At 34.5% G+C, this 57,628-nt stretch overlaps 7 protein-coding genes across 7 annotated transcripts; 4 read left to right on the top strand and 3 right to left on the bottom strand.

Moving 5' to 3' along the window:
- The first annotated feature begins 8,784 nt into the window (after positions 1–8,784).
- Positions 8,785–9,470, top strand: LOC121252054. Its single transcript, XM_041151520.1, has one exon. It carries the CDS (start codon positions 8,987–8,989, stop codon positions 9,158–9,160), a length of 174 nt encoding a protein of 57 aa, XP_041007454.1. The 5' UTR covers positions 8,785–8,986; the 3' UTR covers positions 9,161–9,470.
- Positions 9,471–17,471: 8,001 nt separating this feature from the next.
- Positions 17,472–19,084, top strand: LOC121252053 (transcription factor CYCLOIDEA-like). Its single transcript, XM_041151519.1, has 2 exons — positions 17,472–18,740; positions 18,816–19,084. The coding sequence occupies exon 1, from the start codon at positions 17,651–17,653 to the stop codon at positions 18,698–18,700; it is 1,050 nt and encodes a 349-aa protein (XP_041007453.1). The 5' UTR covers positions 17,472–17,650; the 3' UTR covers positions 18,701–18,740; positions 18,816–19,084.
- Positions 19,085–25,775: 6,691 nt separating this feature from the next.
- LOC121252052 (cyclin-B1-2-like) lies at positions 25,776–28,193 on the top strand. The gene is made up of 4 exons (XM_041151518.1): positions 25,776–25,987; positions 26,365–26,465; positions 27,539–27,636; positions 27,935–28,193. The coding sequence occupies exons 1-4, from the start codon at positions 25,862–25,864 to the stop codon at positions 28,033–28,035; spliced, it is 426 nt and encodes a 141-aa protein (XP_041007452.1). The 5' UTR covers positions 25,776–25,861; the 3' UTR covers positions 28,036–28,193.
- Positions 28,194–28,564: 371 nt separating this feature from the next.
- On the bottom strand, positions 28,565–30,118 carry LOC121252051 (probable transmembrane ascorbate ferrireductase 2). Its single transcript, XM_041151516.1, has 4 exons — positions 29,793–30,118; positions 29,613–29,661; positions 29,176–29,375; positions 28,565–29,080 (listed from the first exon to the last, which is right to left on the bottom strand). The coding sequence occupies exons 1-4, from the start codon at positions 29,934–29,936 to the stop codon at positions 28,805–28,807; spliced, it is 669 nt and encodes a 222-aa protein (XP_041007450.1). The 5' UTR covers positions 29,937–30,118; the 3' UTR covers positions 28,565–28,804.
- A 1,689-nt stretch (positions 30,119–31,807) lies between these two features.
- On the bottom strand, positions 31,808–37,528 carry LOC121252050 (protein decapping 5-like). The gene is made up of 8 exons (XM_041151515.1): positions 37,268–37,528; positions 36,000–36,100; positions 35,103–35,171; positions 34,040–34,957; positions 33,241–33,306; positions 32,767–32,937; positions 32,543–32,653; positions 31,808–32,263 (listed from the first exon to the last, which is right to left on the bottom strand). Exons 1-8 carry the CDS (start codon positions 37,425–37,427, stop codon positions 32,132–32,134), a joined length of 1,728 nt encoding a protein of 575 aa, XP_041007449.1. The 5' UTR covers positions 37,428–37,528; the 3' UTR covers positions 31,808–32,131.
- Positions 37,529–38,754: 1,226 nt separating this feature from the next.
- On the bottom strand, positions 38,755–45,543 carry LOC121252049 (actin-related protein 2). The gene is made up of 15 exons (XM_041151514.1): positions 45,249–45,543; positions 43,999–44,109; positions 43,557–43,691; positions 43,376–43,447; positions 43,183–43,261; positions 42,903–42,952; positions 42,542–42,645; positions 42,366–42,434; positions 42,220–42,283; positions 41,770–41,838; positions 41,361–41,444; positions 40,757–40,815; positions 40,091–40,157; positions 39,400–39,483; positions 38,755–39,244 (listed from the first exon to the last, which is right to left on the bottom strand). Exons 1-15 carry the CDS (start codon positions 45,288–45,290, stop codon positions 39,164–39,166), a joined length of 1,170 nt encoding a protein of 389 aa, XP_041007448.1. The 5' UTR covers positions 45,291–45,543; the 3' UTR covers positions 38,755–39,163.
- Positions 45,544–48,339: 2,796 nt separating this feature from the next.
- LOC121252047 (60S ribosomal protein L7a-2) lies at positions 48,340–50,725 on the top strand. The gene is made up of 7 exons (XM_041151513.1): positions 48,340–48,539; positions 48,628–48,678; positions 48,776–48,977; positions 49,776–49,945; positions 50,033–50,161; positions 50,257–50,349; positions 50,444–50,725. The coding sequence occupies exons 1-7, from the start codon at positions 48,537–48,539 to the stop codon at positions 50,573–50,575; spliced, it is 780 nt and encodes a 259-aa protein (XP_041007447.1). The 5' UTR covers positions 48,340–48,536; the 3' UTR covers positions 50,576–50,725.
- Positions 50,726–57,628: the final 6,903 nt, after the last annotated feature.

Below are 57,628 nucleotides of genomic sequence, written 5' to 3'. Positions count from 1 at the left end.
TACACTACTCAGCTACTGGCATGAAGAGACTTGAAAACTACCATCAGTGTTCATGGTGGTGTAAAAAGGCAAACCTAAAGTGGGAAGGTACCGAACTCCAAATAAAGAGGACTGAATCGAACTTGGGTGTCATCTCATGTTATTTCTGATTAGATGCTCATAGGGCTTTGTGGGTCGTTGAGAGCTGCAATGGCTGTTTCTATCTTTATCTTCAACTGATCTTTCTCCTCTTCCTCTGCTTGCACAACAAACAGAACCGAGTTTCTGAAACCAGATCTCCTATCTTCTCTACTGTTAAATCATGTAAAGAAAAAGCATTATTATTTTATGTATGTCTATCATCTTTTTATTACTTTGAATATTAAAAAAACTCATCAATGGCTATCTCTTCCCTTGATCCATTCTGGAATAGGTCCATTGAGCAAGTTACCTGTCAGATATCTATCCAGTGATGAAGAAAACACATGTCTGTTAGATATCTTTGTGTTGAGTGGAGCAATAAAAAGTTGAAACAAAAGACTAGGCTGAGACCAATTATCTTCAGTCACTTCTAGTTGAATTTTCATAAAGGAAATCAAGAGTTTGAAGCTCAAGATCTGTCTTATATGATCATAACTTGCAGTTATTGGCATCAAAATCTGGACCATATAAACCAAAAATCAGAACAAACCAGCATTACTCTCTGCATTAATTGCTGCTTCTTCTTGCTCATCCTAGAGAATTTACAAGATAATGGAATTTTGATATAGAAGTAAAAATAATATAAACCAAACAAACAGAGTATTACAATGAATTATTACAAAATAATAAAGGGAACCTTAAGAAGAGAATTAAGTTGAAGTTGAAGTTGCTTAAGTTGCTGAAGTTGAAGGAAGATTGTGACCTTAAACAAAAAAAGATATATAGAGGTTAAGTTAAATGGATAAATTAATAATAAAAAATCAAACTTAACAAATAAAAGTGTTTACCTTCGATGTCAACGCTAACTACATGCTCCTCGACCTCCCAAGAACTAAGTGGTTCACAAGTCAACCAATTTTGCGTGCAAATTAGTGCTTGGACAGTCTCCTGAGCTAATGAGCTTCAATATAAGTCTATTACACGTCCACCGGTGCTGAATGCGGACTCGGATGCAACGGTGGAAATAAGGATGCCCAATACATCACGTGCGATCTCCGTAAGGATGGGATATCTAAATGAGTTTTTCTTCCACCAATCCAAAATATCAAACTCGGGTATTTTTGGTTCAATCACATCTGACAAATACCTATCTATGTCCTAGCTAAGTACTGAACTGTTTTGCTTCTCAAGATATTGCTCTAGAGCTGTATCAAAATCTTCACAGTCCAAGTCGTCACCAATAATACTTGAGAAACTTCTATGGGCCATATTTGATCTTCTACTACTTAGCCCATAAAACTTGTGGTATTGCTCAATCAAAAGATTCATGAGCAATCTTACTTTGGCCTCAATTCTATCTCCGCATTCATCCCCTTTGTACATTTTTAACCAATATGACAAGGCTGTAATCTTATATCGAGGGTCAAGGACAAAAGCTACATAAACAATCATGTTCATCCTATCTGTTTTCCCTCAATATTTATCAAACTTAAGTTTCATAGTATAAGCCATCCTCATCAACATAGCATCCTCACTCTAACCCATGTTGTTCAAAGTGTTCTCAATTGTACAAATTTGTTGAAATAACTTATTAGAGGTCACATACAATGAGTCAGAGATTTTCAAAGTGGCATCATAAAAAACTTTTAAAAACTTAATAAAAATATGAGCCATTTGCCAATCTTCAAACGGAGGCGCCAAAAGCTGTGACTCCTTCACTCCCATTAGTACGAAAACTCTTTCGTATTTTTCAGCAATACTAAGCATTAGGTATGTTGAGTTCCATCTAGTAGGAACATCTGGACACACCATTTTTCCACACACAACATTCAGCTCGTTTGCACACGTTTTAAACATATCAAGCCTTGCCGGTGAGGACCTCACAAATCTTATTGCTTCTCTAATCTTATTTACAGCACCATGAATAATTTTTAAACCATCACATACAATGAGGTTTAAAATATGTGCAGCACATCGCACATGTATGAACTCGCCTCCCAAAATTATGAACTCATTATCTCTTATGTTCCTCCTCACATGATCAATAGCAACATCATTAGAGGAAGCATTATCCATGGTGATCGTACAAAGACGGTTAATCTCCCAATCCACTAAGCAAGACTCTAACATCCAAGCAATGGTCTCACCCCTGTGATTAGGAATCTTGAAAAACATTATAATTTTCTTGTGTAATACCCATCTTTGATCAATATAATGACATGTAACACAAATACAATTCTTGCTTTGCACCAATGTCCATATATCGGTGGTCAAACAAACTCTTTAACTTCTCAACAATGTCTTCAACTTTTGCTTCTCCTCCTTGTATAAACTAATACACTCTTTTTGGAAGGTGGTTTGGGATGGCAAAGTGTCTCTAGGCTCTAAATAACCCAAAATTTTAACAAATGTCGGATGCTCTATAACTTTGAATGGCAATTCACACTGGATAAACAAATTGGAAATTATCGCCTTTAATTTTTCACGATCATATTATCGTAACACTTGAGAACTAGATCCTTTACTACCAATCCTAACTCCAGTGTGTGATGGTGCTTTATTCTTCCCAAGATTTTTATTCTCTCTAATGGGAGAGTTTGGACAAGAATATATTAGATGGTGTGACATTGATGAAGTACTATTTTTATAATGGCATCCATAAATCTTAAAGTAATAATTGCATTGAGCTTTGGGTGCAATGGGATCAGTAGGTTCAACCCTTGTAAAATGATCCCATACAAGAGATTGGTTCGTAGCCTTCTTGGCTCTTTTTGACTTTGGGGGGAGGGATTGTGTGGGGTTAGGGTATTCATAGAGGAAGGTACTAAAGGACTAGTGTTTTCCTCCATATCCAATGAAATAGGCGCTGATCCACCAACACTACCACTAAAACTACCTTCTATCTGTTTTAAACATAAAAGATAACGTATATACTTCAGTATCGTCCAATGATATTATAAGGAGTCCAAGACAGTGAAATGTAAAAGGATGTATAAAACAAATAAAATGAGTAGTACTGCCTAATCTATATATATATATATATATATATATATATATATATATATATGATCGATTGACCATGCAATATGGCATGCAATTAATATTGACTTCAGTACCCATAACATCATTATCTTCTACTATCAATCAAATTACAATAAAATTTCACAATGCAATATTTATTTTAATGTACTTTTGATCATCTTCGATTAATATTATATATAAGTGACATATAATATGGTTTCGAGTCCAATATTATTTTCTCATGTTGAATATACATACATACATATATATATATATATAAGTTTGTGGGTGACTAAAGGCTGATTTGACTACAATCACATAAAAGATAAAAGGGAAAAAAGATCAAGCTACAACAACATCTACAACTTGCGTATATATATTCTGTGTGCATGCATCTCTCTAATATATATTTATTAATTATTAATAAAAAAATGAAACCCATAATTCATTAATTCAATAAATATATATTTCTACTTTCTAATATATATTTTTAGAAATTTTCTAGTACTTTCCCTCCAGAGCATTCATGTATTCCCTATGAAGTATTGCACAATAAACAAACAGTACTTTTGCTTTCTGATAAACCCGAAAAGAATTAAAAAGAAAAGATAAATGGAAAATGGGGAATTAAAAAGAATTACCAACGAAACAAATGCCAACATGAATTTTCTACAATTTTATTTTTGATTCAATAAAATTGTCCAATTTAAATATTCTCGACAAACAAACACAACATTAGATTTGTATATACTATTTTGACCCAAATTAAACGAATCAAAAGCAGATTAATAACTTTCTTATCCATTTTTAAAAGAACCAAAAACGAACCAACAGCCCACACAAATCTAAACCCACTTACTCAAATCTAAAGTGCATCTAACTTTAAACACAACAAAAAAATATCTATACAAACTGAGCGAGAGAGATGAACATACTGTAGGTTTCGGACTTGAGAGAGAGAGAGATGGGGCTCGCAGACTTGGCACTCGCAGTGACGGCTAGCGGCTAGGGTTTCACTTTTCAGCTCAGTTGAGAGAAAGGGATTCTGAACCTTCGAGGACTCGAGTGAAATGAGAGGAAGAGAGGCGCTCGAGGGGTGCAAACCAAAGAGATGAGGGCTAGAGTTTCACCGTTTCGGAGACAGACACATAAACGAGTATGGATAAGAAGGAAACTTAGGAAAGTAGAAGAACTCATTTTATTTTATTTTCTTTAGCAATTATGTGATTTAAGGTTGTTGATTAGAATTTTTCTTATATTTTATGTTCATAAATAGTTTATCACAATTATTCAAACGAGTTTGAACTTATTTACAAACTACTTAAATTTTGATAAGATAGATTATTTATATTTTGAATAATTCTACTAATTTTATCTTACAACTTTTTCTACTAATTTTTATAGTCAGACTTTGGTTTTTTTTTTTTTTTTTTGTATTTATAGTTTATTTAAACTTTTTTATTTGAAAGATGATTTCCTCTTATTCTTTTAAATATTTAAAATATTCTTATTATAAAGTAAAAAATAGTACTAACATTTGAACGTGGAGTAATGTAAGCTTATATAAGTTGAATCAAGTTTTAGATGAGTTACCATTTTAATAACTAATCATGACTTTTGCATTTATGAACGACTTACTTAATAAACGCATCCAGCCATATTTTAATATTTCCAAACTAATCTTAAAGGACTAATCGATTAGTCTTGTTTATTTACGACCACATTTTTTTAGCAAAAAATAAAGAAAGAAATGAATGTAAACCACTCGTAATTAATATTTTTACTCCTTTTAAGCATTATAATTGTCCCCATCATGCCTCTGATCATTTAAAACCAAAAAAATAATTAGAATACCTAGGAGGAGGAAAAAGTTATTGGCATCAATAATGATTATAACAAATGTGCATATATTATTTCCATGCGAGCCCATCTTCCGCTTAATTCTATGCTAAAAAATCTTTATTGTTTAACGCGAGAGGAATGGATAACCAGATTCAACTCCTGAAATTTATTTCTCAACGGCCAAGGCAGATTAGGTCAATTGCATATTTTATCTTTGAAAATTCTCAAAGTCTTCTACGAAACAAATTGCCCTAAAGAATCACAGGCAACTGTGAGGGAGTAAAATACACCAGGCCTAGAATGGTTCTCAAAACCTAGCCCATCAATAAGCCATCACTAGAAGACAAAAGAAGAGAGAGAGAAAGGGGACAAAGAAGGGACAAGGGGGTGAGGGTGTCAGGAGGAAGGGGGTGTTTTGAGGAAGTAGGAATGAGATGGATGATCAGACACGTAAAACAGACATCCCTTACCACTACCGAGGAGCATACGTGAAGAGAGATCAAATAAAAGAGGACATCCAGAAGACTTCAGGGGCTCTTCTTCGACTTCTTCTTCAACCTCAAGACAGAGAGCTTCAGAGAGAAAATTTTTTCCAGTAAGTAGATCTCCAACTCTCATTGTACAATGAAAAATAAGAGACTTATGAGAGACCGTAAACAAGCATATTATAATAGAATCTCCCCTCCCTAAGCCCCCGAAGACATAGCCGTAGTACCAAACCGCGTAAAGCTGTGTATTCATCTTTCATCATTTTCTCTGCATTTAAATATTGCTCACTGTTATAGACATACGCACAGACACCGTATTGCCGTACCAGATCACCTCCGGAGGCTTTGCACCTTACCGATCAAGACTCCACCCACCTCAGCTTGTCTCGAGAATGGACCTTTCTTCTCTTTCGAGTTGCATCATTTTTGGGCTTTTAACACCGCTCATAATTAATATTTTTACTCCTTTTAAGCATTATAATCGTCCCCATCATGAGTCTCATTTAAAACCAAAAGAATAATTATATTATCTAGGAGCAGAAAAAAGTTATTGGCATCAATAATGATTTTAACAAGTATGCATAAATTGTTATATTGACTAGTACTATTCAAATATTAGCTCAGACGACATGACAACTAATCTCATGGTATTAGAACCAACCAAACGTTTAAGACTTGATCTATCCTGTATATAACAGAATGGTCTAATATCAACGACGATCATATCAGTATGTGAGATTCTAACACCCCCACATCTTCAGAGGGATGTTGAATCAGACCTCGTGAATGAGAATCTGCATTGTTTGACTAGAGAAATTTATTGATATCTACAATAATTTTAACGAGATTGCAATTATAACGGTCTTGATTAGTCAGTACTTTAAAATATAAATTCGCATGTGATATAATTTATAAACGTTGCTTAGCCATTACACGTCGGATTCTTCAATTTATTCTTCAATTTCTTTTTTTTTTCTTATGATATTTCCACCCTGTGCACATGATGGAAATGTACACAGGGTAGACAGGAAGCTCCCCTAAACAAGAGCACTCAGCAAAAATCTAGGTTGCTTAGTATATGGCGGGCAGTAACCATATCCCTCACGAGCTTATCACGTGTGAACCTGTCTTCCTTGTGATGTGTACAGCCATGTCTTTTTCTGATATTAGGAGAGAGCTTGAAAACCTGCCAGCAACATGCACCTTCATGATTACTGAGAGTTGAGACAAAACCCTGGCCCCATTTTGACATTGCAGTCATTAGGGGCTTTAGTTAAATGGTCATGCATTGCCCCCTGGCCCTCCGATTAATTTAATCTGGATATTTCAGATTGAAGATATTAGTGAGCTAGAATATTCTAGGTGACAAATTTTGTCAATCACAAAGTTAATTTATAAAAATAAATTTATAAACTGACATGCATATCTTCTTATTGTGATATATTAGATTATAAATCTAAGTAGATTTAAAGCTAAAGTTATATTCGTTTATGAGTTTACTTTTATGAAATTTTTTTTGTGGTTGTAGCAATTATATTATATGTTTTACAAAACTGCATGATGAGAATACAAGAACTCTCTAAATTAATTGGCTGAGAGCAATTAATACAAAACACTAATTGTCTAGTACTAAATAAGTTCTAAGATCCTACATTAAATATTAATACAACCTTGGACAAAACATTAATATTTAATTTGTCTCGTTTGTTTTCAGGAAATATCTCATCTCATCTTATCTCATCATTACAACTTTCTTAAATTTTCATACAAAATAAAATAAACAATTCAATTTTTTCAAATCCTAAAACAAAAATAATATTAAAAAATATATTCTAACAATATTTTATTCAACTTTTTAACTTTAATCTCAACTCATCTCATCTCATCTCTGAAAACAATCGAGGCCTAAAATTTGGAATAAAATCGATGATCTATATAGCTATCTTACTGAATGCTAATAATTAAGTGAAGCTGCTAAGCAAGTGATTTGGGTGGAAAACGAGAGAAAGCATGCATGTGGAATTATATATGCTTCTTCGTTTTGATAAAAGAACCAATGAGGAAGTACATCAGACACTACTGCAATCTTTTGAGGTTAGAGCTGGCACAGAGATGTCATTTATAACAAATTATACAATATATTGTATAATAATATTATAAAAATAAGATATTTTTATAAAATTATGTTATTTTTATAAAATATTTTATAAAAATATTATTTATTTAATATATTATTATATAATGTGTTATACAAAATATTATATAGAGATCATTTTCCTTTATAATTTGATGAGTTTGGTGGCCGCTTCGTCTCCACGTGGGGAATACCAATAAGCTAGAGTGGACAAGTACGGAGTTCTAATGCTGGATGTACGTTAATTATATGCTTTATTAATAAGATATATAGTAGTACTGATCATAGTTATAATACGCACAAATATATATATATATATGTGCATTGACCTTTAATTATTGGACTGTTCATTTGTGAGAAAGAAAAAACATGATATTGCTATTTCCTAGGTTAAAATTTTGTTATGCATCAGAGAATTAATAAATAGAAACGATAAGAATAATTAATTGTACGAAAAAAATTATCCCCAGTCAAAATGCTAGCTAGCTAGTCCATATTCGGACTACAAGTTCAAATAATACTGTCGGATAAATAAATATATATATATATATATATATATATAAACCATAAAAATAGTTCACACGTGAAGAAACTCGGATGTTTCCTTCCAGCTTGTCGTTAGCTGCCAAGTGCAAATATATATATATATATATATATATATATATATATGAGGGGTGCTACTTCACCTCTCAGAGAAGTCTGCTGCAAGTGATCCCCAGTTCAAAATCATCTTTTACTTTTTTTAATTTTTTTTTATCATTTTAAACTATTTTTAAAAAATATAAAAAAATATCATATCAATATACTAATAGTCACTTTTTTAACTATTAAATAAAAAAAATTAAAAAAATTAAAATATATAAAATGTCAAAATGAAGAAATAAATTAAGTGAATAAAGTGGCATTATTCTTTATATATAGCATGGTTACGAAAATTTGGAATCCCAAATATTATATCGAAGAATCGAGATAAGTTAGGTTTACAAATGAGAGCTAAGATATATATATATATATATATATATTATAAAAAAAATATTTATGATAAATTATTTATAATGGGGCCACGAAACCCAAGCATGTATGCAATCGGTTAATGGCCGACCAATTATCTTTGCTGGTTGATGCCCACATAAATGTTCGTACAGAGGATGAGCCAACACAAAAAAGGAGAGTTCGAGGGCGTGGAATCCGAAATGGGGAGTGGGGGAGATTAGGTGCAATTTTCCTTCGAGCTCTGGACCACCCACACCCTCTATTTATATCAAACCTTTTCTCCGTTTAATCATACGCATTACTACAAGTGCCCAGCTTTATTGCCTTGCCGGTGCTCATCTCCACTAGCTACAAAGCTCTTTCTCTCTCTCTCTCTCTCTCTCGCGTCATGAGAATGGGATACAAGGTGGAAGTAGATACGAAGATGAGCAGTGCCACAGTGAGTAGGGAATCCAAGAGAAAGGTATCCTGCAAAAAGCTTGGAGGGTATCTTAGAGAACAGAAAGGAAGGCTATACATAATCAGGAGATGTGTGATCATGCTTCTTTGTTGGCATGACTGAAGCACTACTTTCTATATATTATGTTGGAGACCATTGATTTGTGTCTAATTAGCCTACTTTTTTCCAGTCACTGATTCCACTAGCAAACCGATTATCATTGCCGCCACTGCAGTTTGCATCCGATCGACTAGATCTCTCTCTCTCTCTCTCTCTCTCTCTCTCTCTCTCTGTTTTGGTGATTGCCATTTGTACGTCCTTCGAAGTGTAAATAGCTAGTAGCTAGAGAGACATGTTAAAGAGATATCTTGTGCGTGACCATGCTTCAGCTTGGCATGCACATAAATATAAGAAAGTTTCAATTTGAATGTTATTAACCCTCCCCATGTATGCCAGCTTCTTTCTCCCCAAGCCCCCTTTATAATGGCCAGTGATCATCTTAGAATCTTTATATAGACTAACATTAATTACTTTGTTAAGTAATATTCATTTATTTCTGCAAATATTATGCATACTTAACACAAACCACACATTGTTAATTCGTTTTCTTTTTCTTTTAAATAAGCTTGTAGTAATTAGACGTTCATTTTCTATTAAAAAAAAAAAGATTTAGTAGCTTTGCCCCGAGTCTAGAGGCTTGGAGAGATGGAGATCAGATGCCAACAGCCCGTATTAATTAAGCCTAATCATGTGGCGGTAAAAGTTGTAGATTGCAGTTTGTTATCTTGATTTTGTGAATTACTAATGACCATCTTTTAAGACAACTCCCTCTTTGTAGGGCATGATTAGAAAATAAGAAATTGACTCCAAAATTAGTTTTATTTTCTTTTTTTTTTCACTATTTTTATACTGTGATTATTGTATTGGAATATTTGTTAGAACTCCACCCACTCTTCATGTATCATCGTTTTTTTTTTAATAAAAATTTACTTGATTAGGAAAAAAAAACTGCAATTTGAATCATGCGATACAAATTCATCCGATATCTTGAATTTTAAGATGAATTTTATGGTATATATCGAAATAATTCGAATCTTAAAATATCTATTATTATATGTATAAAATTGAGAGGCAAATATTTCCTTCGTACGATGTAACTGAGAATCTGAGATTCGATTCAAAAAATGCCGAAAAAGAGAGAGTGTATGTCTGAACTTAAGGACAGTTTAAACTTCCGAGGTGAATATTTTATGCATGTCAGCTAAAATAAAGCAATGTTATTTATTTTGCTGAATAAAATAAGGAAAATAATTTATATATAATATTTTTTATAACATTTTATATAATTATATTTTAAATAGAAAATATTTTTATAAAATAGCATAATAGTACTGCTCGGTATTACCCTTAATTGTAAAATTAGTTTTTATTTTTATTTTTCTATTCATATTTTTTAATATATTTAAATATTTTTTTAAAAAAAATACATCAATATATTTAAAATTATTTTTTTATCTTAAAAAAAAAATACCCAACATTCAAACCGAACCGTAAAATGTGGCCGACGTAATAGATTTTTTTTTATAATATTATTATGTAATATATTATATTTATATCATTACTCATCAAATAAATAAAGCAATATTAATTGGTAAAGGGAAGTAGATATTCCCGGAAGAAAGGGAAATGACCTTTTGCTTCGGTTTCTGATAACTCTTGGCTCTGTTTGCTAGCTAGGGTCTTGTCAACTCAAAAGATAGAAATTACATCTTTGAAAGTAGTTGTGATCACATGTGGATCGTACCTGTTGATTGGACTGTTTTAATTCCACTTTAAACCCATCTTTTCTCGGAACTAAAACAAAAGAATAAGTAGCGTGTATCTTATATTATTATTATATTTTTTTAAAATTTTTATATAAAATATAATAAATAATTTAATTTTTTTAAATTTTAAAATAATATTCTATCAATTTTATTTTTAATTTTCATCTAAAACTATCTTATATCATCTTACTATCCAAACCACACATAATGATATTATATATATTATCTTATTTTACTATCTTTTTTTCATCGTTTAAATATTTAACTTTTTTTATATTTTTTTTATTAAAGAATTGTTTAAAAATATTAAAAAATATAAATTAAAAAAAAAATTACTTAGGACATGTCCAGCTGTTACGACTGGCGTCACCCTAGCTAGCAGCACTCAAAACCAAAAAATAAAAATGCAGCAATAATCAATAACAGTAGACACAATTATTCTCAACATCATCTTCATCATGTTCGCATGCTAGGTTAATTTCCACGACTTTTGACTAATTTTTTGGAGGGAAAAATAAAAGGACTAAAGCATGAGACAGTGCATGCCGACAAGTATATTGCTTAGGATGTGTTTTGGAAAGTTCGAGATATTTATTACAAGCATGCTATTGTATAGGATCGTTAGGACAGTGATCTAAAGAAATTGAAGCGCATGTTTGGCACATATTAATCACATTTGCGTTTCTCGAGTTTTCCTTTTCAGCCATATGTTGAATGAGACGGTTTGACCAACGTCTCCCATTCACACCTGAGCTTTGGAACATGAAGAAGAAAAAGAAGATCCCAATATCAAAATATTAATTTATATCGAAAATAAACAGTTGTATTGCATTATTTCCTACCATTATTGATCATAGTCACTGCCAAATTCTTACTGGAAATCAACCTACTTGAATTTAATGCAGTCAAGTTCTCAGTCCTCTGGTTGGCTTTTACTGTTGATCATACACCCATAAGCATGCAGTGTTGAAAATAAATTTGGCCGATGTAAACATTAATAAAAAAAATGCAATTTAATTAAAAGAGGCTAAAGAATGCATAAAAAGTGAGTAATGTTCTTCAATTTTTATTATTTTCAATCATATCCACTACAAATTATATTTTGGATAATTTCTCATTTAAATGATTGAAAACCGTTTAAAATATTCTACATCAACAATATTATGACTAGATATAATATAATTTAAGATGACGACACATAGCCCGTTTAGATAGTGAAATAAGTTGAGATGATTTGTGAATATTAGTCAGATTATTAGTCAAAATTAGATGAGATAAGATGAAATGAAATGACATCTCCTCTATATCCAAACGGGTATTTATTAAAAAACTATATGTAATATTATTAGCAGATATATATACTTGTTATTACGAGGATGTTTTAAGTTCTTGGGAAATTAGATCTATCATGAATACATATAATATATATATAATGATATAATTTCAAACCAAATAAGGTTTTATTAGACTGTCGAGTAAATACAAGTTGATGCTATATCATGTTAGCCAAAAAGTGGCCAGGCCAAGGTGGATTTATGGTACCCAGCCAAACTCAGTGTGCACGTGCATTGTATTTATATTTTGACACGATCAGTCACAATCCAGCAGTGATAACTCGTACGTGTATTTGTAAGTTTTTAACTTTAGTCCCTCGCAAAAAGTAAATGATAAATAAATAAAAGATATTGCTGAATATAATTTTAAAGCGGATAAAACGTATTTTATTTAAAAAAACAAAATTTATTATTAATTTTTTTATTTGATATAATCTTTAAATTTATCTATTTTTTTTAAAAAAAATATACAGTATTTATATATCTTAAAATTATAAATATTATTTATATATTAAAATGAGTAGAATTAAGATGATAAAATATTATTAAAATATTATTATTATTTTAAAATTTAAAAAAATTAAATTATTTATTATATTTTATATTAAAATTTAAAAAAATTATAAGGATAAGTTGAGATTACTTACAACTCCAAACGAAACAGCACTCCAAATTGGGAGAAGCCACGTCTTGATTAAGGGCCCACACGGTTAAAGTCTGATTGGTCAAAAGGAAGCTTCTTCGTGCCACGTGTACTTCTCGATCGCAATCTCAAAGACCCACTCCTGATCAAATTTGTTTTCAGAGTTTTACTGCACGACTTTTTCACATTTAATATTCTACATTTTTTTAAATTTTTAAATTTTTTAATTTTTTTTTAATTTTTTTCTATTCATTATTCATATGATAAATATTTGATAAAAAATAATAAAAATTAAAAAAAATGTGAAGCATAGAATATAGAGTATGAGAAAATTATGAAAATTTAAGGTTACGTTAAAGTATCAATAATATCTCAAGTACTCTTATTATTATTTTTTATTTTATTATTATTTTTTACCTATTTTATTATTATTTATTATTTTTTACCTACTATTTATTATTTTATTATTATTTTTTTACTATTATTTATAAATATTCTTAACACTTATCAGATATTCTCAATACCTAACGTAAACTTTATTTTCCGAAAAGAGGCTTAGACACGCAACAGAAGAAAGCTGTCGTCCCTACTAACACCTGTCCAATGTCCTCTCCTCCACCGTTTGCCGACCTCTATAAACCCAGGCTTTTATTTATTTTCTTTTGAATAATAAAAAATATAAAAAATTACACTAAGGTACTTATATTTTATTTATAACCATATATCACCGTAGCTATAATATTTTATTTTAGATTTTTGCTACTCCTCATTCCACAAGCACTTCATACTATATTTATTTATAATTTTTTTAAATTATTTTTAGTTTTATTTCATGTTAAACTAATTAAATTTTTGAAAACATCATTCATACAACACATATTTAGTGAGAAAAAAAAATAAAAAATCATATATAACATGTAATGTAAAGATAATGAGCATAATTTTTAATAAAGCACGTTAGTTGTAGTGTTTTAGCGGTAGATTTCAGTATCACATAAAAGGTTGAAAAAGGAAACGTCTGAACAGGATTTGCTCAACGAGGCGTTTAGGCTTTGATTGAAGCCAGTTTGAATCTTAAATCTATTTCAACTCATTTCAATTCATCTTATCTAATCATTACAATTTTTTTAAATTTTAATATAAAATATAATAAACAATTCAACTTTTTTAAATCTCAAAATAATAATAATATTAAAAAATAATATTTTATTTAATTTTTAATTTTCATCACAATTCAACTTAATTAGTTCAACATCCATACCCAATCTAGAATCATACTTTTTCTTTTTCGGAGTTACGTTCGAGTGTTATGCTTTTGGGTTACACGAGGATTTTTTAGGGGCAAGTGCTCGTTCGAGGCCCATAGAAGCAATTGTTCCACAGAAAGCCCATTTGTTTTCAAAACCCACGATGGTGAAAATAAAATGGTGCCAACATTGTATACATTATTATTATTATTTTTAGAAAAAGGAAATATCAAAGTATATATGACAAATATAATGATGATTAAAGGTAAGAAAAAATTATATTTTCAAGTCGGTATGTGAAATATACTAGATAAACTACTTACATGATAAAATTTGATCTGAAAAATAAATTTTAAAATCTGAATATTACAAATCAAATTTTACCATTTCAATGATGTTGATGATGTGTTTTATGTACCCGGCTTGCATGGGAATAGAATAAGGTAATTATGTCAAGAAAAAAGAGAAAAATGTGTAACTGATTATATGTATTAATGTAATATGTGTAACTACCTAGTTACATATGCCAATTAAATCGATCGATACAATAAATGAAAAAAAAGAAGATATGTATGGAGATTGAAAATTTTGAGCATATATAAGTGGATGTCAAAGTCTTGGAACTTAAGACCCGCTTAATTTTTCTGGTCATAATACCATCAAGTGCTAGAGTCTAATATATATATATATATATATATATATATATATATATATATATATTATGTATATATGAAATAAATATTAAGTTCATGGGGTGTACATGATGATCCTCCCCCCTTGGATCATTTGTCAATGGTTTTCGACGGTTGAACTGAGGGATACCGACAAGAGTCTAGTCCGAGTATTAGCAGTTGCGTTTCAACCGACCAATTCACGAGGACTCTTGGCCTGGTTGGTTGACCTGGATGGATATCCACAGAGAAAAACAAAACATATAATTAACCAAACAATTACTTGATAACCAGTTCCGGATCAGATTAATAAATCATGGATAGACGATAGAGATCATGATTAGCTTAGTTGGAAAGCAGAAACATTTGTGATGCTCAAAGAAGGTTATTATAATTTCTTCCATCGATCACTTGAGAAGCTAGGAAAATGGCAACCTTTGTTGGTTGATGATCAGCACAAGATCAACAGACAGCAGATTAGTAGTCTTCCGTACGAGGATGATCATGTTCTGTTCTTATCTTAGACAATGTGCAGTAAGCTAGCTGTATATAGCTGATATTGGTGGGTTCAGGTAGAAATACACAACCCTAGTGCCACGAAATAATAATAAATCGGCGCATCCTCTCGATCTCGATCGATCTCCAATCCCAAGCATGAATATTAATGCAGTTCGTATTTCGTGGGGGATTTTTTCATATGTTCAACGAAAATTCTACTCCTAATTCGTACCTCAAATCCTCAGCACAGATCCTTTTATATTAGTTATTAATTACCAGCAGGTACAGCTGGGTTTTTTCAGTCAAGTGCTAGGGTTATTTGAATACTGAAAATTAAAGGACGAAGTTCATCCTGGAGTCCTACTATCATTGTTTAATATATATTTTATTTTCCGAGAAGGTGGAAATAAATTAAGTTCTTTACACTGAAAATGACTTGAATGGGACTGTCAGAGACCATTATTTCTTCACATTCAGTCTTTTGACTTTTCTGTGATCAGTTGATATTGGGCAATGGACAAACACGTTGAGCAGATGAGATGCTTTCTACCATGAGTAGTGCTAGGGCGTGCCGCCTAGCACGTACAGATTAATCTTCTTATATTTTTTTTAGTTTTTTTATTCACATTATTTTCTTTTATATTTTTAAACATGTTTAAAAAATATAGAAAATATTAATATTAAGTAAAAATATATATAAATATATATATAGGCGGTATTAAAATTAGATGTCAAAGCAGCATTTTACTTCTACCATATATGTGCAAGAGTAGACCATTCTTTTTTCATCACATTTTATATTATTATATTAATTTTTTAAAAATTTTACACAAAATTTAAGAAATAATTTATTTTTTTAAATTTTTAAATAATTAAAAAATTAATATTTTGATAATATTTTATTCATCTTTCATTTCAACTAATCTCATCTCATCTCAATTCACTATTCAAACTATACTTAAATAAATTAGACTTATATATATTAATTAATAAATAATATTTACAATAATAAAATGAATAAATTAATATGGTGTATTTTTTTAAAAAAAAATCTCTATAAAAAAAAAATAATTTTCGTGTGAATTTTACCTCAGAGCAGCTTTACACCCTAAAATTCACAGAGCATAATAACCTATACTTCCCTTTTCTACGTATTCCTGAAAACCTAAACCCTAGCCCTAGTTCGTCACTCTTTCAAAAATTAACGGGCTTAAAAGCTAGATATATGGATGGATTCCTATCTGTCCTTCGTGTCTTGCGCTGTTCCCACGAAAAGGGTCACAAATCCCCACAAGTTTTTGTTTCCTGTACAGTTATATATCTACTCTGTACAGGAGTTTGTTTTGATATAATTACTCTCATCTTAATTTATTTAATTATTATAATTTTTTAAAATTTTTATATAAAATAAAATAAAAAATTTAATTTTTTTAAATTTTTAAATAAAATAATATTAAAAAAATATATTTTAATAATATTTTATTTAATTTTAACTTTTATCTTAACTATCTTCATCTCATCTAAAAAATAAAAACAAAGGATACCAATTTGTTGCTGTTTTTAGCTCTTTTGATATTTTCTCGAACCCTTTGCGTACAAGGTAAAAAAAGAAAATGAACTTTAATTACCAGAAGTCAAGATAATTAACCATGAACAAGTACGCTGAGTCTGATCCGACGTGCACCAGTTACTGCTTACTCTGTATCAATCAAATCTTTTGACAATGCTTGTCACTCAAATTTTTTCTTTTTTTTTTTTCACTCTAAACGGAATATATAATACTGTATATATATAGAGCATCAGGATGCTTAAGCTCTCCATATTTTATTTTAAAAAAATAATTTTTTTATTAAAAAATAATTTTTTTATGTAAGTTTAAAATTTATCCATATTTTTTTTAAAAACAAATCATTAATAGTTAATCCTGTGAAATATATACTTTCATAAAATTAAATCAATTAATATTTAATTATTACGTTTAAATTAATGTAAAAAATATCATGCATGTCCGTCGTACCAAAAACACCTATCTCAATCATTTTCTCACCAAATATATATATTTTCGATCTTTATACTAAACCACTCTCATGAAAAAAAAAAGTACAAAACACGTGTTATTATTATTATTATTATTTTTTCAAAATTTTTGATGTAGAAATTCTAAAATTTGTTCATCTCCTTCAAAATTCGGCCTCCATCTAGTCCTCTCCGTACTTACCTTTTAAGTGACTGCTTGCAGCCTGCAGGGAAGTGAACCTGAGAGAAAATTGAAAAAGATGGAAATGGTGGAGGGCGATCTTCCAAAGGCCGGAAGGTACCTGTAGTTTTCATTGCCAAAAAAAATAGAAAAAGAAAAAAGTTAGGGTTTTTCCGTTGAATTCAAAGCTATAATAAATGTTCTCCTCCACCAATAGTCTCAATCCACCTTCACACTACCACCCCTCATCCTCGTGCCATCATTTTCCTTCTCCTTTTCCGAACCACGAGTTTGACGGCATTTTCCATAACGAACAGCATCACGATCAGCTTGCTGGTCGATTTTTAACCACCAATTATGCTCCAATATTTCCTGAAAATGTCAGTTTTGCAGTTTCAAGATATCCTACTATGACAATGCAAAACAATGGAGAGTACTACTCACCAAGTATTTCCAATTTTCTTGCCGAGAAACCTGTGAAGAAAGATCAGCGCAGCAAGATTTTCACTTCTCAGGGTCTGAGGGATCGAAGGGTGAGACTGTCCACTGGGATCGCCCGCAAGTTCTTTGATCTCCAGGACATGTTAGGGTTTGACAAAGCTAGTCAAACCGTAGACTGGTTACTTTCTAAGTCTAGAAAAGCTATCAAAGATGTTGCACAAATGAATCGTTCTTCGTCACCCACTTCTGGTCATGAAGTGATTTCTGGAATCAACATAGACGTCAATGATAGCGGGAACCTAGAAGGGAGATCAGTTTCAAAAAGCAGGTCATTGCTAGGTGTTTCGAAAGAGAAGATCAAGATGGAGAGGGTAAAGAAAGCAGCTTCGATTCATCTCTTATCCAAAGAGTCGAGAGCAAAGGCAAGAGAAAGAGCAAGGGAAAGGACAAGGGAAAAAATATGCAACGGAAGGCTGCACGAGTCGAAAAAACTTGATGCAGGCACTCAAATTGTGCAACAGTATTTGAGGTCACAAAGTGATCAGCTTGAAGCTTGTATAAGATCCAGCTACAAGGTGGTGGGGGAAATTGAAGTACTGAGCTCTCACCTACCAGCTGATCGAGACCCAGGAGCGAACATTGCGGACGAATCTTTTGTGATCAGAAGGAACTTGAAGCCATCCGAGATATTGAATTATCAGCCAAACCTGATGATCTCGAAAGATCTAAGTTCCAACAATCAGAATAGCAACTACTTTCCCAATTTAGGTCTAACATGGGACATTGATAACACGGTCGAGCTCTAGCTTTTGTGCCGCACTTACCAAAACTCGAATTTTTCTTAAGGTACTTTCCAAGAACAAAAACTGCAGTTACATTTCCTCAAACACATGATATGTCTATTGAAATCTCAATTTGCAGACTTGCAAATCTACTGGAATCCTAATTTGGAAGGCAATGACAATCAAGGTTTACGCTAAAATGGAGTCTTAATTAAGTGCTAGCCAGCAGCTTTATGCATTATGCCGATGTAAGTTGCACTTGTTATTTTAAGTTAGATCAGAAAATGGGTGTACTTTTGGAATGCTTATATGCATATAATTTATCTATGATGAATCACTTGATCAGCTGCTTTAGCGTTGAAATATATAATAGTAATGGAAATGTGTGGCTATTATCGCTCGTCTTCCCCTCCGCCCTCGCTTTTCTCATTTTCTTTACTTTCAGTTGTTGGGATCGATCAATTATATATCTCATAAAGTCAATACGATGATAACTAGATCATGATGAACAGATAGCATGTAGAACTTTGTCAGGAGTACTTGGCTAGGAGCTGGTTGAGTGCGATCAGGCATTTAGTTAAATGTAACAATCTGAGGAAGACTTGAGCTATGTCTAAGTTTGTACGTACTTCAAAAAACCAATAAAAATTATAAACGGAGTCACTTAATTAAAATTTCGTAGAATCTCATTCACCATGCATGCATGCACATTCATGATGTTCTGAATTTCTATTATTAAAATCACCCCTTAAATCTTTTAGATCCCTAAAATTCCCATCAGAGCATTAATTTATCATAAGCAGCACAATTCAAGTCTCACACTACTTCAGGTCGGGATTCTCACTAATAACATTTGTTCTAGGGAATTAAGGCCCAATCCACATATATATATATATATATATCTTGGATTATATTCTCAAAGGACTTGGAAAAAGTCCTGATTAGAATCATTATAAAAGTCAATATTAACTTCTTAATTCCTTCAATTCCAAGGAAATGTGAGATCAAAACTACCATCGGTTTATAATTTTCTTTATGTAATTTTTTTTGTGTCCCAGTCACTTTTGCTATAGTACTATTCCTTCCACTGGTGTGGAGTTTTGCAGTGTTCAATTAGAAGATCGATGCCATAGCAAAGTTGCATATCACAAACCCAAATGTAATGAAAGGACAGTAGCACAATCCGGAAATTTTCAAGCAATTATATATATATGCTTTCTAGTTAGGATATAAAGTCCTAGAAGTTTTTGGAATGAGTCCTAATTCATATAATATATTAATTGTTTGGTGTCCAAAAGTGCTAGCTATGACTACTTATTACATAAGTAGTCATTCACCTCTTTTGTAATTATTCGATTATGGATGACACGAACTTCTCCAAAGTCTCTCCCTTGTGTACCTCTCTCTGTCACACTCAATAAGGGATAAGAAGATAAACCCTCTGAGAATCGACCATATATATATATATATATATATATATATATATATATACACACACACATATATACATAACTGTCATTTCCAACACTTTTCCTTTTGTACCATTGTCTTTAACACCACTAGCTGTTAGAGATACAAATTTTAGGTTTGGATAGTGAGTTGAAATGAGATGAGATGAAAGTCGAAAGTTAAATAAAATATTGTTAGAATATTATTTTTTAATATTATTTTTGTTTTGAGATTTGAAAAAGTTGAAAAAGTTGAATTGTTTAATATATATTGTATGGTTTGTAAAAGTTGTAATGATTAGATAAGTTAGAATGAGTAATATTGAATCCAAACCTCCCATAAGTCTCTATGAAAGTATTAGTAAATATGTTAGAACACATGACTTTAATTAAATTTAAAGTTCAAGCTTATGATTTAATTTAGTCTATCAAGGTTAATTAATTTAGTCTTTCAGATCCAAGTTGTTTTTGGTAAAAAAAGCTTCCATAAAATTTAGTGAAAGAGTATTGTTACATGCAGTCGTGAAGTGCGTAAGCGTCGTGCAGTCGCTTTGAAAAAGAGTGAGGTCTACTATTAAAAAATTATTTTTTTTTTTTCATGTGGGTCTCATATTTATTTACCCTTTTTAAAGTGATTGCACAGTGCTTGCTTGTGCACTCACAATTGCAACTATCATTTCTCTTAGTGAAATAAAAGGTAACTATCTATAGACTATAACCAATTAGCACAATCCGTGGGTATGTTTGATCAGTCTTAATTTGTTGGCGACAAATTTAAATATTGGAAGTCTTAATCAAATTTGTAGTTAGACACGATATATAGTTAAAAAGGATAGAGAGTCCTATTAAGTTAATATATTAATTCAGATCCAGTAACTCAAGATCGAAGTGATTTAATACAATGAATTATTGATGTGGACTTTTCATATGTATATATGTGTTATCATAAAGAATTTCAGTACTTGTCCTACGCTGCCTTCCCATTATATATATATATATATATATATGAGTTTTGTTATGTACAAGCAAATTTGTGTACCAATTTGCGTATTAATATTGTTATCTTTATATTCTAAATTCAAATTAGTACTGTTTTTAATAAAATCTACTTTCTGACCAATCATATTAAATGGATGCGCATATTAGTGCGCAGAATCGTTTATATTTAAATTTTTTCTATATAGTGAGAGAGATACACACAGTCACAAATCATAAAGTCTCGTATTAACTAACCTTCTTGGGGGGGATCATGATCTACAGAGAGAGTGCATGCATGCGTACATCTGTGTGTTCTTAAATCTTTCTAGAGAGAGAAGCAACAAGTCATGGTTAATTAGGCATTAAAAAAACTAGACTCTATTTATATTCAACATGCCTACAAAAGTAGCTTGTACCCTTAGGCCGGGAGGTAGGTTCCCCAAGCAGTTCTTGTAATTAAACCCTGTCTGAGTATCACTTTTACATGGATCAGTAAGATTATCTTAATAAAAAAAAAATTGCATCTTAGGTCAAATCTTAGATCAAACCTACTTCTCATCGTGTATATATATAGACGATTATGATCTGCATTTGGAACTAATTTTGATGGATCTTTCATATATATGTTTTCTGGATCTTAGCAAATATAATTACCCTGCTGATCAGTCATCAACAATACATGACTATGGAAGATAACATAATGTAGAGAATCATCAAGGCCTATGGCAATCAATCGGAGTGTATATATGAAAACAAACATTTTGATATCTTAAGAGTTTTCCCATCTTGATCATACAGCCGAAAGGAGGAACTAAATGGAAGAGGGGGTACTGGGTCAAACGGTACTGGTTTGCAAGACTTGTTTAAGAAGTTCATATTCTTTTTTTCAAGGGATTGGAGTCTAAAAGACTCGATCACAAACATTCTTTTTATAAGAGATCAGGACGAGAATAGCATCAAATTAACCCTAAGGTTTTTAAGACAACGGGTAGTTGAAGTGACAACAAAACAGTAGCACCAAACAGTGACCTGGAAGGCGCTAGCTTCAACTACAGATATATACTAACTGAAACCATGGAACTGACAATTAAAGTACCCCAAGAAAAGGAAGAGAGACAAACTCACTCACTCATCATGCACACACAGAAGTAGTAGCACTTACTTGAAAAGCCTTGGTAGTGCACGGACAGAAAAAAGATTGCAGCAAAGTGAGGTTTCTGGAGCTTTCTTTTCCTTCATATTTGCTCATTGGTGATCTGGTTTGGTCAATCATGACTTTCCTTTCGGAATGAAGGAGAGAGCGCGAGGGACTGAGAGGGTTTGAGTCAATATTGTTGGCTTTGATATTAGAGGTGAGAGATCAGCCTTTTCAGGAGCAAAAAGTAAGGTGACAATGTACTAGTTGTCTCTCTCTCTCTCTCTGCGCACTTAAGTCAATTATAGCTGAGACTACTTCCCTGAGCTAAGTGTATATATTTGATATCATATTCAAGACAATTCAGGGGGCTTGTAGGGGAAATCTGATACAACATGATCCTACCAAAATCTTCTTAAATTGCCTCTGGCCAGCGAGAGAGATCTTTTCGTTTTTTTTAATTAACTTTCTCCAGCTAAGGAATGTCCTCAATATACATAGAATATGCTATCATCCATTCGGATATCGTACAAGCTGCAGGCAGGCTAGTCCCATCACTACTGCGAGCATGAAGAAGGGATTGGGATATTGGAGCTGCCACTGCCTGCTTCATCTCTAGTCTGCTGCTGTATGCTCAGGCTAGTCAAACAAAATGATCAGACGGAGACGCCCGGCCGGGCCACAGTCCCCCCCCCCCCCCCCCCCCCCCCCCCCTCCTTTTTTTGACATCGGATATTTGGAAAGAAAGTTCTGATTAATAATTCTGAGAGTATGCAAGTCATCGGTATTCGGTAAGAAGTTTCCTTCCAACACATCTCGGATAATTCAAAAGAAATTTTCTCAATCCAATAACATCAAAAATGTAAATACAAAGCTATAAATTAAGGATGTCTGGTTTATACGGCTCGCTCCAACATCACTAGCTAGCTACGTCACCTATTAGGATTGACTAATTGCCAATATAGATGTAGCTGATCTATACGTTGTACCCAATAGCAAGCTAGCGCACACTAATATTTTTCTAGTGTAGTACTCATCCATTAAATTAAAGCCTTGCATTTTTTATTAGAGTAGCTTTGTATTAATTAAGTTAATATTTTGGTACATGGCATATTGGATAGACATATATTTTAAGCTTTTAGATTACAATTAAAGGATCTTCTTTAAGATTTTTCCGACAAGCTTCCTTGGAGATCATGATTATCTCCAAGTATATTAGTTCTTGGATCAAGTACTTCAAGCAAATTTTTTTTTTTTTTCTAGTATTATAAATTTTTCTAACTGCAATTATGCGTTTGAGCTTCGGGTTATGACTCGTTTGGATAATGAGATGAGATAATTTTAGATGAGTTGAATAAAATATTGTTAAAATATTATTTTTTAATATTATTATTATTTTAGAATTTGAAAATTTTAAATTATTTATTATATTTTATGTATAAATTTAAAAAAATTATAATGATAAAATGAGATTGTTTCTATATACAAATAAGCCCTTAGTGTTTAGACGTACGATTCCATGAGCTGGCCCATATAACTAAAGAACAAGAAAATTTCAAATTTAAAAATTTTAAAAAATATATATTATATATATATATATGGGGAAAAACTTCTTTGCCACCCTAGTTTAACCGCCCTAGTTGACCGATAGTAAATTTTTTTTTTAATTAGTGATTAAAAAAGTGAAAAAAGCCTGGGCGGCATAGTAGTCTTGCCCATATATATATATATATATATATATATATATGTGTGTGTGTGTGTACACGTGTGTATATGTATGGGAGTTTTGGTGTTTTCCCACCCATTTTTCTCTAAAATATATCTTCCATGCCCAAAATCAAAAGAAACATTCAATCAAAATATGGTGTAAACTAGATCTAGTACTCTATCTAGCATCTCGACGTGGTTTGATTTTTATTTTCTCTCTAGAGATCTATCGAATCCAAGTCGATCCCATGTGGCACTAGATTCGAGCACCTGAACAAGGTCGACATGAGAAAACAATAGCTAACCTAAAGCTGCGGAATAATCCCCTAAACCTGGGCCAGACCGAACGAACTGGCCCAAGTTGCTTGAGTAACATGGGTCGGCCGACCCAGAAGGTCCATAGTGGGAGACGATAGAAGACGTGCCTTGCATGGAGACCAGCCAGATGTATGGATTGCTCCTGACCACCCACAATTAAGTCGTTAGGGTCGAATCAAGGTGTCAGGAAGGACACTGACACCCAGGCGCTGAAAGCAACACAGATGGAAGCGCCGACGATGGCCACGCCGCATTAAATGGAAGACAACGCCAAACACAGTGCGACCTGGACTAAGGTGTCAGTGGTTGCCACGATCAGGCATGGGGTCCTACCACCTGACGAAAGGCTGACATGGAATGCGACAAGAGGGAAAGTTGGCAACGCCCCCACCACCCAACTGACAGGTATGAATGACACCTCCTTGAATCTCTTTCTCAGAGGATCACATTGGCCAAATATATAAATACCCCCTCACACCCTCTAGGGGCTCTCTCTCTCTCTGATTGAATACTTTTCTCTTTCACTTGCTTTGTCACTCTCTCCCAACAACTAACTTAAGCATCGAAGGTACCATGGCGCCCCGAGCCCCCATTCTCTATCTCAACAGGATCCAGATTGAGCTCAGCAGCGTGGAGTTGCCCAGGTCGTGAAACACGACATCAACAGCTCTTATATCCACATCACACATCATTTAGTACAAGACGATGCTACGGGACACTTCAAATATGTTTTTAGTGCAATTTACATTGCTTTTCTTTAAAATATTTTTTAAACATCTTTGAATATTTATTTAAAAAAAAATACAAATTCACTAGTAGTCATTTCTATAACCATAAAAAAAAAAAAAAATTAAAATATACAAAGAGACATTTGGGAGGCAAACAAGTATTTTAATTTAATATATTAACTATCGAAGTTGGATTTGGAATATTTTATGAAGTCCAACTGGACTCCAAACTTGGAGTCCAATTCTAACTTCTTGAAAAATTGAATTACATACTAATCGAATGACTTGCTACGTTTGGGTACCAAGAGTATTTCAAGTACTCTCACTACTATTTTTTACTTTATTATTACTTTTTACCTACTTTTTTACTATTCATTATTTTTTATCTACTATTCATTATTCTATTATTACTTTTTCACTACTATTCACAAACATTCTCAACACTTTTCAGGTATTCTCACTACCCAAACGTAGCCTAATTTTACTTGTAAAATTTAAACTTTAAAACTTATCTTTTAAATCAAATATAACTCGTAAATAATATGTAGTGTAAAGTCCTTGAAATATAATTATTTTTCCCATTTTCGACTCCTATCAGAATTTCCAATTTAAAATAATATAGATCCGATTCCCGAACCAGGTCCGATCAGGTCCAGCCCATACGACAGGACAGCCAATAGTTTACATACGTCGCCGTTTTCACACCACCCTTGGCTTTTACAAAAACGCCGCCGTTCAATCAAATCTCTTTCTATTTACCAAAACGTCGCCGTTCGAGATTTTACACCTTTCATTGCTTGCGCACGAAGTTGCTGCAAAATCAGTCGTGCAAGTAGTAGTAGAAGGAGATTGACGGAGACAGAGAGAGAAAATGGAGGCAACGAAGACCATAGCGCACGAGATCGGAGGAATCCAAAACGACGCGCTCAGATTTGGACTCCATGGTGTCAAGAGCGACATCGTCGGATCTCATCCTCTTGAATCCGCTTACCAATCTGTATTGATTATCTTTACCTGCTATCGATTTTCTCGGATCCTATATTTTTTCTCATCCTCCGTTGTTTTCGATTAAACTTGGAGATAGAGAAAATTGCTTCTTTGCTATATAATCTTACGCTTTTTTCTTCCTCTCTGGGACCTCTGAAACACTATGTATGTCATGTATGATATATGTAGACGTGTGTGCGCGCTCTCTTAGGTCTTCGTTTCATTTTTAGGGGGAGTAAAAGTTTTTAGAAATATTTTCTGTGAAAAAATCGAATTTGAGCTATATATATAACTCGATTTAATAGTCACGGTTTTGTGTCATTCTCTCTTATGAAATGCCGGGTTTGTAATTGGAGTTTTGTTTTTGTTTTTATGAGGATCTGTTAGGCAAGGAGCACACAGGAAGAGATGAAGAGGAAGGTCTTGATGAACACATACGGAAGTGCGTTTCCCCTGAAGTTGGATCTTGACAAGCAAATTCTTTCTCGGTATGATTTTTTGACCCCTTGTTGTGTTATGGTGTTCGGGTTATCACTGAATCTCAGAAATTTTAAAGAGCTTGCACGCTGTAATATACACAATTTGGGTTATTTATTCTATGGTGATTACAATTGTAAGCTTGAATGACACTGGGGTTTAGCTTTGAGTTCAAAACCTTGATAGCCCTTGAAATGGTATACATTAAATGTCTTACTTCGTCTTAGGTCTTTAAATGAGTGATTTTATTGGCTAGGGTCCCTGCTTGTTAATTTGTATAGGTGAGAGGTTGAAGCGATTCTTTGAGGAAGGTCCTTTGACACATGAAGCCTAACCATGTATGAAAGTATATGGCTCTTTAATGGTATTGTTGATGTGAAGTAATGTAATGGTATTGTTGATGTGAAGTAATGCTTAGGTGTTGAGACATGAATAATTGAGGAATCAAAGTTGGGTGTCCTGTATCATGTGTGTTGAGGATTATCTGAAAACACAAGGTTCCTAGCAACTTCTCCATGCAAATGACTCAAAGCATGTATTTGTTTCTTTTATGCACAGGAGAAAAGGTAACCAAGACTCTTGAGTTTCAGATTTTGTGGCTTTTGATTACTTTTTGGGTGTTGCTTCACTGGTGCACATTTGTATTTTATTATGATTGCCTTATAGGATAGCCAGAAGAAAAATAAATGATTGAATCTTGTCACAAGCGCACATAATTTAGACTATAATGAACCTATGACTTACCTCAACCTCACTTCAAAGGCATAGTGAATTCTTATTTTTTGTTTATATACTTATTGTTCACTTGGACTGCACCTTTTGCATTTATTAACAATTTCTTAATTACTTATAAAAGAACTATTCTCATTGTTTATCTTTGTATGTGCAGCAAGTTATGTGCTTCACATTTTTCTGTCTTTTTCTTTTCTTCCTTTTTGGGCTAGCATTTCAATTTCTACACTCTTTAAAATCTAGACATTTTATGATATGGAAACCTGTGTATTTTTCCTATCTTTACTTGTAGGAGTTGTGTTGTATGCTTTTGTTGCTTTCGTGATTGTTATCGTTTTGGAAATAATTGCAGGTTTCAGAGGCCTCCTGGAGTAATTCCATCTTCAATGTTGGGTTTGGAGGCTGTTACTGGTGACTTGGATGATTTTGGTTTTGAGGATTATCTGAATGGTAAGGAACCCATCAAGTGATACCGTGAATTCCAATAGTTATTCATTTGAGAAATTTTTGTTTGTTCTATTTCAATTTTAATAATTGATCAACAACTTCTACGATTGTCAGATTTTTACTTCAGTTTCTATGCTTTCTGGATCCTAACTAGAAAGTTTCCAGAAATGTCTAACATCGAGCAGGAGAATTAAGAATTTAGTAAGCCGTGTTGGCAAATGAACAATAATATAGTGTCTGATTTTAGTTAAGCTCTTGCATGTTGTGGGTTTTGAAAATTTATCCTCGGTGCTGCTTGCAGACCCTCGTGACTCGGAGACTCTCCGGCCTCTGGACATGCATCATGGAATGGAAGTTCGTCTTGGTCTGTCTAAGGGACCAGTCTGCCCAAGTTTCATATGAAGGAAGCATTTAATTTTCGGGATAAAAGTAATTAATGAAGTGGCATTTGGTGCGGTGGTTCTTCATGGAATTTATATTATACATTAAGGATATAACTATGTTTCTTGTTAGAGAGTGAACATATTTTCTACCATTATAAGATTTTTGTGGTGCGATTGCCATGGGCACTTTCAACCACTTAACATCAGCTTGCCAACGGATGGATACGGGGCACACAGTTTACTAGGTTCCTGAGGACTTAATGCTGCTTCTTTTCATTAACGTTATGGGATTTGCACCCTTAACCTTTCCATGATCTAATATGCTTCAACATCAACAATTGAATATAGCTTGATCTTTTATAAAATGTGCAATGATTTGAAAAGGCCGAATTCTAAGGTATTTTTTAAAATCTGCAATTTTTGAAATGGTGGACTCTGTATACCAGGAAAATTAGAATGACCATCCCCATATCCAATTTAGAGCACCAACAGATGACAGTCAGGACGTGCATCAAACTTCATTTGTGCGTGGCACAAAAGGGCGGAAATAAACATTTAAAAGAAGGGGGACAGACCAAGCCTCCTTTGTTTTGTTCCCAAGCGTGTCCTAGGTGAAAAACCGAGAACTTGATGGTTTTCTAGATCAACACACCCATTTGGTAACAAAATAAGTAGCCCTTTTATTACATGTCGAATAAAAATACACCTCTTGGTCACTTGAGAACCAAAACAAATATGCGAATTGGACCCTGTTTACTGTTTTGTTGGTCCTCTGTGGGCTGTGGGCATCAGCTATGCCCATCGGTAACAACTGCAAGAGCAACAAAACCACCGAGGACAACGAGCAATACTCCCAAAGAATTGACCAGAAAAGCCTCCATTGAATAGCGTGATATTACCCCGCTGGTTTGAAGAAATGTTGCCTTTTCTAAAATACCAGTTGTCGCAGTAGCAACAGCAAGGGCATAAATATAAAACCCAAAGAATACATGCCATGGTAGCAGGGTCGCTCTGCTATTTTTTGAGCCACCTGGATACCAGAAGGTTGCAAATCCAGCCGCCCACTGAGTTTAGGAAATGATTGAAAGAATTAGACTATTCTGGCCACAGAAACCAAGCTCATAATACCAAAAGAAGTATACTAGTAATGAAAAAATACCTGAATGCCAAAGAGGAAAAGGCAAGCTAGACCCAACCATGAATGTAGGCTGTAGAAATTGTCAATCCCCTTTTCATTGTGGAACTTTAGAGCAGCCCATACACCAACGATGCTTAAACAGAAAGCAAGGGATTGTAATGTTAGATGAACTAACTTTCTAAAGCTTCTTGTTCCTGGAATTGACTTGTATGCAACCATGGCTGCACAAATCACACCAAGCATTAAAGAGGAATCCTACACACTATCTTTTATACTACAAGGCCCATCCAAATAGAATGTAATTTTTGGTTCACGATATATAGATACCCTACACTTCTGGAAATAAAAAGCTCTCTCCAAAAAGCATCGGTCAAGATCTCCACTCTCTCCAAAAAGCTCGGTTTTTGAACAGAAAATAAAATATATATATATATATATATATATATATTTACAATTACCTTCGCCATTTAATAACAGGAGGCCGATCACCATTAGAACTGGATGGACCTACAACGGGCAACTCAACAATAAATTCACCAATCTAAGCTTCTTAACCACGTAAAGCATCGGTCAAGAGACCAGGAAAATAATTTAAGAAGAAAAATTGAGAGACATGGAAAATAAGAGGGAGAGAGTACGTTGAAGATGAGGTCCTTGTTGTCGGAAATGAGAGCTAAGCCTCCTCTGTAATGGAGGGTCCAGGTCAGCAACAGAGCGGTGACTATCACGCCCATCACCCTTATCATCAGGAAGATCGGGAACCGCACCACCGGAACCGCCATTTCTTCAGTCGTAGTGATTGATTTTCGAAGTTACTTAGAGGATCTGAGCATTTACGTGGATTAGGGTTTCGGAGGAGGGGTTTCAAAACGCTTTGCACTGCACGTGACGTTACACCATTCCAACGACCTCCATCTCACCACTTTTCCTTTCTCACCTATCCTACTTTGAACTTTCTAGTTTCTGTGGGCTGCCCAGCTAACTCTATTGAATATTAATTTTTTTTAGGGAATGTTAAATAAAATCATAAATTTTACCAGAGTCCCACATTTATTTTATAAAAGATTAAAATTTTATTAAAATATTAATTTTTTCACGTAAATTTTATATTTATTTATTTATTTATTTTAAAATAAATATATAACACTTGCTCACTCTAAGATTATAAATATTATTTTTTTTAATCTTTTATCTTGTTTTCTTTCAAACTATTCGGAAGAAAGAAAATTTATATTCTTCATTTTAGTATCTCATGATTAAATAGAAAATTAATAATTGTCTTAAATCCAATTTAAAAGAAAATTGTAAAAAAATATATATCAAAGTAATCTTTGTAAATTGTTCTTTAAAAAAAATTGTGAGTTTTCAAGCTTTCAATCTTACGTTCAAATCGGATTGTTCAGCTCGTCTCTCATTTTAAGTAGTCGGATTGTTAAGAACATATCATAATTAACTCAACCATCCGATCTAATAAATTGAAAAATGGACAACCACGGTTCAATCTTTTGATATATATATATGAAAAATGTTGTAGACAACCGGTTCGCATCCTCGCATCTGACATGGCAAAAAAACAAAACGGCATCATCTTCGTTTTGGGTCTTCCAAGGTGTCTTCGTCTCCATCCTCATCTCATTTCCCTTTTCAAAACCTATTTCTCTTCTTCCTACACCTCTTCTCTGAAATGCACCCCACTATTACTTTTCATCTTTTCTAAATCGTTGTCTTCTTCTTCTCTAAGCCGCAAACAGACATCTCTTCTCCGTTTGGAAATTGTTCGGAAAGAGGATGTTTTCCTTTTATAGTTGCATATCTTGATCTTTTCGTTGGTTTTTGGAAATTGGTTTGTGGTTCGGCCAGAGCTAAAAGAAATTTTAATTGAAATGTCAGATCCGACATCCACTCCTTTTTGCAAAGCAGATTTTCGCCCGTCTTGGTGCTCATCTCTCTCAGTCTCACTTCAGCCTGAGAAAATATAGGAATAGACTACAAACTAAAACTCCAGGATGGTGAGATTCGCATGTATATAATTCGGTAGCTTAGAAACAATGGTCGCTCACCTAGCTCACGCAGTCATTGGATTTTTTAAATTTTCTTCGTTGATATGGAAATTAAAATAGCAGAAATGCAGAATTTAAGGTTTTACTTATTTCTTGCTTTCTCAGCAACCAAACATGTGGTATGTTAAAAATCTAGATCATCCAATTGTATAGGATTATTTGAATATTTGTGCAAACCAGTTGGAAGGATGGATGGTTTTGAAATTCAGTGACCTTTCTGTTTTGAAGCAGTGAATAATCATAAAAAATGCCTTCACAAAAGATGTTTTGGCTTTTTTTTTTTTTAATTAAATTAAAAAAAGCTAACGTTAGGCGGGGACGCAACCCCGGTTGTCCCTAGAAGAACTGTATATATAAATATATATATATATATATTGTGGTTTTTTTCAGGGCAGCAAGAATTTTCCAGTTGGAAAAGAAGATTTTGGGTTGTAATTTTGGATAAGAAAATCCAATGCTTAATCATAGAGGAATCCCTTCCCGGAAGCAGATTAAAGTTGACTGATCCCATTACAGGGTGGGACCAAACAAACAAATGAAGGTTTCACACAGAAAGAAAGGCAAGGAAAACCAACAAGAACGTAGGCAGAGACTAGACAACGGACATTCATTACATAAGTAATATTAGTTTGGGACAGGCAATATTCTTTCCCAAGCAACAAGGGCTAGAAAAGGGTCAATTACAACACATGAAAAGTGAAAATATGCCATAACGACTCTGGTTTATTTTGCAGCACAAGTCATCCATATACTATGCTTGCTTAGCTTACATCTGAATCCCAAGGGATGTAATCAGCACAGATAGTACAAACATAGTCCACTCTTGGGTCTCCCCAGTTTGATATGCACTCTAAATGGAATTTATGTCAGGCCTAAAACATACACTGAAAAGTCACTGCCTTACTAGGTGGGACGGCTCAATAGCTATGTCCCCGACCCCTCCCAAGATAGCCATGGCCCCTTCCATAATAACCACCGCGGGATCGGCCACCTCGGCCAGGTCCACGACCTCCTCGACCACCCCAATGCCTTGGCACATAGCCAAATGTCTGCATGACCATCATCCCCGAAGGAAATATAAATAAATAATAACAAATTCTCAATCTGACACAGAAGCAACAGACATTATTACCATAGCATTGTATGTAGGAAATAAGTTAATTATGTGAATGATTCGTTAGTTTTTAAAAATTTTGAGACTTGTAATTAATTTGTGGTTATGTTATCATACATAAGGAGATCAGTTTAAACACAGATGCAATGAATATTCACGAAAAAAATTTCAAAGATCCTGTCTCATGGGGAAAGAAAAGAACAAGGTACAATACCTCAGAATCTTTTCTCAGTTGTTCAGAAAATCTGGTCCTCCCATTACGTGAATCGCGATCAAGAGCATCACAAGACAGTGAATCGAAAAAGTCATCCTTCACATAAACAGGCTGAAGAACAAGAAAACCAATAGTAATCAAGAGCCAACAACAAACAATTGGGCTTTTTTTTTGTTAATTGTTAGAGAGAGATAAAGCTAATTGATCATATAATCATATGTTACCTTGGTATCATGTTTTGATACTCCACCATCATCCTCATCTTGTGAATAATCTGCAACTTCTTGAGCTTTATTACTTTTACCAAGATCGCCCCAAACTTCATCCTTGTTGAACTTCTCGTTCATTGCTATAAAATCAAACTCCTCTGTAAATCTGGTTGCAGGACGTGAAACCTGCAAGAACAAATTTTCAACTACTCAAAACCTGTGCAAAATCACCAACTTGTAATATTAGTGGGACCAAACAACTAATCCAGGTCAAAGTACAGGTAGCCTAAGGTAAAAAGTGTGCAATCTTAAGAAGACAGAGAGAATTAAATTTGTACGTGCAAGTCTCTCTCTGCGACTGTAACAATCCAAAAGACAAGCATAAACACAGTTCAAAATTCTGTCAATTGCAAAAGGTTCATGCACATATTAGTGCATCAATTTAAACAGCATTAACGACGATAAGAATTGATATAAAAGAGCACATACCCCATTTCCTCTTCCTCTTTCACGTCCTCCTCCATTAGTATGATGATGTGTAGGAGCTCCATGTAGCTTTAAGGGACAGGGGGAATTGATAACAAAGAAGCACATGTTAGAATGCTTGTTATATTTTTTAAGCTGTCATTCTTCATCCTAAATTTTATTATCTCCTCACATGCGTGCCAATGTGACACATTCTACGCAGTTTTCCATAACTAGTTGACATATACAACCACTTAAAATATGTCATATCAGCAAGAATGAATGAGAATGGCAAGATCTAAGATAAAGAAAAACATTGCTCTAAATTATCTCCTCCCAAAATTTTACCTAACTGAGCACGACTAGGCAAAGTACATACGAACAATTGTTTGGAATTCTGGGAGCTCAAAGAAATCTATCCAAGATGCTTGAGTTTAAAAGCAGAAGCAGCAGGAAAGAGATCTGTTCAAGCTACTAGAGTTCAAAAGCAGGAGCTTGGTCTTCTGTTCGGATCATAAAATGATTGCATGATGTTCACACTTATATGTGGTATGTGATACTATTTAAAAGAAAACTATTTTAATCTTGTGCAAATAGTGGTCTGCTTCCTGGAGCCAACGTGGGCGCTATTTCTTTCTTATAAATAGTTTGGGTCAATGGCAAATTTGCTCATTGCAATTTCTCTCCTACCTAAAGTTCTTCTATTTGAAGAGACTCACCTCCCATCAAAATCTTAGAAGTTATGGGATAGTTGTCTAAATTCCTTTATTAGAGAAATTATAGAAATTTTTCCCAGCAGATTGGAAAATATTGCCAAGAATACCTTATTTTCAGATGGCAAGGGTAGAGGCAATATAGGTTCTTGAGCTTCTGTCGCAGCTGTTGATAATGATACTTCTGATGAGGATACTTGCACCACCTGAACGTCCCTCTGAGCTGTTTGTGAAGGCCGGGATGAAGATACAGTGGTGGGTACTTGCTGCAAAAGCTGGCCAGGGGTTACCAAAGATGGTGTTGCTCCCTCATTCAGAATTGAACTTGATGTTCCAGTAATGGTGGTAGCAGATTCAGATGTACTTGTAAATGGCATCACAGGACTTGGGACTTTAGGCTTGTCAGTGTCAGTGACTGATGATGAAATGGCAGTTTTATCCAAACCAGTTGTCAATGGAGATACCAACGGCAAGCTAGTGCTCAAAGTAGCAGTAGAAAGAGATTGCGTAGAAGCTTTATTTGCGATCAAAGTTGTAGATGAGTCTGAACCTACTGCAGAAGGGTGGGTAGGAAATGTGGAAGATTGCATATTTAGGGTGCCAAGGTTAAAGGGTGGCAACAAGGAAGAGGGTGACTCTAACAAAGATGAAGGTGGCAAATTAGAAGATACAGAAGGCAAAGGTGCACTCACAGCAGGATATTGCATAGTCTGCTGCATGGAAGGTGGCATTGACAACCCAGGTGGGGGTCGAAGCAAAGATTGCTGTTGGGCTTGAAACCCTGGGGACCCATAGTATCCTTGCCAATACATTGGCATAGCAATTCCACTAACATTTGTGGTCGGAGGAGGAGGTGACGAACCCCATGACCCTAAACTTAGATTGGGTTGATATAATGGAAGACTTCCTTGAAACGCCGGCCTGGGGAGACCCATTTGTGAAGTATTGGCACTAAGATTTGGAATAGTACCAGTACCAGAAGGAGGTACACTTGTAGTGGATGCAGTTGCTGCATGAGGATAATGAGACTGCATTGAGGAATTAAATAAAGGTGAGTGAAACTGACAACTGTATCGTAGATAGTACTCAGGCCTGAGATCAACCAAATTAGAGTGATAGGAGGTCTGCCAATCTGGTGATATTTCAAATGCAGCCTACTTTATTTGCTTTTACCTGTATAATTGCAGGATCATGGTGTATAGGTGTTGTCTGAACGGGTGGGGAAGATTTGACCTGCAAATCCTGTAAATCCACAAAATACCACACTCTCAAGCAATTCAACCATACAAAGAGGTACATATCTTCATGAAAAAGCATCATGGCAAAAATGTCACTTGAAAAAGGCAAAAAGAGGCCAGTTTGTGACATAACACTGAATAAACCATCCATTTTGCAGATGTTCATGGATTATGCCCTTGTAATTCAAGCCAGAATATGTGACAAGTTTGAAGTCCAACATCTTAAACACCAAGATGCAATAAAATCAAAATGCAAAACATAATAATAAAAGTTGTGGTAATTACAAACAAACTGCACAATACTGCATTACAGTTTCATGCCTCATAAGAAATCTGGCTGCCCAGAATTACTCTCGATTTACTAGTTTTCTATATTTTACAAACTCTTGTTCTTTCTCCTCTACTAGTGGGGAACATGTGCTGTCTTGAATACTTCCTGTATACATGGGTGGATTGTGCCCCTGTGCACTGTTAATAAGATTGACTGACTTACCAAAAAAATATTTTCAAAAACCAATTTATTCCAAAGGCTTCAGGGAGATCGGATGTCTTTCATATAATCTCGGTCTGCATAAAGTTTTGAGGCATAAAACACAATCTTGCACATGTAATGTAGTTCACAAAAACAACGACCACAAGACACAAACAGCATGCTTATGTTGTTTTGAAATCCTTCCATTTAAGTTTAAAGACCTGGAATGCTATTCCACATAGCCACTAAATATGTGAATTTCCAACTCATAAACTTCCATAAGCTCACTTGTTAATTAGCGAAAATTGGCATCACTTTATCATTATGCAAAGCACATATATTAGTCAATTTCTGGCATACCTTGATGTCACTTCCTCTAAAGAGGATGTACTCATAAATTTTATCACTTGGAGGAACTTGTGGGCCATCCTTTTTTCTTCCTTCTGTTCCAAATGATCTCACTACAATTAACAAAATAGATCAGTACTTAAAGAACGGAAATTTGAAATATCAGAAGAAAATTATTTCTCAATAGAATTATTTCTCTTTCTCCTTCCCTTTATTACTTTACTTGTTTACCTATTTATCTATTTCCAATTTTTTTTTCTTTTAGTTGACCATTCCATTATAACACTAAAGAGAGGGGCAATTTATGGGAAAAAAAGTCATGATTTCTAGTATGTATTTCATATACTCCTCTAGCAGTTTGTAATCAGAACAAGATGATATGAGCAAAACATCACCCCATCTTTACAAGATATTACAGCCCCCACCATAAAGGGGAAAGTTGATAGTATCTTCAAATAATAAACCATAGCAACATGATCTGGCAAGGAGCATGGAAATAATAGAGTTATGTGAAGGAAGAAGAAGACAGACAGGTTTTGGGGCCCTGGACAGATTTTTAAAAGAGAAAGGGAGGGAAAGCAATATACCATCTTCACATCCCTCTTCTGGAATATGTGTTTGAACTCATTTTCTAGCCAAATTCAGAAACTCTAGTGTTTTTTTTTTTCCTTTTTCTTTCCCAATTGCAACAGCTTTGTTCTTTTACTGCTGAATAGTAGTTATCTACCTTTAGTACATAATATCATTTCTTCACTCGTCCAAGTTGCATTGCCACACAGACAACACGAAAAAAATACCATAAAAGTCACAGAACTTATTCTGCAATGATGTGTTATATTGTTCAAACATGATTTTTGTATATAAGATTGTTAATACCGTTCCATGATTATTATTGTATATAAGATAAACAGGGTAACAATTTAGCATCCTAAAGTTCAACTCCATAATCCATGGGGTTACACAGTTATACTCTTCATTTTTTTTTTGCTAACACAGTAATACAACCTGAATTTACATTCTATATCTAATCATAAACATATATACATACATCCCTATTCAATACACGCCGAGTACAATCCTCAGCATCGAGAATTTCCAAAGCTAGCACGGAACAACTCCAATTTATCACTCAATACGAAACAAAAAAAGCCCATTATAAAAAAACAAAACGCCCCCAAGATCGCACAGACCCAGAGAGCAACCTCACCCCCCCCCCCCCCCCCAAAAAAAAAAGAAATTATATATATATATACTGTAGCAAGCCATTTCATTTCTTATACCGTTTCTCAAGCCGATGCTGGATTCCTCGGTATTAATGTCAAAGAGAACACCTTCATAGCGAATTTCGGACTTGGAAGTCAAGCTGATCAAGCTGCCGATATAGGAATCAGCCGACCCAGTTGAAGATCTGGGAGCTTCTGCCGCTGCTGATGCTGCCATAGCAGAGAGAGAGAGAGAGAGAGAGAGAGAGAGAGAGGAAAGGGAGCGAAGAATATCACAAGCCCTACTCCTTTATTGAGTTTGAAGTACTGGGTACAAAACTGACCGTTTTTTACTTTTTATTCATATCCTCTCACGATAATTTTCGTTTTTCGTGAGTTGTACATTTTTTCCAAATTCCAATAAGAATAGTTAGAAATTAAAAATTATATCAACTATATTCCGTCAAGGGTCTCGTCGTCTAATGGGCATATGATTCGATTCTTAAATCTGGATTAAAAATTCCCCGGCCCTTTATTAAAAAAATAAAAATAAAAATAATAAAATTGCATCCTCGTTCTAGTCATTTCACAATATTAAGAAATATTGTCAATCAATTATTAAATTTATCTTTTTTAAAAATAATAAGTGATAATGACTATAAAAATGTCACAAAAGTAAAATAAGAATATAATTTATAGCATTATTTTTTGAAAAACCTTCTCAAAATTCAAACATATTTTTAATTGTAGCTGATCATCTTGAGATTTTCCATAATGTTCTGCCAAAAATACATTCTACATATAAAGTATGTGAATTCTACTGTATTTAATACTGCACATGGGCAGCATTTAATTATTTGTATTGTTTTATCACTCCTTGATTATAAAGTATGATTGGGTGAAAAAATTATAGGAAATATTATCCCGTGCAATTATCTTAATAGCAACCTTACATTAATTCGCACTACAAATGAAAGGGGCTTCTCCAGCAGTTCACCCGCTTGCTTGGCATATTGATTCGTTAACACTATCCCATTGCCCAAGCATCCTCTTTTGGTAATGGTGGATTGAACTTGAATCCATCTATGCTTTCAATCGACAGTAAACAGGAGCTTTGTCTGATTATGTGAAGGAAAACCGTGTGAAAAAACTGAAGAGTTATAATCTGAACTTTGGACCCGTTTGAAACTTGGACTTGGACTGGACTGAGTCTAATTTTAAACTGAATCTAACATTTAAACATTCAATTCTTAAATCACTAAATTCATATTAACTCAAAATCTTTTTACACGTAAAAGCCACAACCTTTTCTAACTCAACACCTACTTACACGCGAGAGCTACAACCTTTTCTAACTTTCTATAAATACATATAAACTCATTTTAACATCTAAACACATCTAAAGTCAACTTAAGTGACCTCCACAAAACTTATTACATTATCTCAACTCACTACTATTTATAAATAACTCACTCATCTCAATTCAGCTCCAAACCAAACTTAAAAAAGTTAATGCTCAGAACTCGATACAAGAAAATCCGGTGACCAGAAATTGATCATTTGGGTCGCATTGAATTGCTGAATCTCATTATTTTTCTATTTTTCTTCTACACAAATAATCTACCTTTTCTGTTTCCATGATCGAATACAGAAAATTACACATGTACACAAGTCTAACAAGCAAAGCTCAGAAACAATTCAGGTTTTCAATACAGTCCATAGAAAGCAGAATTTATAAATTACAGAATGATTTCTTATGCAATAAATTCTGAATTCTTCTGGGTGTCAAGATATAAAACGCAATAATGCTTTGGTGGCTTTTTATCTCATTGCAAAGCTATTTCAATAGGCCAGGGACAGCCATTGCTATTTGGTTTATGAAGCCCAGTTATATGGATGTCAAATCTCACGCTTTTGCTGTAATATGACGCACTCCCGAATAGGTCAGGGAGTCAGCGAAATGACCTCACAAAATCATGCCTGGCCACACTTGCTCAGACAAGCGACTCCCTCTTCTAGATAATCTTCCTTGCTGATCCAAAATTCAGGTGCATCCTGATGTGTAAACAACCATATTAAACTTTCTCAGATAACTTCACTCACCAGCCAACATAGCGAGATATAAGATGGAATACAACTTTCCCGGGGTGAATGAGTGATGATGTATCAATCAGGAGAGAGAGAGAGAGATAGAGAGAGCCGGCATGTACCTTCATAATTCCTGCGAGGACTGCACCTCCTAGATACACCATATGCTTTCTTCGTGGTGGATCCTCAATCCGTAACCGCAGTTTCTGTTCACCATGACATATTTATCAAACAGATAAAGATAAGTTCAAGAATATGAAACAACCCCCCCCCCCCCCCCAAAAAAAAACAATATGCAATGTGGCATTGTTTCTAATCATTGCCTCTTCTTTTAAGCTATTATAAAATGACTAGGACTTAATTTGCCACTTCCAACAGCTTCTGACCTGATTTTCCCATTGGGGACATCAAGGGGAAAGCAATTCTGAGAATCAAGTTAAGATTTTCAAATTTAAACCAAAAAAATAATGCATAAATAGGAACACAAGTGGAGCCTTTTGGGGGGGGGGGGGGGGGGGGGGGGGGTGGCAAGGGACCTGTGGTGAACTTCATGTAAAACTCTCCGCTTGTGCTATTATATCTGGCTCCTCTAAATTTAATCACTAATTCCACCATTGAATAGTTTCCTGATACATTCTTTTTATTCCCTTAGGTGATACTATATATCAGCTAATTATTATTACAAACTCACAGTAACAAAATCAATGATATAAATGAAATATGTCACCAAATTTGACAAACAACAGAAAGATTAACAAAATAATATTTAATTCCTTTTTTCCTTCTTTGTACCACACACAACTCAGAACATACCTTCAACCCATCTTTGTTTCCCTTCAAAACGACTTCAAGATATCGATCCAGTATTTCTTTCTCCAAACTGAAGGAAAATTGAAAATAAAAAATTAGAATTTCAATAATGTATAGTTCTAAGAAACTATCTACAAAGCACAGCCATATCAAATGATGTGCACATGGGTGAAGAAAGACCTTACCCCAGATTCTAAATTCTAGAAAAACTAAGAACATGTTCTCTTTCTCTGTGTGTGTGTAATAGTGATGCTGGATTGATATTCATACAAGTTTACAACACTCCTTTTTAACTGTGAGAATGAGCTAAGAATGAGAATGTTCTTAGCTTAAAAAGAAGGGCTTTTTGGCCCGCTAGCTTGGCTGATTTTATTATAGGGATGGTTTATAGCTACGGGGATTGCAACTGAACCGTCATAGCCATGGTTTCAACAGAAATTGAAGTATCTTCAGTAATCTCAATGAAATCTTCCACCAGTTTTCCTTTATTTAAGTGATAATCTACTTCTCTAAGCTCCATAACATGAACGTATGTTATGTACTCGATAAAACAGAAGCTGATCCCACATAGGGCATGATGGGCAAGTCTAAGCAAGCACAAGACTAAATTATACAAGGGGAAAGTATGCCCATGATCTGATTCAGTTCAAGAGGGGTTTACGGTATTACCGACTGGGTAATCCAGGATACATGGTGCTCCCTCCACTTAAGACTATATGCTGATAAAGCTGCAAAAGATCATTGACATAACAATTTAGAACCACACGACGGAGAGTTCATATTCACATCAAGACAAAGATATTTAGGCTGCAGTAGATTTACTCATCAGTCTGAATTCCTCAATTGTGGTTTCCATCTTAAAAAGAGCTCAGACAAAAATCCTAACCATTCAAAGAACAATATTTTGACCAAGAAATTTATATGAAGCTATAGAAAACCTAAATTGTGGTTGCCAGATCAGAAAACACAAGCAATGCCAAAGCAGGTATAGGGGATGGAATTGTACTTCAAAGTGGGAATTTCCACCTCCAAGAAAGAGGGGGGAAATAATAACAATCCATTTCAAAGGTAATCAATAGGCGAAACAGAGCCAAATTAAAATGCATGGATAAATCTACAGTAACAGTACGTGGCTTTTTGAGGAACTTATTGATTTTTTTTATAGGAGAAAAGAAGGGAGAAGACAAACTACCAAACCCAGTGAGGATTAGGAAAGGTATTTCATTTTCATTTTAACACACAAATATATTATGTTTCAGAATATTAACAGTACCATCATTCGATTGTCAATATCCATCTCCTGAATGCACCGAAATACCATGTCTGCCATCCCATCACCTTCAACATCGATGAGTTCCTGCAAGAAGCACATATGAACTTCCACAAATACTGCATTGCCCCGAGGAAAAAAAACAGTACAGGAGTTAAAATATTCTAACAAAACCACAATAGATCAAATGTGAAAATTACAGTTCAGTTGAAAATTACAGTTCAGTTGACCAATTTACACAGTATACAATGAATAACTTTTTTTGATAAGTAATACAATGAATAACTACAAATTAGCTGGCATAATGTCTGACCCTTTGCATGTTAAAACAACCAGTTTTCAGATTATACACTTATGACACAGACAAAAATTGGAGACATGGAAATAAAACTCAAAGAAAGCGCAGGCTTACTGGAGTGAAAAGAGCCTCTGGAGCCTGAAAACGTTCAGTACCAACTTTGATAACCCTTCCATCTGGCAGCTGATTGATTTAATATAATAAATTAACTTAATGTTGAATACATGACTTGTGATTAGAGCTATAATGTTTCAGAATAAAGGAACCCAAACAAGAAAAATTGAAGATCACATTAGCAGATAAGTAGCACGTCATAATCCAAAGCTGTCACCCATAGACCCCTAATGTAGTTTATAAGATCCAAAGCTGCTAATGTGATCTACAGGTGATTATATTCAGCATGCTAAATGCATATAAACATGTAAGGAGATAAAGGATGAGCATCTTGAGGCTACCCCTAATTATGCTTCTTCAGTCAAACCATTCCTAGAGGAATTCTCTCTTCGATTATTATATTATAAAGACCATATAAAGATCAAGTAGAAACTAAGAAAATGAACTCACGGTATAATTCTTAACAAGGATGGTGGTCTCAAGACCCAATTGATATTCCCTCTTGTAGTCATAGCTGTGGAAAAACATATATAATATTAGATGGCAATGCATCATGTTCCTTGATATCAGAACATAGTGCAAAATTGTTCATTCACCTTATATAGCAGAGCTTCTCTTTGATTTCCCTAACAGTCTCAAAATCTGTAGTCCTATTCATTGCATACCTTCAACAAACAAATAGTTTTTTCCAATTAACATAGAAGTTCCAATAAAGGCACAAAAACCGATATTAACTATTTTGACTTTACAAAGCAATCAGAATTGGCCCCACCCTCTACGTGATAGCAAATCAACCAGATATGATGTTATATGTCTGCCAGCTACATTCATTCGCTTTGTGAGATGAGGGAAAGAGTAGCCATCAACAACTGGAACCTGGATAGGAATCAAGTGAAATAATCTAAAATTAACCTTCAGATACACAGTACATGACAATTCTGTCTTCTTTAACTCTGTCCTTTATTCATTAATTCTAACTTCTATACCAGTATTTTTAATAATGCGGAATGCATAAAGTAACATATCTACCCCCTTCCAGGAACAGTATAGTAGAAGAGTATAAAGTGATAGGATGAGTATGCATTAAAAGTGGAACCATAATTTGACGTAAAAGTGGTTCTTGAGAAATTTACCACATGAGTGACACCATCACCAGAGTCAATAACTAATCCAGTCAGCAAACCTGCAAGGAAGCCACAAAAATGCTAAAGCACATTGCTAAAAAGTGATGGGAGGAGTATGTATAAAAAAGAGTAGCAACAGTAGTATTATTACAGAGTGTTTCCGGACAAAATATGAGAGTCATCATGAAGGAATTCACAATTCTTGTCTATTTTTCCAATGACATTAAAAAGAAAAGAGGGTAAAAAAATAATATAGGAACTTTTAACCTTCAATCATTTCTACAAGCACCTTGGGCATATAATGTCAAAACAGCTTGAATTTGGATAAAGACACCGGCAAAGTTGTACTTCTCAAACATGGTTTCAACCTAAAACCAACTCAAGAGCAGATTATGAGATGCAAATATGATGATTCAGAACGTTAATCATGACGGGTAATTTAACCAAAGAAAATAGTTTAGAAAATAAAAACAATCACAAACCATTTTTTCACGGTTCTTTGAAGGATTAAGAGGTGGGTCTGTAAGTAAAATCTTGCATTCCGTTGGATCAATCTGTTGAGAATTTTGGAAGACATAATAAAGATCAGGTGAAAGTGTATCAAGAAATAATGAATCACGTGTATACTAATTGCCACAGCAACCAGAACTTCTTCAAACTTACTTTCAATTCACTAAAAAAGGCATGGTCCCAAACATGACCCATATCTTCCCAGTTTTGCACGATGCCATTGTTAACAGGATAGGATATATCCAGTTGATGCCGCAAGTCTGCACAAGCTCCTCCAACAATAATATCCTAAATGAATAAGAAATAAAGAACAACCTCTCAGAATTAAGAACTAGGCAGAATCCGTAATACATGAATATTAAAATCATAATGAGCATACTAAACCCTTCGTGGGACCTAGATTTGCCTCAATGTCTATAACAGTAAACTTGTATAGGTTTCGTCAATAAACTGGACAAAACCATATGAGAAGAAGACTGCAGATTTTCCAAAATAAAAGCTTCAGAAACACTATTTGCATTAAAACTCATTGCCTAATAATCCTTCTCGTTTTTAGAAGCATAAATATGATTTCTTTTCCTAAAGAAGCGGGTACCTTTAGCTCCTGTTCCACGAGTGATTCTTCATACCGAAGCATAGGCCTCCCCACCACACAAGGGAATACAGATGTAGGGAAATTCTCTCCAGCAAAGCCGCACTTGACATACTGTATAAAGTAATTGGTTTGCAAAAAGGAGAGAGAACCAAGGTTAGGAAATCAAGTTATAATTGCAATTATGCTTAGTCATCCCACATGAATGGAGTTTTGCGTGCATCTCACGAAATTAGCACCCATTGCATCGTTTTTTTAGATACAAGTTAATAGTGCATGCATCCTTGAGAAGCAATCCGTTAGAAAACAAAATCAAATGGGAACTATTATCACGATATGCAGCAAAACTTTTTTTTTTTTTTCTAATAACCATGGGTGTCCGGGCCAGCTTGCACGCATCTCGACTAATTCCATAGGGCCCTGAAGTTAATGACCAGGTAAACCTCCAATGGCCCTAAGGGGACTCGAACTGGTGATCATTGGAGAGTAAACTCAAGCCCGGACCAGCTGAGCTACCCATCAGGGTTCACGATATGCAGCAAAACTAATCAAGGTCTTCAAGATTTTTCAGATACAACTCCATGATCGAGTCTTAATATCGAAATCTTGTTTTTTATAAAATAGTTCGGAATTTAACACCTGAGTATATTACTTAATGAGATATAACGAATTAATGAAAAATTAAGATTGGAGATGATAAAGTTTTGACATTCTAATCAAAAAAATGATTGTTAGGATTAAGAACTCTATCGTGGAGCTGCTAACCTAAAAAATGTAGAGGATATTAATAATCCTAACAGGACATAGAATTCCACCAAAAAAAGGGCACTGTAAGATCTGGCAATGGTCAGTTAACCGTACACTGCGCTCCACTCCTCATCTACCGATTACGATCCAAATTATTTCAAGAGTTTCGACGCATGTGCGTGATCGCGAGTGCATATCTACACCTTAATATATGTGCAAATGCAAACTTATGAACCTTTAAGTCATGCCGTATACCGGAATTCAAGTTTGTAAAACTCTTAAATTCAATCAAACCAGACAGATGACCAATATTAGCAAAACCCTTACAAGCCCAGACAGAAGCAGTAAAATAAGTAAAATGTTTTCTTTGGAACCAATTCATCAAAATAATACCAATGGAGAAGGTAGTATATACATTTATAATATTCGGTGGATCAAACGGAGAAAAACAAGGAAGGATAGGGCTTAAGAGGCAAATTAGGAAATGGAAATGGAGAGAGAAGTACCCCGGTGCCATTGTCGCAGACGACGATGTTTCTGTTGTCCATATCGTGCGGAAGTTGCTGCTGCCTGCGGCTACAGTATTGGTAGTGCTTTACTCGTTTGCCTGATTTCTTCAACCAGCTTTGCGTGCAAAATGCATAGTAGGAGGAAAACTATGCGTATGTATTACGTTTTTGGAATCATTAAGAAGCGGAAACGATACGAACCTCTGCAGATCCAGAACAAAAAAGGTCTCCGTGTGCGTGTGTGAAAATATTGCGTCGGATTTTTTAGGAAAGAATTGTAGTAGCGACCATCTAGTTTATCAAATCGGAAAATATAATATATGCTTTATTGTTTTTAAATTGTTTTACAATTTACAAGATAAATTACAATTTACATGTGATTCTTATTTAGGAAAAGTAATAAAGTAATTATTAGAGCATTTACAATGACTAGTATAAAATATATTTTTCTATAAAATCTAAAGAAAGTTGATCAAAGACCTTTTACAATAAATCTTATATTTTTATTTTTATTTTACATTTTATTACAGTAATCTTCTACATATTAAAAATACTGTTCACAACTCTACAAATATTTTTAATTATTTTCTCTCTCCTTTGTGTGTATTTGAGTAAATTGCGTGTCTTTCCAGTCAAATATCCAGGGAAAAGTACAGGGATTTCTCCATTGTATGTGAACCTGCTAACAAAATAAAATAAAATAAGAATTAATAGATTGCTCACCTTAAAAAAGTGATGCACAATTTTAAGTGATGCATGAGCCTTATGTTGTTGGTTGGGTAGTAGCATTTGAAAAGAGAAATTATTTGTATTAAATAGATAATTATCTTAAAAAAGTGTAAAAAAAATTATTATTTATTAATTGAACTCATTTTTTTACAAAAAACTTATATGTGACTTGTTTATTTAAAATTTATTCCTATAATTACTCATTTGAAAATTATCTAGAAGATCGACAGTTTTGAAGTATTGTAGTTAAATATATATGACAAGTGAGGTGTTGGGAAGCGATAATAATTTATCTTTATTGAGATAACTGTTACAAGCTATGTAAATGATCATGTTTCACAAAACATAAGCATATGCCTCATAATATCAGTGGCTAATTCATCCATAATTTCGAATACGAAATTGATTTGGAGCGGTCGGGCTAATCCTTTGGTTTTAACAGCCTTCGATAATAATTTGCCACATCAGGAATTCTACTCAAAGCACAATGAATCTCATCACACTAGATCTTTCATAAATTGGATACATTTTTCTCACCCAATCAAAATCAAGCTTCAGCAGCCCTTAATTGTTCAAGCTTTCAGCACCGCCGCAGGAGTTCACTTACATGGTAAGCTTCGAATTTAGGTTTTTTACCTATGGGTCTAGATTTATCTTCTATAGATGGTGTATCGGGCTGGTTGAGCCACTTTCATGGCCGATCTTAAACTTTCCATTCTCCTCATCCACACCTCATCAACAAGAGATTTTTCATAATTAAACAAATCATTCTGCATTTGCCTTTCTTAGAAACAAAATCAATCATTTTTTATATCTAAACTTTATAATTAACAGTCATATTCAGAACTGAACAAATCAATAATTTTTTCCCAAGTATTGAAACACATGATGCATACTAAAATTACCCAAATTGAGACCTCTTCAGGTATAAAATTCTATATAATTTGCAGTTTCTTAACATTCAGAATTATAAATTGTTGAATTCTATTCTTATTTATTTACCAATATATTAATAACTCCCCATATTCATCAAAGTAATGTCACTGAATGATTGCACATTTTGAGCCAGTAAAAACCACAAGCAACAATGAACGATCACAAGGTGCATTATGTGGCTTTGCAAAAGGTTTTTCCCATTTCATGATGGTGAAGCAAAGTAAGAAGCTAGAAAGATTACCTTACCAAATGCTTAAATACAAATGAAGGTTGAGAGAGAGCTCACCAACGAAGGTTTCGAGCGGAGGGTGTTGGGCTAGAATGAGCTGCGGGGTTACGAATGTGAGAGGGAGACTGAGGAGCTAGACAAAGAAGAAATCTAAGAGGAGGGATTGGAGTGTGAGAGGTGTTTCTTTCAATACGATGTGGTTCTATTGCAGTGTAAATGAAAAGCCTACATGTCATTAAATTATTGGAGGGCTGCTTTTGGGTGGAGGTTGGCCCGATTGATTATAAGATTAATTCTTTCGAAAAAGAATTTATATAATAAGAATTTATATATGCAGAGAATTCTATATAAATTCTTATTATAGTATTATATATATTTATATATATATTTAGGAAGACTTCTGTAATCTGTTACGACGATCATGATCCACGAGATACGAGCATATGCCTCAGAACATTAGCATTGGCGTCTCCTTCCCTATTCTCGAATCTAACTTATAGAATTCTCTTAAATTATGCGAGATAAGTAAAATGAAGAGAAAAACGAATGAAAAAGCGGACCGCTCGCATAGATAATTGTTCAACATCACTCAAGTTTACAGTAACATTTGAGCCATAGTATCAATATAAAGTTAGTTTCGTATCATAGCTCAATGTTAGCTAAAATAGAAAAAATATATATTAATAGTTAATACACACATTAACTAATTGAAGATAAATTATGTGTATATATATATATATTTATCGCATATTTATTATTATCTTTCTAATGTTTTTTATATGATAATAAATAAATAATTTATAAATCAAACATAATAAATAATTTTTAATCATCTAACATCCTATTATGAAAAGATGAAAAATAGACATGAAATTACATTAATCATAAACAAAAGTAAACTTTTAAATTGATATAATTTTATGTAATTTGTTAAATTTATTTTATATTAAAAATAATTTTACAATCTGACGATTGTATCAAATCAAGTCAATTTATAAATTTATTAAAATATTTATCATTACAAAAGCACAAGTAAATTCAAATAGCCCTAAACAACTAATTTTTTTTTTTTAATCAATCTTGCATATTTATAAATAAGAATTTTAAGTTATAGAATTAGAAGGATCTTACAATTATCAATGCATATAATATTAGAAAGTAAAATAGCTGGTATGCGACCGATCACTCTGTTAGCTGCGGCTCATATATAATCGGATGACACGTGGCAAACACAAAAATCTTTCTGCTCAAAACCCTAAACGGCACATTTCAGAGATCTCCTCATTCAACATACACTCGTATATATAGCCGACTTCGTCAGGGGTTTAGGTCTTGCCGTTCGCAGACTCCAGAGGTAAACCAGCGGGGCTTCCAATCTCGCAGCCGCACAAATGGTCAGTCAGTCAGTCTCTCTACATCTCTATCTTCTTCTCATTTTCTTCGATGTTATACTGATTCCATTACCATCTTGTGAACCCGAAGGCTCCAAAGAGAGGTGGCAAGGCACCGGTAGCAGCAGCTAAGAAAAAGACGGTATCTTAATTTTTCCTTTATTATACACATAATATCATCATTTTTGGATTCATCTATTTTGTTTAGCGGGTTGTAACTGTTGTATTTTTGTTTACAGGAGAAGGTGACTAACCCACTGTTCGAGAAGCGTCCGAAGCAGTTTGGGATCGGAGGGGCGTTGCCACCGAAGAGGGATCTGACCCGGTTCGTGAAATGGCCCAAGACCGTTCAGATCCAAAGGAAGAAGAGGATCCTCAGGCAGAGGCTCAAGGTCCCACCAGCTCTCAACCAGTTCACCAAGACCCTCGACAAGAACCTAGGTATCTGAAATGATTCTTTTCATTTTATAGCTTATGTAATATTTATTTAATTTGTATATGGGATTTATATGCCTGCGGGTAATTGTGTTGCTGCTGTTCCTATCTGGTTATGAAAAAATTAATGCACTTTTTGTTTAACACGCAAAGTTGTGAGATTTTTTGTTTCCTAATGGTGTTTGGAGGTGGAGGTTCACGTTTGGATGCTTCGCTTGTTTCCGGCAAGTCAGCGCATTATTATTTGATTGGGATTTGGTCCTTGGCATCGAGCTTATAAACGTAATGAAATTATTTTTTCAGTGCATCGTGCACCCAAAGTTAACTGAAAAGTGCTATTCATTGCATTGAGAGGTAGTGTTTTACAATCAAAATTAGATTCATGCAATGCATAGGATTATGATGAGGGCATCTGTGAACTTTTTATTTTTGCACCAATAGTTTCAGAGAACCCGCTTTTGATGATAGGCCATGTAGTTTTGGATGTCCTAAACTGCATCTTTGGTTCATATCCTTTTTTTATAGCACTTGGAAAGAGTAGTTCTCGTCCAACGTAAATAGGATAATCTTTTAGCTCCTTGACCTGATCTGTTGGTGTTGACTATTTATATTTATTGTGATGGGTTTTATAGCAAAACGGACACTTGCTGTAAATGCCCAAATTATTCTCTGTGTTTTTATCTTCTGAATATGTGATGTGATGTGATGTTGTCTTGTCTTTTTATTTCTCAATTTGTTGAGATTTTTTTTTATTCACTCGTATGATGAAAATTTCTTGCGGCCTTCTATTGAACTCATCTGCAGCAACAAACCTGTTCAAGATGCTTCTCAAGTACAGGCCTGAGGACAAGGCAGCAAAGAAGGAACGGCTCTTGAAAAGAGCTCAGGCAGAGGCTGAAGGAAAACCTGTTGAAGCAAAGAAGCCTATCGTGGTCAAATATGGCCTCAACCATGTCACATACCTCATTGAGCAGGTCTTTTTTTCTTGCACAAACATACTTTAACGGTTGAGCAAACATTCCTTTCTGCTAACAGCCGATTAAAATGCAATTTTCTTGCAGAACAAGGCACAATTGGTGGTTATTGCCCATGATGTGGATCCAATAGAGTTGGTTGTCTGGCTTCCAGCATTGTGCAGGAAGATGGAAATCCCATACTGCATTGTAAAAGGGAAAGCACGTTTGGGAGCGGTAATGAAGCCTGTTATCTTTTGTTCATTAAATCCATTTCTCCAACACAATAAGATTTCTGAACTTATCACCTAGTTGTTCTCTTTTTCTGACAGGTTGTCCACAAGAAAACTGCATCAGTTTTGTGCTTGACCACGGTGAAGAATGAAGATAAGTTGGAGTTTAGCAAGATCTTAGAAGCAATCAAGGTAGGGCAGAATATGTCGTGTACATGTTTTGTAGCTTAGAAGCTGTTTTTGGATGTTATAACTTCATTTGCAATGTTTCTCTTTGATGTGCCAGGCCAACTTCAATGACAAGTACGATGAGTACAGGAAAAAGTGGGGTGGTGGAATCATGGGTTCCAAATCTCAGGCTAAAACTAAGGCCAAAGAGAGACTTCTTGCAAAGGAAGCTGCTCAGAGAATGTCTTAGGAGCCATGACTGCGTGTGTCTTGTTACCTAGACATGATTATCCAAGGCTGTTGTTTTTTAGATTTTTGTTTGCTCAAATTTATTCCCTTCGACTGCAGAGGTTTTCTTTATTTAGCAGCAGCTTTTATAAATTAAGCAAGAGTTTGTGTTTGTGTTTTGACTTGAGCTGCCATGCTTTTATATAGCTTTGGCGTTGGACATTAATGCGTAATGCCTTCTTCTTGGTACAAGCAGCAACCTAAACGCCATAATATAATTTTTCTTGGTACTTGTAAATTCTATGTAAGTGTGCATTTGTTTCTGTATAGGGATTTAAGGGCGCGCTCATTTGGTTGTGAAACATTGGAAAGCCTCGAGTGAACCAAGTCCCTATAGATTTACTACCCTTTTTCCTAGCACGTATCAACACTAAAAGCAAGTTTCGTTTACCTCTTACCTTGGTGTGCTTACTAGATTACGGGTAATGTTTCTAACTATTTGGAGTTTGAGTTTGGAGTTTTGAATAGTTTAAAAGCTCTTTTAAAAAAAAATAAATTATTGAAAGTGCTTAAAGCAGAGCATTAAAAACGCTGAAAAGTTATATTTCTATAATTCCAAACAGGTACTTGTTAGACTCGAAAACACTAATATTCACGGATTATGTCAGCAGTTGACAACAATGATTACATGACAATGCAAAACTAATTCTTAATGAAGATAAAATTTAGAATAAGGAATGGCATTTTGTATTTCTTTTTCTGTAGTTTTTGTCAGTCGATTAAAATACATATAACATTTTTTAGAAAAATTTTGAACCAGTTCATCTATTCTTCTTCAAATAACAATCATTCAATGAAAAAATGCCATACTGTAACCACACCATAGGCGAAATGCTTCTCCACCTCCCCCCTTTCGCAACCACCTCGCACCGGCGTCGAGCCCTCCCCCCACCCTCTCTTGGAACCCCTCACCCACGGAACCCCCGAAGCGAACCCATCTCACCAGCCCCCCTTTCCAAGCAAAATCTGCTCCTCGAACCCTCCCCCCTTTCGTAGCACTAGCATCGATTGAAAAATCGAGGTAGGTGATGCATGTGGAGCTAAGCCCATCGATGGCACTTCCTTGCGCATCTCGTCAGGCGGTGGGAGATCGGGGCGGATCCTGTAAACGTTATTGTTGTAGCCGCAGTGGTGGTCGGCGGTGAAGTCATTTGACTGTGCGTCGGAGTTGGAGGGTTCTGTGTGAAGTGGTGAACCGCGGGTTGCCACCGGTGGTGCCGAGCAATGGGAAGTAGCATCGTGTTAAAAAAATCCTAGACATAAACGATTCGAGTCGAGAGAGAGAGAGAGAGAGAGAGAGAGGTGGTGATGCTCTGGTTGTTCTTGAATGGCTTTAGTGAGTGTTAGAAAATATAGACTGAAGAGATAAAACAAAGGAGATGGAGGAAATCACACACTTCTACTACATTGAATAACTGACTTTGGCGATTAAATAGCCTTATAAAGGACATTGAAATAAACATAAACATAGCCCACATTTTACAATTGGTATATCGTGGCAGTAAGACTGAATCAATTAACAAATACCGAAATAAAAGGACATTATAGGCATGGTGATAACTAACCACTTGACCACTAAGTTAAACGTAAAAACTAACATTTCCTCCCTTAAACTGAATGCTATGAGCTTCAGTTTACATCATTCTCAGAACAGACTCCTAATTGTTCTCACAGCTTGGCAAAGGTGTTTAGCTTGAGTGATTTAGTCATTATATCAGCCAATTGATCTTGTGTATCACAGTGCACCAACTCCACAATACCATCCTTTGTAAGATCTTGAAGAAAATGAAAACGAACATCTATGTGCTTGCTTCGACCATGCATCATACGATTCTGTGAAAGCTTGATTGTAGAGCTACTATCACATTGAATTACACATGACTTACTTTGATTTTGATCCAGTTTTCCCAAAACTCTTTTTAGCCATACTGCCTAGCATGCACATGAAGTTGTAGCAATAAACTCTGCCTCTGTAGTAGATAGACTCACCACTGGTTGTTTTTTCGATGACCAAGAAATTACCCTTGAACTCAACAAAGAAACATAGCCTGATGTAATCTTTCTATCTTCTAAATCACTAGCATAGTCACTATTAGTGTAAGCAACAAGTTCATCATTTCCTCACTTTCTATAAAAAATCTCAAAATTAGTTGTTCCTTTTAAATAATGCAACACTCTTTTTGTTACCTGTAGATGTAGTTCAGTAGAATTCTCCATATAGCTATTAATGATGCTTACGACAAACATTAAATTCGGTTGAGTGGTTGTGAGGTACATGAGACTCCCTACAACCTGCTTATAGTAAGTCTTGTCCACTTTAACTCTTCATTCATCATTTACAAGCTTGCAACCAGGAACAATGGGATTAAAAACAGAAAAACTTTTATCCATTCCAAACCTGTGTAGTACCTCAGAAGCATATTTCTTCTGGTTAACAAAAATACCATCAGATTTTTGTAAAACTTCAAGACCAAGGAAATACCTCATCTTATCAAGATTAGTCATATCAAACTCATCCTTCATTGAATGTTTAAATTCTGTAAACATTGATTCATCATTTCCAGTAAAGATTAGATCATCAACATACAAACTTATGATCAAAACTTTATCTTCCTTGTTAGTCTTGATGAATAAAGTATGCTCGTAGTCACACTTTTCAAACACTTCCTTCTTGAAATATGCTTCTATGCGACGGTACCAAGCACGAGGTGCTTGCTTAAGCCCATAAAGTGCCTTCTTTAGCTTATAAACCTTTTGCTCATTTCCTTTTTACACATAACCACAAGGCTGCTCTACAAAGACTTCTTCATTCAACTCACCATGTAAGAATGCAGATTTCACATCTAATTGATAAATATACCACCCTCTTTGTGCTTCAAGTGCAATCACCAACCAGATTGTCTCCATATGCGCCACAGGTGAAAAAATTTCAGTATAGTCCACCCCATATTGCTGTGTGTAACCTTTCACTACAAGCCAGACTTTGTGCTTTTCTATTTCTCCATTTTCATTTAGCTTAGTCTTATAAACCCACTTTACTCCGATTGTCTTTCCTCCCTTAGGTAATTCTGTTAATTCCCAAGTGCCATTTTTCTTTATGGCTTCCATTTCCACATCCATAGTTGTCCTCCATTTCTCACTTCTAACTGCTTCTTCAAAATAAGTAGGATCAACAACTGTAAACATGGCAAGTTGAACTTCATTTTCTTCCTCAGAAAAACCTTATCCAGTTTCATAATTTCTCATCCAGACAGGTGGTCTGCGATTTCTTGTTGCAATTTGAGAATCTGTTTCAGTAGCACTATCATCTTCATTTACTTCTGCATTTTCTTCTATATCAGCATCAACATTTGATTCATTTTCTTCTTCATTTACAGTTACTTCTTCTTCAGAATCACCCAATTCCAAATCACATATAATACCTGCTTCATACTTCTTATTTCAATCCCAGTGCTTGTCTTCTTCGAATACAACATCTCTACTGATAATAATCTTTTGCGAAACTGGATCATAAAGTCTATAAGCCTTTAATTCTTCACTAACTCCGAACAAAACACAACTAAAACTCTTGTCATCTAGCTTAGTTCTCTTATTGTCAGGAATATGTACATGAGAAATGCATCCTAAAACTCTAAAATAATCAACTGAAGGCTTAACTTTACCCCAAGCTTCTTCTGGAGTCTTGTTTTGAACTGCTAAAGTTGGACTTCTAGTCATAACATGCATTGTCCAATTTACTGCTTCAGGCCAAAAAGTCTTGGAAATTTTCTTTGCTGCCAGCATATTTCGAACCATATTCATGATAGTTCTATTCTTGCGTTCCGCAACACCATTCTACTGTGGTGTATATCTAGTTGTTAGTTGTCATCGTATGCCATTTACATCACAAAAGTTTACAAATTTCTGGGATGTAAACTCACCTCCTTGATCAGTTTGCTGGCTTTTCAAAAAAGAACTGATTTCCTTCTCAACATGAGTCTTAAAATTCTTGAAAACAGTAAAGGCTTTTGATTTCTCTACCAAAAAATAAACCCATATTTTTCTACTAAAATCATCAGTGAAAGTAAGTAGGTACATTTTGTTGCTATTAGAGATAGGTGTAATGGATCCACAAATGTCTGCATGCACTAACTAAAGAATCTTTGCAGCTCGCTAGGTACTCCTTTTTGGAAACGAATCCCTGTGTTGTTTCTCTAACAAGCAATCTTTGCATAACTTGGAGGGAGGTTGAAATTGTAGTAATCCATTTACCATTTGCTTTTGCTGAAGAGTCTTTAAACCTTTAAAACTCAAATGTCCATACCGACAATGCCAAAGCAGCACAATATCTTCTATGATTGTGTTGAAACAAGTGGATACTATAGACTGAGACAAAACATGCAAGACAAACATTCGATTCAAGGACATTTTCAAATCCTTAATCAAACCTTTTTGTGAATGGAACACCTTACACTTGCCATGCTGAAATAAAATAGTAAGACATTTTTCTTGCAGCTGACCAATACTTAACAGATTATTCTTCAGCTCGGGTACATAGAATACATGTGTAATGATTTGAGTTATGCCATTTATTTGCAGCCTAACATTTCCTTTTCCTAAAACAACCATGCTTGTATTGTTGCTAAGCTTCACAGAATCTCAAAAATTTCCATCAAGATCTAAGAAATACTCATTCTTTCCACACATATGATTGTTGCATTCAGAGTCTAGAAACCATATATCTTCTCTACTAGCTTTGTTCAAATCAACATATGTCATTAACAACATCTTTTTTTGATTCTCTGCATAATTCGCCTCTGTTTCTTTGCTTGGACATTCTCATGCAAAATGTCCTCGCTTGTGACAATTATAGCATTCCACTGTGGCCTTATCAAAAGACCTCCTGTTTTGACCTCTTCCTCTTCCTCTATAGTTGGCACGACCTCTTCCTCCTGAGTGATTACCATGAGTAATCTTCAAGGCCTGTTCTTCCTCAACATGGGAGCTCATGCATTGTTCATGCATAATTAGACTACTTTGCAGTTCATCAATGGTTAGAGTATCAATATCTTTAGATTCCTCAATGGAACACAAAACATAATCAAACTTAGAAGTCATGGATCTTAAAATTTTCTCAACAACAGCAGTATTACCCTTATTCTCACCATTTGCTTTCATCTTGTTGGCAATGGTAAAAGTGCGAGAAAAATACTCATTCGCAGGTTCTCTTCTCTTCATATGAAGAACTTCGAACTCCTTTCGAAGAGCTTGTAGATTTCCACGCTTTACTCGTGATGTATCTTGATATTTCTACTTCATAGAGTCCCAATAGCCTTCAAAGTCTTATTGTTAAGGATTGTTTCTAGGATGGAACGATCTAATGCTTGAAATAGATAGTTCTTTACTTTCAAATCTTTCAACTGCTGGTCTTCAATATGCTTCCTCTGTGCATCAGTGAGAACAACATCTTCTGCTGCTACAGGAACTCCATTTTCCACCAGCCCCCAATACTCCTTTGATCGCAAGAAGTTCTCCATGAGCATCGCCCAATGATCATAATACCCCTCAAACTTTGGAACGACTAGTTGTACAAACGAACTCTCTGTTGTCATTTGTAGATCACTCATAAAAGAATGCTGCTTCTATTTAATCAGGCTCCTGTTATGGGGCTCTGATACCAATTGTTAGAAAATATAGACTGAAGAGATAAAACAAAGGAGATGGAGGAAATCACACACTTCTACTACATTGAATAACTGACTTTGGCTATTAAATAGCCTTACAAAGGAAATTGAAATAAACATAAACATAGCCCACGTTTTACAATTGGTATATCATGGCAGTAAGACTGAATCAACTAACAGATACCAAAATAAAAGGACATTACAGACATGGTGATAACTAACCACTTGACTACTAAGTTAAACATAAAAACTAATAGTGAGGTTGCATCGCTGTTTTGATGCTCTGATTTTTTGTTCAAAACAAATGGTGATTTAAATTGGTTTTGTAGTTATTTGATGCATGTTTCGGTCTGTGATTTGAGTTGCTTTGTATGAAAATCCAACTTCTTTCAGTTGATTTGATGAATGGGTGACGAAGGATGAACAAAGACAGTGAAATATGGAATTATCTAATGCTCTGGTTTTATGTTCTTTAGCGTAGACTTGCTGACATGTTGCCCTTTGATTGAGGGCTGTTAAATGTCCAAAACTAGCCGAACCTTTCCAAAGAGGAACTTTTTCATTGAGCTAAACTATGTACATGGCCTTTATAGCTTTGTACAACCATGTAACATTAACGCTGTACATATCGTACCTAGTGGGCATAAGAATATACAGGAGAAAAACTTCCAACCGGTCTTTCTATTTATCTTCAAATAACAGCCTTCTAATAAAGAAATGACACGTATGAGTTCCACTTTATCTCCATTATACTACACCACAGACCAACTTCACGGAATAAAAAACCACCCCAACTAAATCCTTTCCCCCCTCTCGCAATCGACGACAGACCCCCACCAAATGCTTTACCCATGAAGGTCTGCTTGAGTCTTATATGGTTTTTATTTTAATTTTTTTTCCTTTTTCGGTCGAGTTGGTGGCATGCAGTTGGTGAGTCCTGGGGCATGGCTGACTGATATGTGCCATGAGAGATATGAAGTTAGAGAGAAGAAGAATTCTAAGAAGGTACATGATTGGTCTTTGCTAATTTATATATTTTCCAGCATATCTTCTTGGTATTTGATGTGTTTTGGCTTTTTTCCCTTTTCTTTTGGGTAATGCGATGTAGAGATCAAGAGGATTGAAGGCCGTGGGGAGTATGGGCAGCGAGATTTTGCTCGTACTGATCTCTTTCTCAATCTCGCACACACGAGTACTACTGCTATATATATGGTTTGAACTGGTTGTAGTACCCAAGTGCAGCTCCACTTGCCACCGGTGCTGTTGTGGGTTGACAACGTTTTTTGTTTGAAAGAGGATGATGATATGTTGTTCTTTCGCTCTGAATGTTGAATTGAATTGAGTTGAATTGA

Source organism: Juglans microcarpa x Juglans regia, chromosome 2S (genome assembly GCF_004785595.1).
Source record: "Juglans microcarpa x Juglans regia isolate MS1-56 chromosome 2S, Jm3101_v1.0, whole genome shotgun sequence".
In the NCBI taxonomy this organism is placed as follows: Eukaryota; Viridiplantae; Streptophyta; class Magnoliopsida; order Fagales; family Juglandaceae; genus Juglans; species Juglans microcarpa x Juglans regia.
This window is presented reverse-complemented; position numbering and strand designations above follow the sequence as displayed.

Bases quoted from the DNA above. Each gene is read 5' to 3' on its own strand.
- LOC121252054 (XM_041151520.1), top strand. From the start codon at position 8,987: ATGAGAATGGGATACAAGGTGGAAGTAGATACGAAGATGAGCAGTGCC.
- LOC121252053 (XM_041151519.1), top strand. From the start codon at position 17,651: ATGTTCTCCTCCACCAATAGTCTCAATCCACCTTCACACTACCACCCC.
- LOC121252052 (XM_041151518.1), top strand. From the start codon at position 25,862: ATGGAGGCAACGAAGACCATAGCGCACGAGATCGGAGGAATCCAAAAC. The intron at 25,988-26,364 runs GTATTGATTATC...AGGATCTGTTAG, and splicing joins TTGAATCCGCTTACCAATCT to GCAAGGAGCACACAGGAAGA. The intron at 26,466-27,538 runs GTATGATTTTTT...AAATAATTGCAG, and splicing joins GACAAGCAAATTCTTTCTCG to GTTTCAGAGGCCTCCTGGAG.
- LOC121252051 (XM_041151516.1), bottom strand. From the start codon at position 29,936: ATGGCGGTTCCGGTGGTGCGGTTCCCGATCTTCCTGATGATAAGGGTG. The intron at 29,376-29,612 runs GTAATTGTAAAT...TGATTTGTGCAG, and splicing joins CCTGTTATTAAATGGCGAAG to CCATGGTTGCATACAAGTCA. The intron at 29,081-29,175 runs GTATTTTTTCAT...TCCTAAACTCAG, and splicing joins TTTTCCTCTTTGGCATTCAG to TGGGCGGCTGGATTTGCAAC.
- LOC121252050 (XM_041151515.1), bottom strand. From the start codon at position 37,427: ATGGCAGCATCAGCAGCGGCAGAAGCTCCCAGATCTTCAACTGGGTCG. The intron at 36,101-37,267 runs GTATAAGAAATG...TGTTAATTGTAG, and splicing joins CAGCATCGGCTTGAGAAACG to TGAGATCATTTGGAACAGAA. The intron at 34,958-35,102 runs GTAAAAGCAAAT...TCCTCAATGCAG, and splicing joins ATGATCCTGCAATTATACAG to TCTCATTATCCTCATGCAGC.
- LOC121252049 (XM_041151514.1), bottom strand. From the start codon at position 45,290: ATGGACAACAGAAACATCGTCGTCTGCGACAATGGCACCGGG. The intron at 42,435-42,541 runs GTGGGGCCAATT...TGTTTGTTGAAG, and splicing joins GATTTGCTATCACGTAGAGG to GTATGCAATGAATAGGACTA. The intron at 39,484-40,090 runs GTATGTTCTGAG...CATGGTGAACAG, and splicing joins GAAACAAAGATGGGTTGAAG to AAACTGCGGTTACGGATTGA.
- LOC121252047 (XM_041151513.1), top strand. The intron at 49,946-50,032 runs GTCTTTTTTTCT...ATTTTCTTGCAG, and splicing joins TCACATACCTCATTGAGCAG to AACAAGGCACAATTGGTGGT. The intron at 50,350-50,443 runs GTAGGGCAGAAT...TTGATGTGCCAG, and splicing joins AGATCTTAGAAGCAATCAAG to GCCAACTTCAATGACAAGTA.